At 33.4% G+C, this 54,270-nt stretch overlaps 6 protein-coding genes and 1 long non-coding RNA gene across 13 annotated transcripts; 4 read left to right on the top strand and 3 right to left on the bottom strand.

Moving 5' to 3' along the window:
* The first annotated feature begins 6,317 nt into the window (after positions 1 to 6,317).
* Positions 6,318 to 17,517, top strand: Men (NADP-dependent malic enzyme). The gene is made up of 7 exons (XM_088187239.1): positions 6,318 to 6,436; positions 15,506 to 15,664; positions 15,740 to 15,921; positions 15,990 to 16,851; positions 16,910 to 17,080; positions 17,144 to 17,267; positions 17,353 to 17,517. Exons 1-7 carry the CDS (start codon positions 6,332 to 6,334, stop codon positions 17,466 to 17,468), a joined length of 1,719 nt encoding a protein of 572 aa, XP_088043365.1. The 5' UTR covers positions 6,318 to 6,331; the 3' UTR covers positions 17,469 to 17,517.
* Positions 17,518 to 23,282: 5,765 nt separating this feature from the next.
* Positions 23,283 to 24,635, bottom strand: LOC148234732 (uncharacterized). Its single transcript, XR_015809840.1, has 6 exons — positions 24,541 to 24,635; positions 24,310 to 24,353; positions 24,062 to 24,121; positions 23,839 to 23,895; positions 23,608 to 23,658; positions 23,283 to 23,367 (listed from the first exon to the last, which is right to left on the bottom strand). It is a non-coding gene; the product is annotated as an uncharacterized LOC148234732 (long non-coding RNA).
* Positions 24,636 to 24,688: 53 nt separating this feature from the next.
* RpL15 (ribosomal protein L15) lies at positions 24,689 to 25,990 on the bottom strand. The gene is made up of 5 exons (XM_088187260.1): positions 25,960 to 25,990; positions 25,668 to 25,847; positions 25,461 to 25,597; positions 25,156 to 25,266; positions 24,689 to 24,985 (listed from the first exon to the last, which is right to left on the bottom strand). Exons 2-5 carry the CDS (start codon positions 25,837 to 25,839, stop codon positions 24,791 to 24,793), a joined length of 615 nt encoding a protein of 204 aa, XP_088043386.1. The 5' UTR covers positions 25,840 to 25,847; positions 25,960 to 25,990; the 3' UTR covers positions 24,689 to 24,790.
* A 1,580-nt stretch (positions 25,991 to 27,570) lies between these two features.
* Positions 27,571 to 30,330, top strand: LOC148234730 (uncharacterized). The gene is made up of 2 exons (XM_088186873.1): positions 27,571 to 29,702; positions 29,754 to 30,330. The coding sequence occupies exon 1, from the start codon at positions 27,892 to 27,894 to the stop codon at positions 29,299 to 29,301; it is 1,410 nt and encodes a 469-aa protein (XP_088042999.1). The 5' UTR covers positions 27,571 to 27,891; the 3' UTR covers positions 29,302 to 29,702; positions 29,754 to 30,330.
* A 1,467-nt stretch (positions 30,331 to 31,797) lies between these two features.
* LOC148234729 (uncharacterized) lies at positions 31,798 to 34,170 on the top strand. Of its 4 annotated transcripts, none has more exons than XM_088186871.1 (3): positions 31,798 to 31,868; positions 31,955 to 32,074; positions 33,102 to 34,170. In XM_088186871.1, exon 3 carries the CDS (start codon positions 33,211 to 33,213, stop codon positions 33,967 to 33,969), a length of 759 nt encoding a protein of 252 aa, XP_088042997.1. In that variant the 5' UTR covers positions 31,798 to 31,868; positions 31,955 to 32,074; positions 33,102 to 33,210; the 3' UTR covers positions 33,970 to 34,170. The 4 variants fall into 4 exon arrangements, with proteins under 4 accessions (XP_088042997.1, XP_088042998.1, XP_088042995.1 ...); XM_088186872.1 differs by having other exon boundaries at positions 31,798 to 31,881; XM_088186869.1 differs by having other exon boundaries at positions 31,955 to 34,170.
* A 4,628-nt stretch (positions 34,171 to 38,798) lies between these two features.
* Positions 38,799 to 48,753, bottom strand: LOC148234728 (juxtaposed with another zinc finger protein 1). Of its 4 annotated transcripts, none has more exons than XM_088186867.1 (5): positions 48,605 to 48,753; positions 44,269 to 44,451; positions 44,100 to 44,208; positions 43,888 to 44,025; positions 38,799 to 43,738 (listed from the first exon to the last, which is right to left on the bottom strand). In XM_088186867.1, the coding sequence occupies exons 1-5, from the start codon at positions 48,702 to 48,704 to the stop codon at positions 43,216 to 43,218; spliced, it is 1,053 nt and encodes a 350-aa protein (XP_088042993.1). In that variant the 5' UTR covers positions 48,705 to 48,753; the 3' UTR covers positions 38,799 to 43,215. The 4 variants fall into 4 exon arrangements, with proteins under 4 accessions (XP_088042993.1, XP_088042994.1, XP_088042990.1 ...); XM_088186868.1 differs by having other exon boundaries at positions 44,112 to 44,208; XM_088186864.1 differs by having other exon boundaries at positions 44,100 to 44,451.
* A 3,346-nt stretch (positions 48,754 to 52,099) lies between these two features.
* On the top strand, positions 52,100 to 53,227 carry ATPsynC (ATP synthase, subunit C). The gene is made up of 4 exons (XM_088186863.1): positions 52,100 to 52,144; positions 52,469 to 52,525; positions 52,635 to 52,821; positions 52,888 to 53,227. The coding sequence occupies exons 2-4, from the start codon at positions 52,481 to 52,483 to the stop codon at positions 53,049 to 53,051; spliced, it is 396 nt and encodes a 131-aa protein (XP_088042989.1). The 5' UTR covers positions 52,100 to 52,144; positions 52,469 to 52,480; the 3' UTR covers positions 53,052 to 53,227.
* Positions 53,228 to 54,270: the final 1,043 nt, after the last annotated feature.

Below are 54,270 nucleotides of genomic sequence, written 5' to 3'. Positions count from 1 at the left end.
AATATGTTTTACCTATGTTATAAAAATAACGATTTTTTATTTATAAAATGTAACATACAATACTAATTCGTCATAATGATCAATTTAATGAGCAAAAACTTATATCATAGTTAAAATTAGTTGGACAGTTCACACGTTTTTTAAAAATTAAATTGCTATGCAAAATAATTATCGGTACATTAAAAAAATCACATTTAAGCTAATGATTTATTAAATTAATTATTAGGAATGATCATAATCGATTACATAATGTTCACGCGTTTATTTTTTATTCAGTTATACATTATTATTGAATGTGCAACAATGCTTGAATCATGTATATATTGTGCGATTACTATAAATACGTGATGATCTTACAGTTAGACCATGGTTGACGTGAAGAGGGAAGCGGCTGTTCCTTAATCGATGCTTCGGTATAATTCCGCTTGGTGCGAGTTCGTATGAACTATCACGTGTCACAAATGTGGAAGTTCCTGAAGCGAAATTTGTACGGAAGTATAGATATGCGCTATGCAAGCGCTTATATACGCTATTTAAAATAAAGTTTTTTTGCTAGGCAAACTCTCGACTAGTGCAGTTTTTTGACGATAGGTAGAATCAGATTTGTTATTTTTTTCTTTCTTATAAGAATCGCTTGTAATATATAACTGTTGAAGATTGAACAAGTATCAATGCAATATCATAATTTTAAGTAAAGGTCCATTTTAGGATGCTAATCCGTGTCCATCGGCATAACAAATGCATATCTCAGCGAGGCGTTTATTGCTCTTTTAACGCGTTTTTTCTACCTATTTGGATGATCCCTACAATAATATATAAATCATTTAAATGATACTGATTTTTTTACTATTTGATGCAAATTACAATGTTTATCTGCTTAAAAATGTAAAATATATATGTTATCTATACAGTATAATGTAAATAAGATAACTATATTTAGTATCAAAATTTTACTTGATAATAAGAACATTAAAAAAAACTCTTTTCTACCCGAATCATCAATGTTTATCAATAATTTTATGTGGTGCCCGACATTAAATATTATCTGATTTTATTTTTTCGTGATGCTTGTCAGATAAATATATATTTATGATTTTTTTTAAATGCCTAGAGTTTAAAAATGTATTTAGTGTGCTTAAAATATTATTTCACAAATCTATCTTAATGTTGCTGAACTAGTTACACAATAGTTTTCGTTACCTTCAATGTATGTTAATTGAATTTTCTAATGACTTATCGTGTTATATCATCGACCCATCGTGAAAAATCAGAAATCATAAATATGACATTAAAATCGGTCGTGACCACGGCCGGACAATGGTAATCTGAAGGTTAGTCGATACCTTATCATCATTGCGATTCAATATTTAATGCTATCCGGATGACGACAATACTGAAAACACAACGCAGACAGTTCGATCGCTTTGTAAACATACAATTGATAACAACTCAATAGTTAAATAATTAGTAACGGACATATGTGGTCCACGTGCTGTGAGCATTTTTCTAAAATGCTTGTATCTAGGACAATGACGACATAATTTTGCCTAAGGATACTTTCGTTCTTCTATCTTTGTCATGAGAATGTGTCGTGTGGCACGACCTTTATTATTTTTAATATTAGAATCATACATATAAATAGTTGCTTATATTTATTTATTAATCATAGTTTATTTGCTGTAACCAGGCCAAGCCAAAATAAATAAAATTGTTAATATCGGACCACTCTTCGCGCGGCATTCGAAATTCTGCCGTCGTTCTTCGTATGACGGATAATATTATTTGTATATAAACACATAGACATAAAAAATATTTATTGGTAAAATATTAAGACTTTTACATTTAAAAACATTTATAAATTTAAGACTTTTACGTTCGCTTATGGTCGCATTTATTTCAAAACATTTCTGTATTAAAGTCTAAAAGCAAATTGATGATGAAGTATTCCTGAGATCAAAGCATACTTATCTCTTGATCAAAGTCTCTTATTATTTAAAAATTTAATAACCTTTATTTTTTAAATGTTTTATTTATTTATTTTTGAATGTTATTTTATATAAAATTATTTTATTTATTTAAATGTGAAATAAAGTAAATACAAATACTTCAACTAATAGCATATTCCATAACTACATGCACAATATCTGGCTCTATCGCTGGGATTATTCTTTAGCTGTAGTTTATTTGCAAATAAACTATTTTAACCCTTTAGTTGCCAAGCATTTGTAATTACTGTCTAAATATTAATTTATTACAACATAGTTAGATTTTGAGTGATTGATTTATTTTTTAATAATTTTATTTTACTTAAAAAATAAATAAATTTATTTTTTAAATAAAATTAAAAATAAATTTAATAAAATTCAATAATATTATTTTCTTGCATATAATTCATTTTTTTTTTAATTTTCTACAACAATAATATAGTTTAACAAGTAAAATAGTTTATTAATTATACTTTTCATAGAAAAATAACTTTATAACTAATTCAAATAAATACTGTATAAATATTTATTCTGAATCTTAACCATTAATTTGCTAAAAATGTGATATTTTTGCTATTTTTATCCTTCAATGTGTCAACTTAATACATCCTTGAAATTTTTTGTGTGTTTTTATCTTGTTTTTTACCTCATACATATATATTATATTTTCTAAAACCCGTTATTTGTGAACGCGGTTTTTCTCTATTTATGACACGATTTAGCTAACAACGACATTAAACTATTAAATAGATCTATTTATCGCATTGCATATGCATTTCATGTTCAGTTCTAATCTGTGTCTTGGTGCAACAACATCTTTAGTGCAATATGTTCAACTTTGAAAATCTGAAGAAATGCGTACAGAACCACGATAAGTAATATTTTTGATGAACGATTATTATCTATAAAAGCATTTCAAGTAAGGCATAAAAGAATTTCCGGTTCATTCAGTACAACTTTTTTAGTTTTACTTAGCTTAACATATATTTAAATAACATAATTAATTTATTATTATTATCATGCAATATTAAATCTAATAAATAATATCATTGTTTTTTAAACAATATAAAGGTTAATGACATATAATAATCTAAATCAGAACAATAATATTTTTCATTTCTTACCTCAAAAATAAGAAAGGTTTTTTTATCTGGACACACATGTGGTCGTATTATAGATACATTTATTAAGAATTTTAACGAAAATGTTAACAGCATGTGTAATATTAAAATGAAGGAAATTCATTTTTTACCACTATCAACCGGTATTTCTAATTTTTTAAGGACAAATTTATAACCGCAAATATAGTTATAACTCAATTAATAGAATCATAGTAAAACGCGATAAAATTTATTGTGCTTATTATTTATAATATCTTGATAGTGTCAATAGTTATTCAAGGAAAAATAATGTGATAATTTTTAATAATGATATCTACACTAATTATTTAACAACAGCAAAATGATTTATAAAATGTATTTTGATAACAAAAATATAATAAATATAATAAAACGTTAAAGACATGTGTGTATAATAATGCTAGTAATACATTCTTAGAATAATTAGTGTATATAGATTGTAATGTAATTTAAATAATTTTTCTTTGTGATATGTATATTTGAAGTTACATGTATTGTAATTATGATTATGGATTTAATGATACGTTTAATATCAACATCTTATTAACCGGCAGTATTATACACAAAAATAAAATTACTGGCCAAATGTTCTGACCAACGTTCACTCGCTGCCGCCCGTTCGCACCTAACCTTAAAAACAGTTAGTTGAAAGCGAGCAGCAGCGGGTCAGATTATTAGGCCCCCGATAACAGGAAAGTACCTAACAAACTTTTCTAAGATATTAAAAACATGGCTAACTTCATAACCCAGCCTAATTCGCCATTTTCTTATTTTTATATGTGGCTCTTTATAAAAATTAAAAATCGTAACATTGTTAAAAAAATCGTAAAGAAAAGAGTAAAGAGGGCATAATTGTTGTACTATAATAGAAATTTACTTTATATTTTATTACAAATCTGTAAATTATTTTTTGATAACGATAAATGACATAGTTTTAATCACCATGAATTTTTTTATTAAAAATGGACCTTGTAAATATCTTAGCTACGTCCATTAGCCAGTATGATTTGCCGTCTTGTTTCAAAATGGCAGTTATTTAAAAAGTTATCTCCGTTAAAAAATCTTTGTTCTACAATATAAATATTAGTAAAACATTTTTTTAATTCATAACTCTATATAAAAAAGTAAAGGTTTTTATAACATTTTTATTAACAATAAAAATATATTCAAAGATTTAAATACCTTACATAATATCGATTTTCGGTTTTTTATAATTTATGTTAAATATAGAAAATTATTATAATTTATTATAAATTTGCTATTTATATGACAATTTATTGTAAAATTACAAAAAAATGCATAAATAGATAATGTTTTTTGATTATAATAAATGTGTACTATTAAAAATATAATTTATTTATTTCAAAATATGTTTTAACCCTTTGAATGCCGGAATCCGATATATCGCCTATTGCTACTTTGATGAACATTGCCGTTAAATTCTAATCATTGAATATGGAATCCGATACCGTTTTAATATGCTTCAGGAATCATCAAAAAAAATCTAAAATTCCTTTTTTATATTATGTAACACATCGATATTAAGATAATAGTCACAAAATACTCGGCAACTAAAGAGTTAAAACACTTTTATAGTATTATTTTTTCTAGGATTATTTAACAGAGATACGTTTTAATATTTATTTTCAAATAATATGATGGATCAAGCTAGTTGATGAGCTCAATGTTTCCTAATCATTCTGTATAGTGATAGTAATGCCTACTATTGTATATACAAGGCCAGAGAGCTTGCGTTTAACGTCATCAAGGAGAGGGCTACTAATTGAGTAAATTCATTTTTAGTACCGTTCTTATTTAATATAAAAAATACCAATAGCAATAGTTGTGAATATATAATAAAAATAAATGTCATATCTATACCTATGTATTATATATAATATCTAATATAATTTTGTTAATTTAAAATTTAAATCTAATAGGTGTAAAGAGTGAACAATGATTTAATAACAACAATGACTTTTAATATTTTTTTATTACAAATCTGGCTTAATCATAACTTACCAGGTTTCCCTAATGCGTCATAACGGATATTATACAAAGAATAAATATTTAATTTAAGAATAAAAAAATAGTTATGGTGCACGCCTAAAATAGATGAGCAGCATCCTACATAAATTTTAACTAAGGTGACCATACCAATTTTGTCCTCTATGAACAAAAAATCCATATATATTTTTTTACCTCTCGCTGCAATCAGTCCTCTGAGAAATTAACGGGTTAAGTTTACTTTGCATATGAATTCAAAAAAATATTTAATGCATATAATTTAATATATCACAATTCAAGCTAAAAATAAACACAGATTCTCTCACCCCTCGCATTAATTGATACAAAAGTATAAATCTTAAAAATCAATGTATTGTATAGAAAACCCTTTCATTTATTTTTCACCATAGTCACCATGGTGAGCTTGAGAACGAGTTTCTTGATTTTGAAGTATTTCTCGTTAGTTTTTTATAGCCTAAATTCGTCATTAATGGTAAATGGCTTCAATTTAATATTTTTACCACACCATAGACAGTTTCTCTTTTCGCACAGAAAAGTCGAGCCCCTAAACCAATATTTACTTGCTGTGTATCTTAACTTTCAGAAAAACACTCGTATTGCATTTTTAGTAACGGGGGGGACGTTACATGCCTATCTTAATCAATTGATCAACCCCACAAATATGTAATGAACATTGTACCATTTTTGTTACTGCTAATATAATAATGTTCGATGACATTGAGAAACGAAGAATAAAGGTACGCCAGTATTAGAATGAGCGATCGATCCTAGCTCTTATTCAAATAATATAATTATATGTATATACTACGATATATGTATGTATATATGTGAATAATGAATCAATTACTAATAAAATGATTATTGTAGCTTTGTGGCAAAAAAATGAACTAATAAATAAAATGTATTCCTGAAAATTAATAAATGTTTTTTTAGTGCATTTTCAATTTTTTGGTCGTCGAACAATCGAGACGGCCATAGTCGCGAAACAAAATTTGATTCATATATAATAAATTTTGTGCTAGTGCGAGTATGTGCGATAAAAATGTTCGCTTGTGTCTGTGCAGGGGCGGCGGCGCGCGCTGTTGTCGATCTGCGGGGAATGCGGGGAGCGCGGGGGCTCCAGGGGCTGGTCGGTATAAAGGCGACGGGATCGCGTTGCGAACTCAGACGGCCGGCATCATGGACAGGGACAGATTGGGCGCTCCGGCGGCGGCGTCCGAGGGAGGACCGGCGCCCTCGATGCGTACGGGGCTCGACCACCTGAGGGACCCGGCTTTGAGCAAGGTAATTTGCCCTTTTTTCATTTTCATACAAAATTTTTCGTTTTACGTCCATTTTAATCGATCTAAGCACGACGATTTTCGGCCATACGTTTTTCAGAAATTTCTTCGTCGTATTATTTTGTGACGGTCGAAACGCACCTTTATTTGACCATGTTTTCACCGATTGACTAATGAAAATCGTCGATCGTTGCGCTATATTCGTGTGAATAATGAACATGTGACGTCACGTGCGTACTTTGCACTGCGTTGACGATTGTTTTTATTTTTTATTTTTCAATGCGTCTTATTTTCATCACACTTCCCTGAAAATGTATCACTACATTTCGAATACGACAAAAAGTAATTTTAACAGTCCTTAGAATCGACTTTTGCAGAGAAAATACTACGCAATAATTATTGTATTTTACGTAATAAGTTATCGCGTTTTATAGCAAACAATTTTTGGCTTTCCGTAGTTTTGCTGTGATAGAATATTAAAAATCGTTGATTAGATTTAATTGAGATTAAGCAAAGTTTAGAGTTCTACATAGATGGAAATTTTCTGTTTAAAAATTTCTAGAAATTATATATTATTATATTGATGTACATATATATTTATTGTTATTGTTAAATCAGTCTGATCCGCCATATTGTTTCAAAATGGCAACTATTTACTTTTACTGTTCCTAAGAAACTGGCCAAATGTTCTTTGGGCTTTTAAACAGTGGTCGGTAGTCAGCGTAGTACTGCTTGGTCCCGAAAACCAAATTCTGACTTATGATAGTTTCAGATAACATATTTAAATAAAAGTGTGTTTTGGAACATAGCTTGTTTGCGCTCAAGCCATTTCTGAAACCAAACTGAGTGATGCTCGTGCCTTCCTCGCACTTATTTCACAGTTATTGTGAATAATTTTGAGGAATATTTTCAGCAATTGGCTCATTAAGATTATTGTTTTATATTCCTAGCACTATTTTGCATTCGGCATTTTAGACAGAAAAATAAGAGTGGATTTAGGTGTATGGAACTTTGTGTTAATTTTATCATCCTAACAGTTTTACCGGTTTGATGTTATACAACATTTGGCTTAACTGATTTTTAGTTTTTTGACAATATTATATTTACAATAATATACATAACTTCTTCTTTCGTGATTACTGGTCTTTTATTTTTCTCTTCATCATCATTCTGCAAAGCTTCTATATCCCCATCGAAAAGCTCTACAATCCAATGGTTCAGTTTATCTTATTCGAGCAGAATCGTTTGACTTGTCTTTTTAGCATAAAATCAGTATTTGTTAAACTGTTGTTTGTTTTTCGCTCATTCAACTTAGCTCTTAGCTATTCGTGAATATATATTTTTTAGCGCATTCAGTTTCAAAAACGGTCAATCCATCGCGATAATGCCGCCCCCAATTAAGATCCGCCTGGGACGGTCCACCCCCTAGCTACTGTATTTAGTCATCTTGTTTCAAAATGGTGACTAATAAAAAATATAAAAAAATCATATCAAAAATCATATTACATATTTCTAACTAAACATTAATAAAACATCTTTATATAATAAATTTGTATTATAATTGCATTGTCACAATAATATATTATGAGTATATTGCTTAATCAGCGAGCAGTAAGAAAATATCAATATAAAATAATAAATTTATTTTATCTCTGATTTTTTTAGTATTTTGTCAATATGCGTAAAGTAAAAAATTACAGTAAAATATAAAATAATTAAAATACTTTTTTTACATTTTTCTCAATCAATTATATAAAATAAATAGAGTTTTATGTAATTTTTAGTACTTTTAAACAATATAACTGATCCTCAATAAAAGATCCTCAATTTAGTAAGTGTTTTTTTTTTATAAAAAAAAACGCTTTTTGCTGCATTTTAATGATTAATTATGGTTATAATAATGAAGTGGGGAAACTATTTCTTGTATAAGATACTAACTAAGAATTTTTTGTTTTTTTATGGCAAATGTAGATTACGATAGACATAATACTATGACAGAGAATTCCGTATTGTAAAAGATATACATTATTCTTGTAGCTAGTGTGCCATGAGAAATTTTGTTTTATAGTCGATTTTATTCTTTTTAGAACTAGTTAAACTTGATTACATTTTTTTGCCACAAAAATTTAATATCTTAACTTGTATTTAAAATTATGCGCTAATATCAAATCGCTATCGTGTATATTTTTTGTTACAATCAATTTTGCTTCTTTGTTAACAAAAAACTACACGAACTAGAAAAAATCTAATAATATTATTGAATTCAGCGCATAATTAGATATGATATATGGATATAATCAAGAAACCGAAAAATATATATTTTTTATGTAAAAGTCATATAAAATTTATTATGACTATACTACTTTGATAAAACATATTTTTGTAGAATTTTTATACATAGAAAAAAAAACATTTTAATTGATTTTTTAAATATTTTAAATTAAAGAGATTTTCTCCAAAAATAAATCGACTAATCTAAAAAACGAATACTTATAGGTAAAAACTAGTATACAAAAAATGATCGCGTTATTTTATACTAAAGCAAGTTTGTATAAAAAAGTTTAAAATTGCTGTAGATTATATTTTTGGCAGATATTTTCACTTTTTTTAATAAACCGTTTTTTACTTTTGCTTTCATAAATATATTAGTACTTATTTAGTGTACAATTACATGCAAAATTGGTAGCTAAGATTTAATCATCACTACTCAATTTAAACTCATGATTTTTATAATGTTGCCAGTTCACTTTTTTTGATATATTGTAAGTAATTAAAAATCTTGAATATTTACTATGAAAAAATGATTTTATAATATCTTGTAACAATTAACAAATGTGACTTAAACTCGTTATTGGATTTCCACGGTTAGTTTCAGCTTTATTTCAAGTTGTCAGTCTTTCATTTGCACTGAATTTATCTTATGCATACCACGCATTATTTTACGTCTTTATTGCTCAAATTTTAAAATCACAAGTAACTAAATAATAGTAATATAAATGGTTCCGTAAACATAATTGGTTTATTAATAATGATATTTTTAACTATGCTTATGACTGATTTTTCGGCCGGAAGTTATGGATTGTTTAGCATAATTTGTAACCGGTATGCCTGTATGTTTTACATAATGTGTAAGTCGTGCAAGGTTCTCGCTAATAACATTCACATTAAAGTTATTGAGATGCCTTTTTTGTTCTAATGAATTGATCTTGACACAGTATTGATGTAATAGATCGTGATACTTTTTTGTATAAGTAAATAAAACTTTTTGGCGTGCATGATCTATTTTTGTAGTTAATTTTAAACCCATTACGAACGAATCTAGTTTTCGTTCTAAAATTAGATGTTATGTCAACTCGGTGCATATGCGATATTAGCTAATTTTGCACCGGATGTTCAACTGCCAACATTCAATTTCATGGTTTTAGCAATGACCTTTATTTGAAGCGGTGTGAATATATTATATTATACACTTTCTATGCCTATTCCATGGCGTATTGATGGTAATCGGAATACACAATTAATGTACAAAAGAACAGGAATATCTTCAGATAAATATTAAGTCATAGTCAGTTAGACGTTGGTATAATTTTTACTTAAATTATTCCTCAATATCGTACTTTGTACAAACAATGTCAATATTGATCATAAGCGATCGCTATAAATAGTATAAATCGACCGATTGCGACTTTTTCAAGTGTTCGCGATAGCGACGCTTTATAAAAATTAACAACTCGCCTAGTGCTGAACAAATAGATCAAAGGGTTATTTTCCGCAAAGACTTAGCAACGCTCGTCGAACCGGTGACCGAGTTAAATCGTTTAACATTAACGCACATATCGAGCGCAACCGTTTCGATTCAGACACTGCTGTGACTTCATTGTCATAACTGGACCGGTTCCGCACCTTTCCTTACATCACGCGCATTCGCAAAACGTTAGAAAGGAAATTCTCTCGAAGAAAGGCGAAAAACTAGCAACGCTCGTTGTATACGCGCTCTTATCTGCGTTATCAGAAAAATTGTGCGCTAAACATTATGTCGCTGTGACGTCGCGCGGGATTAGAAGGACGTGGAAGCGACCAGATAAGCGTGCGATAATAGAATTGTTAAACGATCGTGCCATCGACGTTAGGGATGGTCAATTAGTCGCGGGAACTACTATTATTTCCATAGCAGCCCCTTACAAAATCTCGTTTCGCGACTGTCGAAACCGCGACCCGAATAACAATCGGCACGGCAGAAATAGAATCTAAATTTGAGCTTAGCACCACGCCGTTCGAAAGATGCATTTTTATCGAACGCATCTGCGTCGAAAGGTAAATATGCGAGATAGAGCATCGTCGGCTGGTAAAATAAACTCTTTCCGTATGGCGTGCAAGGTCATCGACGACGAGCGCTGATCGTGACATTTGCAAACGTCGTGGAAAACTGACCTCTCGGGGCTTCTTACGTCACACCGAACGATTTACCGCTGCGCTTCTCTAATCTCGGTTCGTCTGGAATTGCATTTCTTCCGCTCTAAACCAGTAGCTTGCGGTTTGCGATGAACTCCGCGAAAACCGTTCATTTAATAGATTATTTTTAGCAATATTGTAAAGAATGACTCTCTTATGTTTGCGGTTCAAGGGTATGTTTATTAATGCTTCCGTTTTCCTGTAACTGTTGTAAGATATGTAGTTTTCCTCATAGAACTATTGACCTAGCGATTATTTGTATAATAGCTATGTTGTTCTTTACATAAAAACATATTGCATAAAATCTTTAACATTGCCTTTAATATTCGTAAAATGAAGGTCAATATAGAATTAGACAGTAATAAAAAAATTAAAAACTTAATTTTTTCTTGCATTATTATTACCGATTACGTAACATTACGACTGATGCAATCTATAGTATTTATCTTGAGCAATTCACAATTAATTTTCCACCAAACTGATAACATGACATGTTTTTGTGTTTTTGCTACCTGCTTCTTTTGCATTTCAAGGGGAGGAGGGTGGTGGCACTGAATTTGGCCAGAAAAATGCATGTCATTTAATGAAATCAAATTTTTTTTTAATACATATAAGATCTTTATGAGCTGAAAATATCTCATTATTAGAGGATTTTTAAAACTAGATATGTACGACCTAGCTTGATTTTGAGTGAGAATAGGAAAATCTAGGTAAACCTAATGATCGGAATTATAGTTATATAGTAATCACTTCGTTCCGATATCCCAGACATGATAGAAATTTAAAAACACTAAGATCCGTATGAGATTCGAAGCCAGGTCTTTCATGTCAATAGTCGTATATCGTGCTGACTGACCAACTTTCGCCTCCTGGAATGACCCTGATTCTAAACCCGAAATTATCGAGTTATCCCTCAAATATAATCTTAAAGTCTCGAATCTATTCATAAAATATTTTTTAAAATATGTCATTTCAGTGAAATTATATCGAAATACATTTTCACCGGTAGATATATGTTTTTACCAGTGAAAATATAATTTATCTGGCAGGTGCTAGTAAATTGTAACATACACATTATTTATTTACACGCGATGTATAAATGTTACAGTGAATGTGTATTTTTCGGTGCAGTTATATTTTCACTAGTGAAATCCAAATATATTTTCTCTAGTAGAATTATATTTCTAATAGCCTATGCTGTTAAAATTATTTGCAGCTCTAAAATGTCTATGAAACCAAATTTCACAGTTGCGAATCGTTCATTTGCTATTCAAACCAAAACCTAACTTACACGAATTAGCCAAACCCAACTTTATCTAATGAAAGTTCTTAAACTAATTAAGTTTAGGCTTATGTTTTTTAGGCTCTATTTGACAGTTGCAAAACGTCTATTTGTTGTTAAAACCAAAACCTAGCTTAATGCAAGTTCAAAAACTAATTATAGTTTTAGAATTTTCATTAGGTAAAGTCCAAAATATAAACAAAGCCAACTCATCTTTCAGGGGAAAATAAGCTGAAATGCTATAAAAATTAAAAATATGATAGCGATCTTTGCCGATATTAATACGTACTTATGATATGAGAGTATTGGTGAAAGTATATTCAAACCAAATTTTGGTTAATAGGAGGGCGCAAAAACAAATATCACTTCTCACTCAGAAGTCAAAAATTTACGTCAATATCAATATTTTTTTATTGCTTTTGACGTGGATTTTTGACTTCTGAGAAGGTATAATTGTTTTTTGCGCTCCTATTGGGCAAAATTCTTCAATCTAGTGTGATTCTAGTGTGCTTCAATCAATTCAAGTCGTAATACTGTTTATACGATTTTAATGCTTTTGATGTGGATTTTAAAGAGGGACGTCATTTGTGGGAGGGGCAATTCTTTCTTTTCTCAGATAAATAATAAATATTCAACAAAAATATTTTTTTAGAGCATTTACATTTACTCGAAAAACACGTTTTTATAATATAATAATAGTAAAATTTAACAGTAGAAATAATGATTCATAATCCATAATTCCATCTCTGACCCGTCCTAACCCGCAAGCTGTCTGAACTCGGACATCAGATTTACGTGTTTTTAGGCGATACTGCGTTTCAACTAAACAAGCATATTATAAAACCCTATCCCTACAGTACTAGAAAAATAACTAATGGCGATTGGAGTCAAAACAATAATCAATTACACGGCTTACAATAAATATTTTTAACACGAATTTAGTTTATAATACATCATATATTGTAACTCACTCTGATAAAAAAATGTTGAAAAATACATTTTCAACGGTAAATAATATTGATTGACCGATGGGTCATAAAGTAATAAAACCTTATCACCAAAATCTTATTTTAGATGTTTACCGATGGCGGCAACTTTGGCGCAAATTAATAAAGGCGAGCGGAAATGACCCGGGTCATAAAATCACTTAAGGGACAAATTTTAATAAAAATTACTGGAAACCATCGGGTGCGTGTCATGTTCGTTTTGATCGCGAACAGCGGACAGAGAAATTTGTGTCTTTTCTCACCACACACGATCGGATTTGTCCGCCAGGCACTCGCGACGGACAGATCCGCGCGTGTATGACCAGCTAATCAGTTATCATGCGTCTATATCGCTCACCGTTGACTGTTACAGTCCGACCCTCATCATTTTCAAAAAAGTAACACACATTTAAAAATATTCGTAAAAATTTAATTTTTAACCAAAAATGTCGATGCTATTTTTCTGAAGAAATTTGCTGATTTTTGAGATGAGAATTCACAAAATATAAATTTCCGGGTTAACTAAAGAAGGGCTTTTAACATACCTTATATGCTTTTAACGTGCCTTATCAGAGAATAATATTTTCTTTGAAAAATCAGCATAAACTTCCTGCTGCTCTAACACAAAATCTGCCTAAAATCTTTTCTGTTCATGAATTCAGTTTTTGTGTTATCAGAATTTTATACGGGTATACGATGTACAAGCCCAGGTGTAAAATGCGCCAAAGGGAGCCATAAGAAAAGCCCAAATTCTGTGAACGCCGACGAATCGAAAATTCCGGGTCTTCAGCTACACTTACAGCAGCAGTATTATCGGCTGAACGAGTGCCACGATTATGCACATGCCTTACCCTATCTCCAACGCTTCTAGTCTTTTCAAATTGTTTCACTGACTTGTGAATTGCTCGTTCAACAGGACAATGCAATTTACCATAATCTTCCCGTGAATTTCGGTATACGGTTCGTACAGAATTGTTATATATGTAGAACAATTGAACATTTGAAACTTTGAACACGCGTGATTATTGACAGCTGTATGATTTACAGCGCCGCCAACGTAAGAAACATGCTAATGTATTTTGTGTTGTGTGTTGATAGAGATGCGATTGGTCTAAATCGAAAACGTTAGTGACGAATAAATAATACCTTAAACCGGTGACAATATTTCGGTAAATTGGAAAATTGTTACTGATAAAGACGTGTGCCTTATAAATAGAAATATTCTTTGGGTGATAAACATTTTAGTCCTCAAGTTTTCACAAACTGTAAATATATTATTTTACACTAATAGCACGAATCTTAATGAAATATTAAAAATATGACCAGTGACTAACCAATTTTTGCCACCCCCCCACCCTCCCTGAAAAAGCTGTTGCATTTTTCGTTATCATACAACGTCTATTTGTCGTTCCCAGCTACCATATGCTGCAAACAAGTTATTTCCCGTTACCTATGTTTCCAAAGCTTTTAGTTTTTTTAATGCATCTTTGAACACTCAACCATAATAATCTGGTCTTGTTATATATATGTTGAATTCACATCTCTGGATTAGCCTTAATTCCAACAACTATTCGATCTTCATCTTCATTGTTAACTTTAGGGGTTCCATTTCGCAATCAAGTCACAAATGTTTTTGGAACTTTATAATCTAACGTATTCGCGGTTGATTTGATAAATTAGCGCCTCATTTGAGATCAGTAAAATAAAAAGGAGCACAGCTTCTCGAGCGGATTCAGCGAGTCTAAATCTAGCTGACAGTATCAACAGATTAATAGAGCGAAATCTCAATTGTTTCGATTGTCGCCGATGAAAAGAAACCCCTCTAGTTTCGGCGCGGATGTATTTACATACATAAATACGCTACTCTTTTGTAATGGGGACAGCGACCGATCAATCGAAAGAAAGCCGCTCGTATCTTCCACGCGACATTTGCATGCGACAACGGGCTGCTGCCATGGTGACGCACAAATAGGTCGTTCGCCAGTCAGGACCAGGCGAGCGCCTTGCAGTCATGGACGAACTGCAGCTATAGCCGGCGAACGACCATGATGCACCCGGGACACGACTGGTGGGAGCTGTCTCCCAGGAAGATACACTTCAGCGTGCCGGAGTGCTTAGCGACGATCGACGGCTCGGTGGGTTCACGGTCTCGACCTGGGAAATGCGCTATCGCATCTACTATCGAAACGCGAGCGAGGCAATTAGGCGCACTCCTAGACCTAGAAAACATCACGATTGACCTTCGATAGGGACCTCGTTCGATTATTTTTTTAAATAAATAAATACTTGCTGTAATATTTGTGTGTTATCTCATTTTCAATAGTAAGCAAATACTATTTTTTTCTTATTTTAGGGCATGGCTTTCACCATCGAGGAGAGGCAGACGATGGGAATACACGGACTCCTGCCTCCGCGCGTCAAGACTCAAGACGAACAAGTTGAACTCTGCAAACTGTCGATCAATAGATACGAAGACGATCTCAACAAATACATCTACTTGATGGGATTACTGGTAAGTGCGATTTTTATATACATAGGTTTTTTTATACATCTTCTCGATTTTTAAATATTTGATAATAAATTACAGGACAGAAACGAGAAATTGTTCTATCGCTTCATCGCCGAGAACGTGGCCACTTTGATGCCCATCGTCTATACGCCGACGGTGGGATTGGCTTGCCAAAAATTCGGATTAGTGTATAGGCGTCCGAGAGGATTGTTCATCACAATCCATGACAAGGGACACGTCTATGATATTTTGAAGAATTGGTGATTATAACGCATTTTTAAATTCAGTCGAAAATGTTGAGAATTTTATTATTTTAATATTTTTAAAGGCCTGAAAACGACGTACGCGCTATTGTAGTCACAGACGGAGAGCGTATTCTTGGTCTCGGAGATTTGGGAGCTCAAGGAATGGGCATACCTGTGGGTAAATTGTCTCTGTACACCGCTCTAGCCGGAATCAAGCCGCATCAGTGCCTCCCGATCACTTTGGACGTGGGCACTAACAATCAGTCTCTCTTGGACGATCCTCTCTACATTGGATTGAGACATAAGCGCGTGACCGGAGCCATGTATGATGACTTTGTCGACGAATTCATGCAAGCCGTCGTCAAACGTTACGGACAAAACTGTCTGATCCAGTTCGAAGACTTCGGAAACCATAACGCTTTCCGCCTGTTGGCCAAATACCGCTCTCAGTATTGCACTTTCAACGACGACATTCAAGGCACTGCGGCCGTGGCCGTCGCCGGACTCTTGGCTTCTCTGAGACTCACCAAGACGAAACTGTCGGATAATAAGATCGTATTCCAAGGAGCCGGAGAAGCTTCTTTGGGTATAGCCGAGTTGTGCGTCAAAGCCATGGTCGCCGAAGGCGTTTTAGAATCGTTCGCGCGCAGCAGGATTTGGCTGGTGGATTCCAAGGGACTCATCGTCAAGGACAGGCCCGAAGGAGGACTCAACGAGCACAAGCAACGTTTCGCCCATCCTCAAGCTCCAATCAAAACTTTAAAGGAAGTCGTCACCACCGTTAAGCCTACGGTTTTGATCGGCGCCGCAGCGATAGGCGGAGCTTTCACTCCGGAGATCCTCCAAACGATGGGAGAGAACAACGAGAGGCCCGTGATCTTCGCTCTATCTAATCCGACGAGCAAAGCCGAGTGCACGGCCGAACAAGCATATACTCACACTTGTGTACGTATACCGTTGAAATTAGAATTTTCCAATTTATATTATAAATGTATACTTTCAGGGAAAAGCAATATTCGCATCCGGTTCCCCATTCCCACCGTTCACATACAACGGAACGACTTTCCATCCCGGTCAAGGAAATAACTCATACATCTTCCCAGGATTGGCTCTCGGTATTATCGGCGCCGGAATTATTGATATATCTGATGATATTATGTTGTTAGCTGCTGAGGTTTGTAGACCTATTTTAAATTTGAATGTAACTATTGTTTCTATATTATATATATATTTTCAGACATTGGCCGGACTCGTCGGTGATGATGATCTAAGTAAAGGTAGTCTGTATCCTCCGCTCGAGTCGATCAAGTCTATCTCGTTGAGAATCGCCGCTAAAATTGCCGAATACGCCTATATAACTGGTACGTGTCTTTTATGTATATATTATATATGAATATATACACAACCTTTACTTATTCTAATGTTTTATATATAATAATTTTACAGCTAAAGCTACGATTCATCCGGAGCCGGCAAACAAAGAAGAGTTCATCAAGGCGCAAACCTACGATTATAGCTACCATTCGGCCATACCTCCGGTATATTGCTGGCCAGAGCTCTGAAATGTTCTTTTTATACAAGAAAAAGACAAATTTTATTAATGTTCTGAAATTATTTTTGTATTGATTTTATTTTATATACACTAAATGCTTGTTTTTGACGATACGTACTCTGAATTTTAAAAATGGATGTGAACGCTTGATTTTTAAATGTACAAATGTTACCATTCCAACGTATAAATTAATATAATGAGTTTTATGTAATCGATAATGATAAATTAATATTGTACTGTTTATAATTATAAAATTATTGAATCTTATAAAAAAATGTGTTTTTAAATGGTTAGCCAGAATATTTTTATCTATTTATAAGACTGTCATTACTAGCTAGCAATAACTAAAATTGATTTGTTCCATTTTAGATGACATTGTTACATCAATTTATAATCAAATCTCCACATACAAAATACAAACAAAATGTAGCGTATGGTTACGCAGATGGACTACAAAGAACACATAATACATAGAAGGTATTCTTATCGATAAAAGAAGTATAGGAAGAACAAATGCAGAGCTAATAGCTTATATAGCGAAGGACAAGCATTAACTTTTTTTACTCACGCGGTGCCCTTGGGGCACCAGTGCTGGGTTTATATTACTCTTGCAGCACTGTAGATGAGTTTCAATAATAATTTATTATTAAAAAATTACCATTTTACCTGAATCAATTCGAGAAAGGCACATTGAATACGGTAAGTCTGGATTTTATGTGACGAAATCTAAAACCAGATGTGAGAATTTTATATTTTATTTTGTCTCTTCCAATGATATGGATTATGGATAGTGAAGTGTTATACAGTAGACCCCCCCAACAACACGGTAATTTGGATGCCTGTTACTCTATGTGTGATCAAATCAAAAGGAGGATATCTCACCACAAGCGCCTAATTCGTAAGTACGTATTGCAAAAAATTGTATGAATATTTTCTAATCCCCCAACTACACGCACCCAAATAGCACGTCCCCAATTTAGCGTGTTATATAGGGGTCTACTGTATATAGAAATTAGGCCCATTGGTCTTAATCAGCAGCAGAAATCTGATTTAAATAATACCAATAGTGTCAGTGAAGAAACAACATTTCAATCAGATTGGAGAATTATAACAGATAACGATAGTCTGCCTTTTAAATTTCAATATTCGTCAGGTGAAGTTCTGGACCTCAAGATCCCTCAAATTGTACCCAGCCTATCGATTATTTTCAATTATTTTTTACTGATGTCTAATTAATAAAATAGTGAAACAAATAAATAAGCGAGTATAAGAATTTAATTCTTCAAGATCAATATGAAACGATTGAACAGAAATTCACCTTGATGAGATGAAAACGTTTCTTGGAGTCATTTTAACCTTTAAAATTCCAAAGCCATGTATGTCATACTCAATATATTTTCTGAAGCCATTTTAATTATTTGATAATAAAATTTCTAGTACATACATACATATATTATTTCGTTAATTACTCAGAGATACTTCTATCAATATATTTCGGCAAGAAGATTTAATAATTCCTAACCATTTTACTTGGAATTGTAAAATTACTATAATTTGTCGTAAAATCTGTTAATCCATCGATGGATTTTGGAAACAATTTATTGACTAGTCCAGAGGTCGGCAAAGTGCGGCTCCGGAGCCGCATGCGGCTCTTTGGCCCCGTAAGTGCGGCTCTGTCACAAATATCCACCGGCATTTACGCGCCGGATTTAAAAAACAAGGAAATATGGAGCTCTAAATTTGAACGTCTTTGTGTTGATTTGGAAAATTATAATAAAGGTTTGCTAAATTAATAAATAAATTTGGCTCTCAATTTTTTTTTAATCGTTGTAATGTACATATTTGGCTCTTTGGCTAATAAGTTTGCTGACCACTGGACTAGTCTGTGCCAACCGCTCAAAACTTAGACGTGTGATTTAGTATCCAAGGTTCTCAAATTATAAAGTTTTGTCTTTACATTTTTGTACATATTTTCTTTAAGTAAATTAAATTACTGTTTTTAATTCAACTCAATATTTAGATAATATATCTTGAGAGCATTAAATTCCGAATCATGAAGTTGATGTTGATGAATCAATTGTCATATATTTATTTTTTGTGCCTAAATATGTCTATAGCAGTGTTTCCCAGCCTTCTTTATGCCATGCCCCACCGTAGTCTTTTCAAAAGTCATATGCCCCACCGGCATCTTTTTTTAATAAAACAGTAGGTAAATTTTCAAAACGTATATAAAGGTAATAATAAATTTCTAGCATGCAAAGTAATATTAGAATATTTTGTGTTAGTTTCTTCGCACATCCATGCCATTATTCCTTTTATATTGAATAAATTTGAAATCGAATCATCATTTTGCATTTCCGAAAGTTCTTCTTCATACAAATTTTCATTTGAAATATCTACCAGCATTGGTTGTGTCAACCAAGCCGGAAAATGTATCTCTTTTAAATCAGCAAATTGTTCTTTAAAATCAGTTGATAAAGTTTGCAGATGGTCCAAAATAACACGTTTAGCATTATCAGTCACTTTACATTTTTGGAGCCAGTAAAATTTTTCAAAATTGTTGTTAAAAATATTTTTTTTAGATAATTCGATAAAAGTGGTAAATGCAAATATCTTTGCTTTTGCATCGACAAGTGTTTTCTCCGATCCTTGAAGTTGGCTATTTAAAATATTTAATTTTTCAAATATATCAGTTAAAAAGCTTACAAATGCTTTACCGTCGACCGTCATCAAAAACTTCATATCAGATCGGTTGCTTAAAAAATCACAAAGGGTATCAAATAATTCCATAAATCTTTTTAAGGAATTTCCTTTTGAGAGCCATCTTACTTCAGTGTGAAGTAACAGTCTTACGTGTTCCGCATTTTGTTCTTCACAAAATAACTTGAAGAGACGCTCAGATTTAGCACTAGTTTTAATCATATTGATACACTTTATAACGGAATTTAGTACCTCATTTAGAACAGGTGAAATGTATTTAGCCACCAATTTTTCCCTGTGAATAACACAATGCACCACAGTCATATCTGGATTCTCGTCTTTCATTAATTTTAAGCAGCCATTTTTCTTTCCCATCATATTGGGGGCACCATCTGCAGCACAAGATATTATATTTTTAACATCTAAATATTCTTTTAGCTTATTAAATATATCTTTGGAGGTAGTGGTGCTTTCTAATGATTTGCAGAATAACATTTCTGCAAATTCTCTTTTATCAATATATCTTACGTAAGCTAGCAACACGGCTTCACTGTCTCTCAAAGTTGATTCATCCATTTGTAGTGAAAATTTTCTTGTTTTCAGCTTTTCAACAAGTTTGATTTCAACGTTTTCACTCAATTCGTCTATTCTTCTGCAAACAGTAGTGTTGCTGAGGAGCATAGCTTTCACGAGTTTGTCATCTTGTTGTAGAACTGTTTTAAGAAATGCTGATATTGATGGCTTGATTAGATCCTCTCCTATAGTATGGTTTTTTCCACATTTAGCGATGAGCAATGAAATTTGGTAACTAGCCTCAAGACTACGATCAATACTTACAGTTTGTGCACAAAATAGATTTGTTAATGTTGTTCGTTTTCCAAATTTTTCTTTAAGATTTTGAAAGAAAATAATATCTGAATTAATATGAGTACTATGTTTCGCCTTCAAATGTGCTTCAAGACGACCTCGTTTCATTGGTAAAGGATTTCTCACACAGAAGACAAAAAGGTATTTTTGGTAAGGGATTTCTCACACAGAAGACAAAAAGGCATTCGTCATGCCCAGCAGGTATAAATCCAAATTTTAAGAAATCCTACGCACGTGGGTATATTTAGTCGTGAACGAGCAAATTATATTTATATGTGGAATATTTGATAATTTCCGACGTGTCCCATCTCTGAAGCGTGGTGCCCCACCTCTGAGGCGTGGTGCCCCACCGGTGGGGCGTACGCCCCACCGTGGGAAACACTGGTCTATAGCGACGCGAGGATTTATTAGGCTGAATGTTTTATGTATTATTGAGGGTAGTCCTTTAGTTTTACGATTGATTTTTGCGATACTTTATTTATGCTGAAAGATATCATATATGAAAGTTGGTCTAACTTCAGTTTCTCAACATTTTAAAAATAAAACAGAAATTTAAAGATATCTATGGATTTTTTATTATTCGAACATTTGATGTGTTTCATTAATTATGAAAAATAATATCAATTAACCTTTTGCAGCAGCCGATCCTTTCAATGACATTTCGGACAGTTTTTAGCCTCTATTTGACAGTTGCGAAACGTCCATTTTCTGTTCAAACCAGAGCTGTGAAGTTGTTGGAAATTTTTCCCGACTCCAACTCCGAATTTAAAAATTTCGATAAGATGGTCTTAAAATATTAAATTTATTTTTAATTATTTTCATGTAAATAACAACAAAGAAGAAAGAGCAAAAATAATTAATAATTTTTGATATATTATACAATTTACGTGATTTTTTATATACATATTGGAAATGTTGAGTTCTGAATTTTTATGACAGGATGTGAGTCAGATGATGTGTGATAGTAATTAGTAAATAGATACTATTTCTAATGTCATATGTAAATATGACTGGTGTAGAAACATGACCCTGGATGTCATTCAGTTGGATTAGTGTCACGCCATTGTATGTGTGTGACCACGCCGGCTGTTTATTTTTCAGTGAAATTATATTTTCACTAGTGAAATCCAAATACATTTTTACCAGTAGATACATATTTCTACTAGTGAAAATATTATTTAAATAAATAAATTATGAGCTGTTTTAAAATGTCAATGTTCTCAATTTGACAAATCGTCCATTTGCTGTTTAAACCCAAACTTAACCTACACAAATGAACTAAACCCAACTTGACCTAATGACAGTTCTAAAACTAATAATCAGGGCTGTGGAGTCGTTAAAAAAAAACACGACTCCGACTCCGATTCCGATATTTACCAACAACACGACTCCACTCCGACTCCGACTCAAAAAAGTTTAATTTCATCAGGTATTTTTAATGTTTTTCTACACGTTTAATATTCATACGCTATACAGTCATTATTACGTAATTAAAAATTCATAAACTTAATAATTTAAAAAAATGCTCGGAGTCGCTCATTTTTCACGACTCCGACTCCAACTCCGGCCAAAACACCACGACTCCAACTCCACAGCCCTGCTAATAATAGTCTTAGAATTTTTATTAAGTTAAGTTCAAAATAAAAACTAAGCCAACTCATTTCTCAGGGGAAAATAAGCGGAAGAAGTACAGACAGATGTCGCATCTCGCATATTGCTCCATAGTTTGACTGCACTTCAATATTATACTATGTTTTAAAAATACGATAGCTATCTTACCAATATAACTGCGGACTCTTGATATAAAAGGGCTGATCAAAGTATATTCAAACCGAATTTTGGTCAATAGGAGGGCGCAAAAACAATTAATCACTTCTCGGAAGTCAAAAGCAATACAATCATGTCAGCGCCATTGACAGTACGATTTTATCGCCTTTGACGTGGATTTTTAACTTCTGAGAAGGGATTATAGTCAATATAGTAATTACTCTGAAGTTAAAAAAATAATTTAATAATATTATTGAACTGTATTTATTAATAATTTTATTCAAAACATGATTTTAATATAAATTACGCACTTTATCTTTTCCTGGTTAGTCTTATCTACCTAGTACTAAAACAAGTTTGAGTATAAGTTAAAATTTTGCAACATTATGCTGCACTATGATAATTTCAATTATTTGAGAAAAAATGCGATTTTAAGCAACAGATTTGGTGCGAGCGAACAGACATCTGATATAAATGAAAGACAAAGTACTTATTGCAATTTTTTTATTTATTTTAAAAATAAGCTGTATGCCAAAATAATTCAAATTGAAATCTTCGCTCGAAGCATATGCTATCTGTAAAATAAAAAGAATAATAAATAAACTCCGAACTAAATTTTATAAATATATAATAAAAATAATAGTAAGTGTTCCAATCTGGATTGAGATCTCAAATATGATTAAATCTGGTATCTCACCTAGAAAGGTGTTTATTCTTCTTCCATCGACAACCAAACATTTCACTAAGATAATAAGCGTGGCAATGATAATGTTTCCGGAAGTGATATTTATTCATAAATTAAAAAATATAATCACCATAACACGAAAAATCTGCAAAATCTCAGCGTTTGAAATTGTCAAGAGAATCTGGAAAAAAATGTAAAAATTAACATCACATATTTTTTTTGACGATATAATAAATAAATTAAGTTATTGTCAGAAGCTTAAGGTAAGGTTTATCAACATTAACTTTCTGTGTGGTGCATGATGTCTCATCATTTAAAATTTAAATAAATAATATTTTTAAGTATAAAATTCAATACTGACCTTTTTATAAATCAGATCTATCCAACATCAGAAAAGTGCAACATCTTTTTTAGCAATCTAAAATAAAATAAAACATAATTTAGATATATTTAAATTTTCATGATTTATAAGTTGAAATTTAAAAATCAGTAATTATAAGACATTTCATAGATCATCATTTGATTACACTTAATTAATAACATCATATTTAAATCAAAATCAATATTTTAAAAAGCCTATTTACCTTCAAATAATATTGATTAGTTCAGTGATGCTCTTCTTTTAAAGTATTTTTACTGGAATTCTGAAAAATAAAATGGAAAATTGTTAGTTAAATTTTAATTAAAGTTACTTTTAAATATAAAAATAGATATAACTTCAGACATCCACGGAAGTTCGTTAATCATTAAATCATTTCATATGATTGAGAATAAGAATATCATCATTTAACATATTATTAATTTAAAGGTTTTAATACAAAAATATATTTACCGTTTTGTCTGGGACTGTTCGGAGACAATTTTTTCAATTATGATCTGAAAAACAAAATAAAAATATTTTAAAATTCATTCTATAGGAACATTTTATTTATTTTAATCTAGAAACACTTCAGACATCCACGGAAGTTCGTTAATCATAAACACGTATGTTTTATCATTAATTTGAGATAAAGATTTTCATCATATGCAATAAATTTTTTTTAAAAAAATGATAAAAGCTTACCTTAAAAAAATATAATTCGAGTCGGAGATAATTCTGCAAAGTGATACACAAATTAGATGGTTGTATTTTGTAAATATTATATTTAAAAATATATCTTACCTTTTTATATTATATATTTATTAAAATAGTAGTAATAAAAGAGTTGAAATTTGTCAAAAGTATGTTTATTCCTTAGCATATAAAGAACATACCGATTTTTGCAACATTTCGAGAAATGTCATAAAAGATGTTATAAAATACAATATAAAGTTTATCGCTTTCTGCGCAACTGGAGTGTGTTGCGTCTGATCCAGGAAGCACGACGAGATCCACCGGTGGTCTGGCTGAATCTCCTGCCTTTGCCCAATCCTCGCGAAGACTTTCCGGCGGAGGTCAAACCGCGCAGCTCTCTGTGCTTATGCACAGCCTTGACGATCCAGTTAATCTTAGCATCCTTGCGGATAGCCTGAAAGGAATTTGAATGACGATTAATACGAGAATGTCGATAAAGAAACGCTTTAAAGATTAAAATATAAGATCAGACTATTAAGGGACTTATTCAACAGAACTCAGAGTGGTGCATGCCAATCATCATTCAAAATCAGCTGTGAAAGAATAAATACGGAATACGCTTACATTGTGAGAAGGATCGACCAAGATGACTTCGTAGTATTTGTAAGACGAATCTTGAGCGACCCAGTATGAGTTCAAGACTCTTAATCCTCCACAACGTCTGCCAACACGTTCCTAAAACATATAAGAATAATCAATTAATTTTGCCCAGACTAATGATCATTTAAATGTAGCGATATGCAGAAAAGTATAAACAACGTGTAAAATAATATTTGAGGTTATATCACGTTAATAAGCATTTCTTTACATTATACCCATCACTGAATATATGTGAATTTACAAAGGATCGAAAATATTTTAGGGCTCACCTCAGCGATGGACTGCAAGTTGCGCGTGGGCTTGAGCTGGTTGACTCCGTGGCTCTTGGGTTTGCCGTAAGTGGCTCCCTTGGGCACTGGGCGTTTGCGTCCTCCGCGCCTTACGCGAATGCGGAAGATGACAAAACCTAGAACCGAGCGAAGCCGCCATGTTTATTCCGCCATTGACGTTTTGAGGTTAAGTCGCGCGTACGTTACCTTGCTTGGCGCGGTAGCCGAGCCTGCGGGCCTTGTCAGGTCTCGACGGCCTGGGAGACCTGTGAAGCCTCGTCAGCTGCCTGAACTGCCAGACGCGGATGCGCAGCAAATATCTGAGCACATCACTCTGCTTCTTGCGGTAAAGCTCCTGCACGTAACGGTACGCGCCCATCCTCAGACCTGGCAACAAAATCAAAAATGATCTGAAGTCGCGTCATGGGTCTGAGGCGGTCGGCCACCGCTAGGGCGCCTGATCGCACAGATATCGACGGATTCATCGCGGGACACGTACCTGCCGGATGGCGTTCACTATGGAAAAGACTGCGTTAGGTGTTGCTAGCTCAAGCCGGTTTGTACGAATTTAACGTCTTAACATCCAAGATTTTGGCCATGAATTTTAGTGAACTTATACAATTTTCACGAACGCCTTATGATTATAATTTTTAAATATTAATTATATGTTCATACAGTAGCGGTCAATGAAAGGTGTCCACCCACAGAAAAGGGACAAAAGCAGTTGTATTTATTAAACGGAGAACAGCAGTATGTGTGTGTTGTATATTTTCCGCCAGCGCAAACAAGTGAAGTAAGTGATATCTTTTTTCATACTTAAATGTGACGGTGATTTTTCAATTGGCAAAATAGTCATCTTATGTGATTTCAATATTCCGTCCGCCCCATATTTCCGTGCAGAGATTGATTTCGCCAGTTTATTGCTTAATTTTTCCGATATTGATTGTGTCAATAATATTTACAATAAGAACCTTGATGTAATTTTAACGAACATGTATGCTAATTGCGATGACGTCGCAAGAAGCAATTATGTTCTCATTAAAGAGGACGATTATCATCCATCGCTAGCAATTGGTATTAGGTTCAAACAGTTAAATTCGTGTCCATTTATGAATGAAAAAGTATGTAAGAATTTACTGTATGAATGAAAGTTTAGGGACGTGGATTTTGGGCACTTCAGTGGTTCGCTGTCTCGTATAGATTATACACAATTTTATCGAACAATTGATGTTGGTTCTGCTCTCGATATTTTTTATAAACTAATTTATGGTATTTTTGATGAATGTGTTCCCAGAAAACATTCAACGACTAACAGAATTTATTCAATATGGTTCTCGAAAGAGGTAATTGCAGTTCTTAGAAAGAAGCATGTCATACATAAAATCTGAAAACGAACACGTTTCCAGATTTTATGTTATTTTTTTCTATATTTCGGCAGTTGATAATCGGTTTTCGAAGTTATTACGTCGCTTTACGTGATTTTGTGTTTAACATGCCAAAAGTTCAACAATTGACAACATCGAAAAAATAGGAAATTTTAATTCTGGGTAAAGAAATATTCAGTTCTCGTTATATTGCAAGCAAAGCATGGTGCAGTAAAACAAATGTGCTTAATTGCATAAAAAATATGAGGATTCCACATCCTTACATAGGAAGAAAGGCTCAGGAAAACAAAGAAAGAGCAATTTATCAGAAGAAAACCGAGTCGTTCACAAAAGTGTTTTAAAAGTGCGGTAGATGTAAGAACAGAGTTCATTGAAGCTAGTGGAAATTAAATAAGCGTAGAAACGGTACATCGTCGACTTCTAGAATCTGATTTATACGCAATGGATGATGGCGAAAAAACTGTTTTCATCGAAGAAAAAACGTTTTCAACGATTAAATTTGGCCAAAAGAATTAAAAATTGTACTGAATCGGACTGGAAGCTTATATATAATCTTCTCAGACGAAAGAAAATCTAACTTGTTTGAGTCAGATGGGATCCATTAACATAAAAATAACAGGAATGCAAATGGCGCCTTAGTAAACAAGGAAGTAACACAGTGATGGTTTTTCTAATATTTCGATTTCATTAAAATATATAGTATGTTGACGCCCACGCTCGTTTCGCGTAATGTGTGCGTTCGCGAACGCCCGGGAAGCAAATTTAACTGCCATATGCCATATGGCAGTATAAATTTGCGCCCGGGAATGTTGATAACCGGTCGGCTCTGATCGGCGTTACGAAACGGTCGGAATACGTCAAACTCAATCAAATATTTACACACGAGTACACGTGTTTGGGATTCAAACCTCAGTACTAACCAGTCCACGTATCGCGATACATAACATGTCGAAACCTCAGTTGTCAAAGACGCGAAGCCGAACAGCGTTACACAGCCGTCAAGGTATGTCTAAAAAGTCGACCTGACAGCGTCGGTATGCCCCAACATGGATCACAATAACATAGATGCACCACCTGTAAACAAACCGTTGAGTGATGAAGAGAAAAGCAGCTTGAACATTGCACACCACAACACCGTAGACATCGAACCCAAAGGATGGTTCGCAGCTTTCTCGGCCTTTTTTAATGCAAATGAATCTAGTTACATAAAACTTTCTTACGAACAAGAACAAAACGTTGAAGACTGTATAAATAGTACTTTAGTTTATGTTGCCGACACAAAATCCAGTGAACCTTTAATACACCAGGATATAGAATGCTGTGAAGAGAGTAATGTAAATATAAAAGAAGAGATAAATCTTAATCAGCTCGAAACTACCAGAAGTTTATCCAACTATAAAACGATCGAAATCACCAAAGATAGTAAAAATACTCCTTGCGGCGTATCGAGCGTATCATTAATGTTAGAAGCGATCGACTCGGAGGTGGATAGAGAAACTGAAAAACAAGCAGTTTCTACAAAATCGCGTCATGAAATTAACAATCAATCTAATTTAGTTAGTTGTAAAAACGATAGTGTTAGTTCAAACATGGATGTATCTGCAACTGAGAGTACTCTTTCTTCTTATGAAGTACATACGACGGAAGAATCTCATAAATCTGATACAAATGTGCCTTTAGTTGCTAGCGCAAATTTAAAAGATATCGATTGCAACGATCAAATTATGGATGAACCTAGCCTTGATAAAAATGAGCTTTGTACTGAAAATTTAGATGAAGATGCAACGGAAGTAACGAAAGACTCGACAGTGCCAGATATTGTAATAGACGAAGAAAATAAAGACGAAACAATTTCCGCGAAAAGCGATGAAGATAACAATGCTATAGATGTAATTGTATCTCCCGATGTATCTAAAAGTAAAATTATAGAAGTTTATTCTGCTCATTTAAATCCTTTTATGGACGATAAAGATGATACGAACAACAAATTAATTAACGAAGAAGTTAAATCTCATCAATCTAAATCTGATAGATTGTCATCTAAATATAATAAAAGCCTAAATCCATTCGAAGACAGTGATGAAGACGAAGAAGAGTCTCGACCGCAAGTTTCTGTTAGGAGAAAAAGTGAAAAAAAATCGCCATGGACAATTATTATCAATTCATCTAAGAGCTTTTCAAATTCCGATGGAAGAAAAAGAAAAAAGGTTTTGGCTACGCCGAGTCTAAATCCGTTTTCATCTGATGAAGATTCGGAAGAAGAAAAATCATCTCTTCGAGTTCTAATTCCAACTGCAAGATCAAGGCTTTACATTGAACATTCCAGCTTATCGGTTTCTCAACAATCATTCATGGATCGTCTACTTCATTGTCTAGTACGATTTGTTCTTTATTTTATATTATTATTTTTTTATTTTTTCTGTTACAATGTAACTGTCAACGTAGCTACTATGTAATATTTTTTTATTTTTATGTATTATATTATGTTGTGAAACACATTGATACAATATCTAGAAGGAAAAAACTCCCGCTGCTAAACCACTAGGAACGATTGGAGTACCACAACGAAGGATTAGCTTACCTGAAGTTGCTTCTCAACTTACAAGTCCTAGTTTGAGCCTTTCTCATATTTCACCACGACTTCGGAAACGGATGTCAGCACTTCATCACAGGCAATGAGCGATCGGTCATACCGAGACGATTCACCCAGGTACTACTACTTCCTATAGTGACAATAAAAACAAGAAGTGCCTCAATCAAACTATGTCTCATGATGGATACTTTGTACTTCATGTGTTGCACTGATTGTTAATTTAATTGTGTACCAAACTTTTGTTTTATCAATTATTAATTTAGTGTAGTATCAAACCTTTTAATATTTAAAGTCTTTTATTAATTATTAATTTAGTGTAGTATCAAACCTTTTAATATTCAAAGTCTTTTATTAATTATTAATTTAACTATGTATCAAACCTTTTATGTTTCATGTGTCATTAATTTAAATATATATAAAACCTATTTGTAATTTTATATACCTTACCTTGTCGTATTTACAATTAAAATGTTCACTAGCCGCTAAACAACTGAAATTAAAATAAAATAAAACTTACAGTTTACATTGTATAAAATTTAGTATAGAAATCAAATTCAAATGTATATTGTGTGATATATAGTTACAAAATAACGTTTATATATCTTTTTACTACAATTATACTTTTCTTTATGTTTATTTTTGTTTTAGCGTTAATCACTTTATCCATATCGTCATCACAATATGTATATCTCGATACACAACATCATATAATTTTAGTAGCACCTGCAAAATAAAATATTTTTTCACCGATAAAAATACGGTAACCATACAACTGAACACATGGACCAGTTGTGCTTAACCTTTTTTTCCTCCAGGCCAAATACAGATGTTTACTACGTTACGCGGGCCGGAGCATAATATAATGTTGTAAAAATAAAACTCAAATAATTATAACTTTTTTTTTCTCATCTATATTTTTATGCATATACCTATACACATGTGCACCTTCAGAGTTTTGGACCTAATCGCTTATATACAACAAACAAATAAATATATAAATACAAATGTACACAAAACATTTAAGATAATTTATTCATTTATGCAAAAATTGAAACAAACTTTTAGCTATATTAGACAAATCATGTTTTTTATTAGTACAGGCTACTCTTTATTCATCATCAAAGTGAGAATCGCTAATCAGTAAGCCGATTTTATAAACTTTCTTTGCATATTTCATTTCAGAATAAGATGATTCACGAAAATATTTTGCGGCGAACAATTTGTGGGCACAATTTCGTAATCTTGTAATTTTTATGTACCCGTTTCCAAAGTTCGAATTGAAAGTTATGTTCATATTCGTATTGTTTTTAAGCTCGATAAATTCATTAAATGGCATTGCATAATTAAATCCTAATACTGTTAGTTGTTGATTAGTTTTTATTTCCAAGTGCTATGGATTTATATTTACAGTTACATATTTAATATTAAAATGAGTGGTGCGCATTGTCCGCACCGGCCGTGCGAGCCTGCCGAAGTCGCCAAGATAATGTGTATCCGTCGCCCCAGTGCTTCCAAAGTGCCACCAAGTTTTAGCCATAATAAAATCTAAATAAATACCATAGGACCCATACATTAGCAATTTAATTTTAACTATTATTACATTTAATAAAAGTGATATTTATGAATATCCCGATTTGAAATCATTTATTATTGCATGTGTATGTACTACACAGCACAGTAACGCGTGGATTTTTTTGACACAGTAAAGGAAATGGTAAAGCATCGCATTTTACTATTATTTTGTTTGTTCTTTATTACTTAAATTTTTTTTATTATAGATTACGATTTTTTAACACATTGCGTACGGTGTGCACAAATTTGTGCGTTTCAGAAACCTTCCGTTGCGTCGGTGTGCACAAATTTGTGCGTTTCGTCATTTTAACTTCATACTTACAGCCATAAGCAAACGTTACGTTTGTTCGAAATTGGACAGTTGGGTGTCGTGCAAATATCGCTGCGTAACTTGACCGTCAAGTGTTATAAATTTTGAATTGATTGTATAGGTCACAAAATTAGATATTTTCGGTTTTTATTATAAACCACAGTATTTTATCATCATTTTATTATTATCTTTATTGTTTTTATTAAAAAATATATATATTTGGTTATTCTAAACTAAAAATTATATTTTATTTTATTGGTACCCGATCCACAGTTTGACGTTTACTGATTTTATCATTGCGAATACAAAAAAACGATCATCATGAATCTGTTTTTAAAATTTGACGTTAAAACGTTGACTAATTAAAGAGTTACGATGTTTTAAAAAAAATAAGTTTGTATCCTAATTTTCGCAAATAATCCCCGCCGCACGGCTCCATTTTTAGAAATAATGCCCAGTATTCAATGTGGCAACACTGTTTAATGTCAGTTTCTCTAATGACATGTCGGTTATACATATAGTTTGCTTGGGAGATTTTTGAATGATATGTATTAACTAATTGTAATATTTGGATTAAACTTTTAAATTCAATGTTTCTAATCGTAATACCATAATTTTTGCTGTCCCATTTAAGGTATCTATTCCACCACGATGAGTTTGACTGTGTGCGAGATTCAAAGCCTCTCGAAGAAGGAAAAGTTGAAGCTTAAAAATTGCGAACGTCCAATGCCAGATTTGGACCAAAAACCGGATGGTAATAAAGTATTTGTTTCTTTCGACCGAGATTGGTACCGAACCAACGATTGGTTGTGCGGCTGCGAAATAAGAAATGCGCTATTCTGTTTTCCTTGTTTGCTGGTGGGAGAAGAACTCATATGGGCCAAAGAGGGGTTGAACAGATTTAACAATTTTCAAAAACTGGCCAATTTTCACGAAAGCAGCACCAAGCACATCGAGAACGCAATTAAATTGGCGTTTTATGACGGAAAAGGTGATTTCACATTCAGTGATAACGTTTCTTTAAATGAATACAACGATAAAGTGAGGAAGAATAGAGATGCGTTGTGTAAAATAATGAATTGTATCAAAGCGGCCGGTAATTTGAAAGCGTTGAATATCGACAGTGGTAATTTGGATATTTTTAAAACTGCTATAGATTTTGCATGTATTTTAGATGCAGATTTGAAGAGTAACTTGACTCATAATGAAATCTTTGACGATTTGAATAATATTATAAAAGAATTGTTGGAATGTATGTTGTTCATTTGTCAATCGTTCATAGTCGAAGAGATTAAAAAGTCACCTTATGTAGCTGTTATGGTCGATAATATATCCGATACATCCGAGTTTGAACGTCTGGCTATAAGTTTTAGATATGAGTACGGAGGAGACGTACGTGAAAGGTTTTGGGGGTTCTCGAAGACCGAAAATGAATCCGACGATGCCATAGCTTCATCCATTTTGGAGAAAATGGATGAAGTTTTAGGTGGTTCTTATTCAAAAGTCATAGCTTTTACATATAACGGTCCCATTAAAAGCGAAGAAGATAACGTGCCTCAAAAAATAAAACAATTGTATAACAACGCTCATTTCGTTCATTGTTACACTCACGGAATGCAAGAGTTCATAAAAAACGCTTCGTCGATCATGGTCGAAGGTCGCATTTTCTTCGCGAATTTATACAAATTGTTAGATTGCTTTAAGACGTCTCCGTTCCGACTGTCAGTCTTGAATAAGCATATCGATTTAGCTAATCTAAATTATTCCGGCTACAATTTCAGCATTCCGTTATTGGACGATGTGTACGAACAAAGAGATACCTTCGTACGATGTTTCGAAGAGTTGCAATCGACGGTGACGACCGACGACACCATTCAACTTTCTACGGCCATGCTGAAGATGTTGAAAGACGTAGACTTCTATTTATGGCTCGAGCTCTTCTATCAAATAATGCCTCACATCGCCACTCTTCACATGGAGATGCAAAATATTAATTTAGACTATAGCAACATGCAAGGACATCTATACAACTTCCACAATGCATTCTTACAGATCGAGGAAAATCTCAACGTACCGAATGATAAAGAAACGACCGAAAGGAAACGAATATGTAATATAATACGCTTCAACCTCATGCAGCGATACATGTTCGTGACTCACGTCGTAGCCGCAAAGTTATTCTGCAAAGAAAACTTCGACGTTTACAGAGAACACGTTCCGATCATTATTGTGACTGAACTGTGCAAAGCGTTTCCGATGTTGGAACAAGAGAAACTCTCGAGAGAGCTGCAAGCGTTTTATCTCAGTGATATTTTGCACGACTTCGAAAGCCTGGTCCATTTGTTGAGAAACATGTACAAATCGTCACTGAAAGACGTCTTCAAAGAGGTAACGAAAGTGCTGCGAATTCTGGTTACCATTCCGGTGCCGACGGACGAATACGAACGGTGCTCAATGTTGTCTACTTCGATGCGATCATATTTAAGATCGGCAAGCCCTACTAGAATGGCGACGGATATTGCTATGGTCACGTTAGAAAAAGATATGATTGAATCGATTCCGCACTTCAATGATCAAGTTTTGGATCGATTCTGTAAACCTGGACATAGAATGAAAGACTTTTGTTACAGAACGTGGACATTTGATTGATTGAATAATTAAAATAAAAACTAAAACCTGTAACAGTAATAGTTAAGATAGTTAATATCTATGTTAGTTCCTTATGATTGCTTAATTTAATACTTGTTGTTAATGTTTTTATAAAAAAATGCTTAATTGTTATCACATTTTTTTCCTTTTTATATTATACATATACTCTTGGTATTAAATAAATCTTGATACCAAAAAAAATTTACTGTCTTATTAATTTTAAAATACCAAAATATACGAGCAGTAATTTTGCTTGATCTTGGTCAGCAGTTACAATAAAATGGATCAGTAATTATTTAAGGGTTGTATCCAGGGCTTTTTTAACACTAGATTTACGGGTATAAACCCGTCAATTTGACGGGTGTCATTTAAAATTGGTATATTCAAAAATAAGAAGTTTACGAAAATAAAAATAATGTTATATTTTCATTGTTCAAATACAAAAAGTTGTAAAAAAATAATGTGATACGAATCAAATCATTTTGACAGGTTTCGTAAATTTATAGTATATTTATTTTCAAGAGTCAGCCGCAATAACATCGTTGAGTGCGGAATCATAATGTGCTCTTAAATTTCTGCCCTGTGTTTGGTATTCGCCGTGAGATCAATCTAATCATTGAGAACGACCAATCACATTATGATTACGCGTTAAATTTTTAATCTTTTTTAAAAATTATTAATTTGAATTGTTTTTATTAAATTGCAACTTCTTATACTATAGAACATTTTATTTTTTTCATAAAATATCCAGATGGTGCTAAAGAAAAAGAATTCAAATTATTAATTTTTATAAAAGGTTTAAAAAAATTTTAAATTGTACTTCCTCATAATATACAGCCTGGATACCTTGCACCGCCCTGGTGACCGCAACCATGTGTACCTGAAGGTATAAAATTGAGAACACGTGTACATATTTTTATATTTTCCATTTCAAAATGGTGGTTATACAAAAAATTAAAAAAATCGTATCTTCGTTTAAAAACATTTTAGAGAAAAAAGTAAAGAGAGTAAAAATGTTTTATATTAAAAATAAAAATTTATAAAAAATGCTTGTTTCACATTTTCGTCAATTATTTGTTTTTAAGACACGATCACTGCTGCAGTTTTAAACATTTAAAATTTTTTCTAAAAATAAATTTTGAATTTATTTTTGCTCAGTTAACCATTTTTTTCATTTTTAAATGAAAATTGCTACTCCTCTTATAATATGAAGCCTGGGTGCCTTGCCTTAATAATGGGGCACCCCTAAAAATGGTGTGTAACTCTTTACAAGTTGTTAGAATGACCGAAATATTTTAGTAGGAAGATCGAATCTTGATTCGTGAGTCCCTTTAAAATCGTCGAAAAGCGTCTTCAAAGCTGGCTGCTTAAGTCTCTGCAAGCGGATGGCCATCCATTTATTCGCGGACGGTAAGAATAAGGAACGATATGGGACTCGGAGGTTGTAAAGCCTGACACAAACCGTTTCTTTCAGAAATAAATAAAACTCGAAGGTTAGACTGCATTAAATCATAGTTTCTTAACATTTTTACATCCACGGACCACAAAAAAAAAAAAAAAAAATGTTTTGCGGACCATCAACATTGGAATAAAAATTTTAATATTTATATAATTGATTTTTTATTCAAAATAATTAATTTTGTAACGTAGTTTGCTGATATAATCATATTTAAGTATAATAAAACAGTCGGTAACAAGAAATATAATTTAAAAATCCATTAAATACAGCATAAAATTTGATTTTTGATCGAAATAATAAAAATCAATTATTTTATGAGTTTTCAGTATTATTTATAGATCTTCCAGAGTTTTAAAACACAATCTTTGGAATGAAGAAGTTAATGTGACTTCTGCTGCTGCTTATTTGCTATAATAATTAATAACCGCGGCTTCAGCGTAGTTTAAGCAAAACAAAGCGTTGCATTCACATCCATACGGTTTGATTAGTGTCATGGTTGAAAAATCCTTTTCACACGAATATGTTGTCGAAAATGCAGATAAAATTTTTATAGCTTTACAACTCAAAGTTGGATATTCTTTTAGGGAAATCCAAAATTGAGAAAAAGATTTTGTTTTATGTCTCGACACTGGCATCAGATAACAAATCGATAAGCTTTTCCTTTTCTTGATTACTAAGTGAGCATACGTGAACGTCTTCTATAAAAGGGTTATGAATCCACAAATTTCCTTTACGAGGATCTTCTTTATCGGTGTAATAATGATTAAAATGTTTGATTAATTCCATTAAATGTTAACAATTATAGTTAAAATAAACTTTTAGTGTACATCAATACCTTTCAAAACTTCTTCCAAAAGCGTAAACATTTCAATGTTTTTATTTGGTATGCAACTTCTCCAATAAATCATTTTTTTTAAATACATCTATTTTATTTCTTAATGTGAATATATTTGTAGAAAATCCTTGGAGAGAAAGATTAAGTTCATTAAGAAGACCAAACATGTTCGCCATATATGCAAGTTTAGCCATCCATTCTTGATCTTCCAAAAAATTTAATAAATTCGAATTTCGCTCTAAAAGAAACAATTTTATTTCTTCTCTCAGCTCAACAAATCGTATAAGAACTTTTCCTCTTGAAAGCCAACGAATTTCAGTGTGGAGAAAGAGAAGTTGATGTTGCGAATCCATACTCTCACACAATGTCGCGAATAACCTCGAGTGCAAGGCTCGACTACGAATTTCATTGATGATCTTAACCGCGTAACTCATCACTGCACTTAGTTCAGCAGAAAGCCTCTTTGCAGCTAGTTTCTAAATAGCCCTATGCAAATACAAGCAAATACAGAACAGATTAAGGACCACCGGTTAAGAAACTAGGTATGCATTAAATGATACGAACTGGACTAGCTCCTCGTAGCTAACTTTAAACAGGTCAATGTGTAACTGGAAGACTCCAGGAAGGAAGTTGGAAGAAAAATATGATTGTAACCGGTGAATGTTCGGTTTATATTAAGTTTAAAAATGAGATAGCGAACCTAACCTAACCGGCGAACGGTTGACGATGCTCGTTTATATAAAATTGAAAAATCTGGAAGTGTACTTAGCCAGTCAATGACTGGTATATATTATTTTTTAGATTAAATTAAGACCATTGTGGCCTAACAGGTTACCCCAATGCGCCATGATGGTCGAAAACAAATTTTAAATTTATAAAACATAAAAAACGTATATATACATAAATATAACAATACTTAAACATAACAAAAAATTATAAAATATCAAAATTAAATTATACAAACTGGATCAGATCCTCGTAGCTAACATTAAATAGGTCAATATGTAATGCCAGCGTATTAAGGAGCCGGATGGCCACAGCTATAGGCGAGTCGGCAAGTGCGGATGTCCTAGCCCTAATGGTCATCAAAAGAAGTCGCGATCGTGATTTTCGAAAATGTTCCGGAACCCAAAACTGTAATTTCTCGAGAATAGCTGGATTGTCGACAGCACCTTTTAGTAATTTGAAAAAATGCTTAGCGACATACAGCTTTCTGCGAGAACTCAGCGAATCATATCCCAATGCTCGTAAAAGAAAAGTGCTGGGATATAAGTACGGATAATAACCAAATGTCCTTTTGTAAAGGTATCTTAAATACCTTTTTTGAATTTTTTTCCACTAAAAAGGAATATTTGGCCATTCGGTGATTCAAAATTATGGATCCCGATTCAAGAATGCTACGAACTAAGGTGTCATAGAGGATGCGAATAACTGACGGATCGTCAAAGTGAAAGGCATTCCTCATAACAAAGCTGAGCATCTTGGAAGATTTATCACAGACGTCGTGTATGTGTAGAGAGAACCTCCATTTGCTCTCGAAAGTGATTCCGAGATCTTTAGTGGAAGTTTCTCTAGTCAAAATGTTACCACCGAGATGGTAGAAATAAGCTGATGGCGAACGGGATCGAGAAAATGACACAGTATGGCACTTTCCGACACTAAAGGGCAGACGGTTAATGGAAGCCCATCTCCACAGAGTCTAAATCACTTTGTAGAGAGAAGGAGTCCACAACAGATCGAATGCATTTATATAATTTTAAATCATCTGCGTACAGAAGAAAACTTGAATTTTTAATTGCTGTATTTATGTCATTAATAAATAACACAAAAAGCAGAGGTCCCAGATTGGATCCTTGAGGAAACCCTGAAGGGGTAAAATATTCTTTTGACAATCGGCCACCATAGGTTACAAACTGTCTAGGATTGCTTAAATAACTCGAGAATAACCGAGTTAAATTATCCGAGCAACCGAGGTTCGACAATTTTTTTAATAATAACCTATGACAATTTTTGTCAAAGGTTTTCTCAAAATCTGTATACACAACGTCTACTTGAATTCTCGCATCGAGAGAAATTGTCACCGTTTTGGTGAACGACAGAAGGTTAGTAACAGTGGAACGGGCAGGACGAAACCCGTGCTGTTGGTCTAACAAAACTTGCCGAAAGTGATTATAGAGATATTTATGAATAATTATTTCAAATAATTTAGCAGGAGCTGACAACACTGCGACTGGTCTATAATTCTTTATATATAATTTGTCACCCTTTTTATGAATAGGGGTGACTTTTGTGCATTTCCATAGATCAGGAAATGATGATGTTTTGAGAATCAGATCATAAATACATTTTAGAGGAGCAGCGAGACTGACTTCGCAACCCTTCAAAAAAAAACGGGAATTAAATCAGGTCCAGAAGAACGCCCTGTCTTTAATTTATTAAATCCGTATTTAAGATTTAAGTGCTCAGTTTCTTTGATGGTGAAAATATTTTGATTTGCTACTCAGCTTAATTGTGTAAAATTAATAAAACAATCAGTGACACATATGATATATTTTATTCATTGTTCATTGTAATCTCCATCCAATTCTAAAAAGCACAACCATATTTTTCATAATTTTCTTAATTACAAAACACATACACATGCAATTTGTCACGATTATGTTCCGCTCTCACATATAGAACACGTCTCATTACATATCGCACAAAATTGACTTATGTGTTACATCTACACAACAAAAACACAACATCCATTAAAATTGACGAATTATTATAAGTATTATAGTTTGATAGAACACTACTGATCCGTATGGCGATCGTCAGTTAAATGATCTTTATATTAATGAATATTTAAACATTCAATTCTGTACTACACACAACATCAAGTAGAGTAATAACCCTGAATAAAATAAGATGTAACACTGATACATTTTAAATTGATTTAGTAAGCTCAATATTTTGTAAAATTTCCAAATATTTGGTTACAAACATATATACGTATTCATAATAGTATAATAATCACTGGTTTATAAAAAATATTTTATTTTACCGTACAATTCCGTCTTCTAATTTCATAAGTTACTCCAGCCGAAGCGAGCATTCATCACGTACGCCGTATTAAAAACTCAGAAGCACCAATCGTTGAAAGTATACAATCAAATTGCAATTTTACTTTCAAAGGTTATATAATCAAAATGTTGGATTCGTATAAAAAAAATCACGTCTAAACGAAAAACCGAGAGATTAAGTTTAATGGTCAAAATTATTGTCACAGGGAGTGACACTCATTATATAATGTAATTTTAATCATATCAATGGCCGAAAGTATAAGAAAAAATTATCGTTCATTAGGAATAGAACAGTTAATACTTAAAAAAAAAGCTGCCATTGCATACAATATAACTTAAAAACCAAATCCAGCATAAGATTAACACAAACAACGGCGTCTAAAAAAATATAATACAGTAAAATCTTGTTAATTCATCACCATTAATATACATAAATTTTGGAAAAATTCGATTTTAAAAAATTTCATTATCACCAATGTATAATATATAAAAATGACTAATGCTGCATGTATCTAAATATATATGTTTTTATGAATATTTTTCATTGACTCGTTTTCTAATGCAATATGTATAATTTTAATGACTTAAAAATTATGCGTTTTTTTTATACATATTTTGAAGCAGATTTAATTTAATTACGAACACATTGGTATTTATTTGGGTCCCCAGATTTTGAAAATTAACAAGATTTTACTGTACAATACATAATTTTCATTTTACCAATCTAATATCGCAAGCCGGAATATAAATGGCACCAGTCTTCAATTTTTTTCATACAAAACGAGTATGATAATAAATTTACCGAGACAATAAGAAACAATAACGTTGCTGCAATTTCTGATTAGAGCTATCTGCAATAAACATATTTATCGCGTGTAATTATTTTCGAGTTCAACTCGGGACTCGACTTGTGAACAAAAAATTTGCAACAACAATATTCTCGGAGAAGTATTATATAATATTATATTTGCATATACTGCACATTTATATAGGTAATAATATGAAAGACTTATATTCTACTCACAACATCAATAAATATACGTATACATGTGTATATTGAAACATGTAATTGTGCTCAAAAAATATCATTATTAATCAATTCATAAAGTATTAAAACAAATGAGGATGGGTTCGTAAATTTGGTCCATCCTGTACAATAATTGTTAAGCACCGAAATATATTATTGAGCAGTAAAAATATAAAATATAACACAAAACGTAATGATAATATACATATTATAAACAACAAAATAAAAAGAGAACAACACCGTCAGTCATTTTCTTTCACGTTTTAGAAACTATTAAGAATATCATCTTTACCGTTTCGTATGAGATTAAAGTTTCCAATTCATAACTAGAATTGGGTTTCACTCCGCAATTAATCACACAAATTATAAACAACAACAAAAATCAACGCAAATAACTAACTAATTCATTTATATGATATTGTATATAGGAAAAAATATGACACAATAACAACAGAACTAAACAACCCTTCTCTTTGATATTCAGCTTTTGATGTTAAAAATAAGAGCATCCACGATCCTCTTTCACTAGAAATATATCACTTACACTTATATCATTACTGAAACAACACCTTTTCGAACTTGCCGAGTAACACTTTCGATCACTATCTAAATATATATTATATTTTATCTGCGGGGTCCCAAAAGTAATAAAAATATTTAATAAAAAATCTATGAACGTCACATTTTTTATAAACGGATCGCTTGCCCTGTATACAAAAAGATAGCGAAAACCTGTGCCTTTCCACTCCACAGATGTATCTGTTTTGAAAAGTAATATTCAATAATGAACCGCAGATTAAATGTTATAAATATATATCCGATTCTTTCTTCAATGATGTCGGTTTTGTATATTACAGATTTCGGCAATCAAAGGGTTAATCGACATTTAGGCACAAAATCGTTTTTTTCAATGTATTTTTGAAAAATAAATTCATCACCACATTAATAAATTTCAAATGTCTTTAACAAACATTTTTTAGGCCTGCAAAAAGTATTTAGCAACAGCTGTACAATTTTTTAATGTAATTTTGTAAATAATTTACACTTTTGACAAAAATTTTTATTAAGATTTATAGGCCGTGTTTTTTACCAAAAAAATATTAATCTATTGATCTAACAGATAATTAAAGTATATAATAAATACACACTAAAAGACAAGCTGAATGTTGCTAGCGAATAAATCGCATCTTATTTTTTAATTAAAGCCTAACATTTGGCCATTTTTTTGTTAATCAAAATGATTATTCTCTTCACAAACATTGTAAATAGTATTTAAAATACATTTTTTCTATTGCTAGAAATAAAATTTAACCTTTAACCGGGCAATTTTTATTACATGATTAAAAATGCTTAATTCTGAACAGGTAATTAATTTTGTAAAATTGAAGTTACATTCACCCGTCATAGAGCGGAAGACAAGAAACAGTCACTGAACGGCCATGCTATGGTTATTATTATTAATATAATATAGGTATGTCAAAATTCGTCCCTCCCATTGAAAACACTTCAATGACTTTTTGCGTCATGGCCGTTATCTATGAAATAACATCAGGACGATTAAGAGGATAAAACTGATTCAAAAATTGTAAATAGATTCAACTTGTCCTTATAGAATTTACAAATATGACATATTATTTAATACATAATAAACTCTTTCTTTAGAATTATACCAAAATAATTTTTCATACATAGCATATCAAAAGTAAATTTGCCTTTTATTTTTCAAATAATTTATTTGCAAGATCCTTTAAATTTTCTCAATCCAATAATTCACGACTTCCTTCTAAAGAATAACTAACGTCACATTGTTATCAATTCCAAGTTTGACTTTTACCGCGAAAATATCATGTTTTATCACTTTTCAAAAAGAGACAATTAAATACACGACCATCTTTGGCACAATTTGATGCAAAACAGTCAAATTATTGCAGCATTTGATGTATGGCAAATAAAACTATTATATACTTACAACAAAACAAAACAAGTCTATATTTGGCAAACGATATTAATAATTTAATTAAGACTAAATTGGAGATCGTTGTAAAAAAAAAACAGTGAGTACTTATCTTAATTTACGGTGGCCACTAATTGGCAAAATCAATTCATATTTAAGGTGTACTCCTTCGAGTCTCAATCCTTAATATCTTATCCCCTACATTAACACATTACTGGTGAGAAGCCAAATAAATGGCTTTAGTCGTACAAAGCCAATTTATTGGCTTTACATTTAAATTTAATATAAAATGTATTGCATTTAATCCATCGAATATTTTTAGCTTTTATTTTTATTTTAAGCCATTTAAAAAAAAATATGACTGTATTTCTGATGGAAATTTCAGTGTTACATTAATTAAAAAAAAAACCCTTTCCTTCGCCAGATGCAAGGGATAATGACGGATTCGGGCTGCGATCATTTGGTGTTGAGAAAGGATCGCTCGGGCCTAACGCCTGGGCTTTGCCCTTAATTTGCCAGCCCTCCACAGAATTGTTCATAGCAGGCCAAACTCTGGAAGGCCCATCGAGAGTCAGCGGCACATTGTCTTCCGGGGCACAACCTCGGTGTGTCACCGAGGGTCAGATTTTTATGAAAAGGAAATTTCTGCTTCTCTTTTAAAGTATTTATTATTGTTTTTATTGCGTATGTGTATATATATTTTCAATTTGAAGATAGTTCTGTCGATATCAGTTACCTAATCGTCAGATTATAAGCGAAATTGATAAAATGAAGTATTGTGAATGAGTGTTAAATTCGCCCGCCTTTGAAAATATTAGCGGCGGAAGCGTACCCCATCAGTAATGTGTCAATATAACGGCCACCGTAAATTAGAAAAGCAATCTTTGGCACACTCAACAGCTCAGTCTAAGGAGTTGGAGCGAATTGAGTTTGCGATTCGCTCGTCGGAGTCACCGGCGTCAGAGGCATTTGGATGCCCATGTAGCTCGGCGCGTCCCTGGACAGCCTGATCGACTTCTCGGTCGACATCGGCGACGGCGCCGGAGTAAGCGCGCACGTGCTGTACGGCAACACGCTGTGGTCCAACAGCGAGTTGTGACTAGACATCGCTCTGTAAGCGGAACTTTGGCTCGGTTTATCGTCAGTCTCGAACAGCGGCGGAATGCTGATGTTGTAGTTGCCGAAAGGGTGCTTCTGCAGATAGGAAAAGTCGGATATCTGGCGCTGGAAGTTGCCGTTGTGCGACGAGGCGACATAGCCTTGCAGAGCTTTCATCACCGGCAGAGAGATCGGTTTTATGGACTGCCTGGAGAGAGACGCGGCCGGGGACGTCGGCTCCGAATGGTAATGGTGGTTCGCCTTGTGCGTATTCAACCCTTGGTGGGTCTTATAGCTCTTGCCGCAGTTGCACTTGTATGCCTTACGTATTCTGTAACAATATATCATAGTCGATTTAATTACTAACACACAGATAGCCTCATTTATATATTGATGGCAAATTTTGCGATCGAATCACAAATATATCAATTGAGGCCACGATCCGAGCGTGACCTTAACAGATAACAGTCAAATACTCACTTTCCCTCCTTTGTATGACCCTTCTTGGAATGATACTTTATGCCGTTGACGTTCTTGTACCGCTTGTCACACCCCGGAACCGGACATGCAAACGGTTTCTCGCACTCCTTGTTCGATCCGCTGTTTGCCAGGCTCCTACTGCAATAACGAGAATAAGCATCGATTTAGCTCGCTAATCAAACCGACATGTTAAATCCGGTAATCAAGTGTACCTGCTACCGTACCGTAGAATATACTCAGAGCTAAACTCTTCGGCGACAGTCCACGATTCGTTGCTGTCTTCCGATTGGGCGCTCGGCATCTCTTCGTCGAGTTCGCTCCCTGAGAGCAAAATATATCGTGAGTCTCTCGAAAGGTTACGGCGAGATTTAGGCTCCGTACCCGTAGGAGTGACGCTTCTGACCGAAGATGGCTTGACGATAGAAGCGAGCCGGCGACGAACGTCAGAATGCATGGCGGCATACTCTTTTAAGAGGGTTTCGTTGCAGAATCTACAACAGAGACTCAACGGTATGCTCGTGGGCTGCGACTCCTCTTTTTTTCTCAATACCTCCGGATCGAAATCTGTAAATAAAAAATGTTAATGTAATCGTAATACAGTCGATTCCGCTTAACCGGGACACATTGGACCCATATAAGCAGGTGATTTTAATAAGCAAAGTTTGAGGTAAAATTAAAAAATAATATGAACTTTTAAAGGGTTCCAAAAAAATAATATGTAATTATTAAGTTTACATATAAATATTAAAAATAAAATAAAAAAACTAATAAAAAAAACATTATAATAATGTACATAATACATTTAAACTGAAAAAAATTGTAGCCTGTCTTGTATTCAGAGACCTTATATCAGCTGTTTTCAGGTGAGGGGGGGGGGGGCAAAAGTTTACCAGTCAGTGGTCGTTTCTTTTTTAATATTCTCATTTCATTAAGTTTCACATTATTTAATTTTTCTGGTAAAATTCAAGGTAATTTTCATTTCATTAAGATTCATAGTATTTAATTTTTCTGGTAAAATTTAAGGAAGTCCCTGATAAGAATCCACATCTAAAGCAATAAAATCGTGCCATCGCAGTGGAAACGCTCGATTAACTAGCATTTGTATTAAGACTTTTAATAACAATATCACAACTTTCAATAAGTGAGAATCGAATAGAGCATATCTAAACCGAATTTCGATCAATAGGAGAGCACAAAAAACAATTATCCCCTCTAAGAAGGCAAAAATTCACGTCAAAAGCAATAAAAGCGTGTCAGCACCGTCGCAGTGGGAACGCTCAGGAAAGAGTGTTCCCACTGTGACGTGAATTTTTGACTTCTGAGAAGGGATAATTGTTTTTGGCGCTCTTTTATTGGGAAAAATTTTAAAAGCATAATTAATTTTAGAACTTTCATTAGGTTAGGTTTGGGTTTGAACAGCCAATGGAAGTTTCGCAACTGTCAAATTGAGCTTCATAGACACTAGAGCAACATATTAGCGCCTATCAGTTAAATAATCCACGTCAAAAGTATTAAAAAAATAAATAATATAACCAGTGGCGTAGCTAGGGTATGTGCCGCCCAGGGCGATCCTTAAAATTGCTGCCCCCCCCGTACATTTTTTGCAGGGTCATAAAATCAGCATTTCTTAAAATAATAAATTGGTTTTTATTAATCTCTTGTTATTCGTGGATTTATATATGTTTTAGTGCATTCAGGGTTAAGACACTGACGATCCCATCGCGAATATGCCGCCCCTAAGCAAGTGCCGCCCCCTCATAGCTACGCCACTGAATATAACTACTTGTCACAATTAGCCGTAAAGAATTATAAAAACGACTGTAACAACATTTACATAAGCTGTTAAAACTAAGTATTTAGAGTACTTTTTATAACAATTTTAATACGAAACGATCACTTCTTCGACTTGAAAAATTCATAAATATTATTTCGGACCTAAAACTTGCTTTAAATGAGTAACGTATTAATCGTAAAAATCATTTTTTACTATTTTAATAAATCATAGCTCTTTTATGGATCTCATCGTTGTGGAAAAAAATGAAATTTTATTATACTTGTTTTATTTTCTGCTTATTCTAAGAATGTATCACTAGCCATGCACTACGGCGACTCTCATATCTACACTATAATGACACAATTTACTGTGATGTCGTCAGGGCTGACCCGACAATAAAAAGAAAGTCACCTGAAATCATATTTTGTGATCAGATTTTGAAAATATCAAATGAAGACACCAAAAAAAGGTCATTTTGGAAATTTTTGTTTATTCTGGGATCCAGCGAGAGCTAAAAATGGTCATCTGAAAAAGTTGGTTGGTGAATGTGGAGAAGTGATAATTGTTTTTGCGCCCTCCTAATACACTTTGACCAATACTCTCATATCAGAAGTCCATAGTAACACTCAATCAGGGCTGGATTATCCAGATGAACAAATTGTCATAAATAAAATGCGTTTTTAATGATTTTGTTTTTGAAAAACTTAAAAAATCTCTTTAGTTTCATTTTAGTTTTGTTTAATATTTGGGGCCTCTATAATAATATTACGGAACACCACTTTAAAAAACCTTATTAAGAGCACACCTAAAATCAAACATAAAAAAAATCATATTGAAAATTTCGGAAATTGCTTATGGCACAGCAAAAAAACATGAAAAAATGTAATTGAATAGAATTCTTGACCCTTTTATGGTACACTCCCACAGATATATTTATATAATATGGAATGGATTTTATTTATCCATAAAGCAAAGTGTTCATCAAAATTCGCATGGATCGAAAGGTTAACCATAAAATAATCGACTCTTTAAGGTTTGTGACCCAAAGGGGTGTGACTTTGCAGCCAGTGAGACGCAGGTGGAAACTAGCGAGAATTTTATTAGATTATATTACATATTGCGACAGACTATGATGGGCGCGATGTTTTCTCTGAGCAGTGGTGGAGAAGCTGGCGGAGGGATGATGCTGGTGGCTGATCCTCAGAGGTCTTGTAGGTGGCATGGCAATGGGTGTATAGCGCAAGTTGATCCCTCTCTGCTACGGTACTCGTATGGTAAAGTCGATTCCTCTCTGGTGCGAGCGTCTACCGGAGTCTGCGAGTGACTGCCTTCTCCTCATCGGAGTACAGGGTTAGGTATCCAGGGCTACAAAGCTTGCTGACCAATCACAGTCATGCAGCAATCACCCAGCCAATCGCTGCTCTCGCTTCTTAGAAACAACGAAATAAGTATACTCCTTTAGAGTGATATTTGCTTGATGGATATCTCTGAGATCGAAGAATTGTGTATGTATAACGGGAATATTTGTCATTCGGTGATACATTCTTTTCTGTGACCGTTTCATAACAAAGAAATATTAGGGCTTTTGTGTGGTCCCATCCTTTACGCTATTGTCTTGTTTCCTTGTTGATGAATGATCATTTTGGTGACGGTAAATTAACGCGAGTTTCAAAAATAAGATCTCACAACCCACCGGCAATGTACGAATCTCAGTGGGTTATGCTGGCTCCAGAGAAATGGACAAAAAGTTTTTATTAAAAAAAAGAATGTGCGAAAATGTTTTAGGCATTTTATATTCATAATAAGGTAAATTTCTTTTGCATATATATAATGCGTTTTAGGATCTTTTGAATGTGGCCTCTGTAATCATGTTTTCCAGGTACCTACTGTTCAAACTGTTCTGACTTATTTGTTGATTTTTTTAAATTACGAATACTACGGCATTGCTACGTTACAGTTTATTATTAAATGAGATAGAAATAGAGATTTCCAAAGGTGGACGATAAAAAAAATTGTCGTTAAAAAGTGGGCGATGTGTAAATTAAGTTTGGGAATCTATAGTTTAATCAAATACAGATGTGAATCATATTTTTGCCCAATTTTTTGAAAATATTACGTGTTTATTTCGTTCCACGAGGTAAAGTGGTCAAGACACATTAAATATATGATATAATGTTCTAGATTGTGGCTTTACTATTCAGCATGTACATATATCATCCAGCTTAATATTCACATAAAATAAATATATCTAGATTTAGTGCTTGGGGCCTTAAGTATTATATGCACAAGTATTTTTATTAATAATAGGGATATTTTGGTATTTTTATTAAGAAATACGGTTTATAGAATGATACAATATTTTACTAAAATCAGAGCTGTGGCTTCGTTTAAAATTTTACCGACTCCGAATCCGATTTTAACAATTTTAATAAGATTATTTTTTACTAGCATATTATTTTAAGAAATCATTAATTGACTTATTATAATGATAAATATAAAAAAGTAAGTAGAAAAAATATACATAATATAAGTAAAATATTTATATTAAATAAAACGATAGATTTAAATAATTTTAATAATTATACTCGCAAGGGAAAAGGCTTGTTTCATTGGTTTTATTTTACCAGGCTGACTAAATCTAATCTTAAAACCCAACAAGAATGCCATTATTGATATAAAAAATATGATTAAAATTCTATAAGATATTATGAAAAGCCGACATATTAATTCAGGGTATGTCTATTAAAATAAATAGCAAAAAATATATATAAATGTTTATCTATCTGAGTCAAAATTTACATATAATATGTGTTTTCAGTCGTCGGAGGGTAAGAAAAGAGCTAATGTGGGTAAAATGAAATATATTATACTGGTCCTGTCTCCTGTCATATGGCACAGAGACATAAGACCGCCGCGCCGGTTCGATTCTGTAATTCAACTTACCTATATGCACCGTCTCTATGTGATAGATGAGCTCGAAAAGGGTAGCGTAAGTGCGTTCGCAGCTGCTGAAATGGCACATGTTATCGAAGAACATCGCCATGGCCGGCAGCACACGCCGCCACTGCGCATGCGCTCAGCGATCTGACTGCGGCTACAATCGCACCGACACCGCCGACATCTGATCGCTGAAAAACGACCTGATAAAATCATATTTGGTCATGACTTGCTATAAATATTAGAAAAAGACAATTACCCATCCAAATATTTGCAAAATTAGCCTTTGTTCATTTTATTCGGTTCAAAAAGTAGTTGGCTTGGATTGGGGTCGCCGGGCGATCGCAGCGCCACGGTTCGATCGATATTTTAGCGCAGTGAACCCACACACTCTCGATTCCCATTGTGACGTTACGTAAACGTCAAAAAATTATCTTATTTATCAACAAATAAAATATTGCACAAAAATCGAATATCATTATCATAAGGCTTACCCTAATTATGAATCTCAACCGTGTCTGTATAATCTCAAGTTGTAGCTCACTTAGTGCATTATCAATATCTTCAAAAAGTGGATCGCCAAATCTTCGTGAAAAAACATGTTCTATCAATTTATTTTCTGGTATCTTTAACAAGTTCTTGCTTGAAAAGTGGTCTTCTTTTTTAAACAATACATATCGAAAGAACAACTAGAGTTTAAATTGAAATACAATCAAATTTTTTACCATATAATGGGCATATATTACAAAACTCAGTTAATTCGGAAATCTATAATACCTTACATTTCTGAAAATGAAATTATGTTATATCTTGGAGCTCATACTTGCCGAATATGTTTTCTCACTTTTATGAAATTAATCTTTTATTATTTAAGTTAAATATCATAAGTCTCAAGAACCAATAATTTAGAAAAATTCCTAGCTAAATAGAATTTGGCTTAATGTGGTCGCGCTTAAATCAACTGGAAACAGAGATTTTATTAGAATTTAGTTAGAAATAATACGATCCATTGTTACGAGAATGTGTTCTGATAATCGATCTGGGAAATAATTTCGCGAAATCCTACATAAGGAGTAATTAGTACAAGATGGGATTATATTTCAATTCTTATTTTTGTATGAAAGTGGGCTTGCTATAACTGATTGCTTTTCAGTGTAAAGATATGTCGCACACTTTAAATTTAAAAGTCTTTGATGCCGGCGGAATAATCTTACCTTCTCGGTGGATATATTCTAGACAGGTCTTCCTTTACTAAAGATTTAGATGTGACTTTCGAAAACCACTGGAAATTCACCCTGCATATTACAGAGACTCACAGAAGATCGTTAAAGATGCTCGGTTTTATCTAAATAAATGCGCGCTACTTCTGTAATACTTTAATATTTCGCACTCTTCTTTCAGAAGCTAGCTCTATTATATGGATTTCAGGCGTAATGAGTTAATGTAATGAATTGAGGCTAGAAAATTCCTTCGGTATTTATACTTGAAGGAATACGGGTACTATCCGTTCCTCTTATCTAGTGCTTTCATTTTGGGAGCGCTGGGATAGGTTTCGTTGTCAACTCGCAAAAGTATTTATATGCTATTTACATTTACTTGTGTACATATGGGGATTTGGTTCAGTTTGTATGTGACAAAGCTAGGGTGACCATTCGTTCCGGATTCTAACTCCATGTCCCGCACGAATATGTCTCCCGGAAAATATCCCGGAATTTGAGATTCGTATATTAGCAAAATAAATTTAGTTTATGTTATATTTTCACATACAGATCGAATTATTTTCAGAGCTTTATATGTACAACATTGTAAACCAACATAATTTTGCATTAGATGTCGTTTTCGTATTCGGGTATCGACAAACAGATACGTTTTTTTTGCCAAGTACAAGTATCCTCCAACTTCCATTCGCTATTTATAACTTTATGACTTTTTGTAATCCAAAACACATGTTCGAATGTTCATTCGACAATTTTTTCGTATTTTTCGTTTTAATTCCGTCCTTTGCCGTGAAGTGTCGTGAACGTGAAAGCAGTGACTGAATCATGGATCTCCAGAAGTAAAAATAAAATCGTAAATTCTTCATTCCGGAAAATAAATTAATTATTTTCGAAATGTTAATTAGCCTTTTAAGTAAATTTAATTTAAAAATAGGAGATTTGAAGCGTATTGACGGCTAAAATTAACAGAATTTATTTACCCTTATCATCGTTGAATTGAATAAAAATGTTTATTGCACGAATATTAAGTAAATTTTAATTTTTGTCAAACTATAAAACAATGAATTATTGGTTATTAAGAGAAGATGTTCTCTGCATGATTCATTTTATTAGAGAATATTCAGTGGCGGATTATGGCATAGCAACATTGGCACATTTCTGTGGCCTACAAATTTAAAGGGGCTTCGAAATCGTTTTAAGAAAAATGATTATATTTTGGAAATTAATATGCATTTTGCTATAAAGTATAAAGCATTGGAGTTTACGAAGTTATAACAAAGTGTAATTTCGAATGCAATACATGTGAGGACTACTTCAAGCAGCAAATAGAAAACTGTGATGAAGTCCTTAAAAAATTCATTCGTCACAAAATACTTATTAAACCAATTAAATTATTTATATGTTAATAATGAATATTTTTTATTTTATTAGTATTTGTTTCATTAGGAATACTTTTTAAAACTATTTTTATAAGATAACCCACTCCTTCCATCCCCGAAAAATGGTCACCCTAGACAAAGTATACCAGTTGAGGTGATTTGTATCTTTTTTTATCATGTTTTTAGTTGTATGTGTATGTATGTATACGTATATATGTAGATATTTGTATGTATTTTTAAAATTTTAATATATTTTATGATTTTCGCCATCGTGGCGCATTAGGTTTACCTATCAAAGCTCGATGGTGTTATTTTAAATAAATAATTATTGGTAAGAATACTACTCGTTAGCTAAAAGGATTATCGAGTTCATCATCTATATGTAACTCGACGGTAGGAATAACGCATATCATAATAAAAAGGGCCAGTTCACTCGCGATAAAAGCGTTTTTTACCGTTAAAGAAAAGAATGGATTTCTGATAAATATTGATTCATTGGATGTAAGTTGATTGCTACATTGAATTTGGTAGCTACAAATTCAACAATCCAAAAGATTACCTATTTTTGTCTGGAAACATCGCTGAACCGCATTTATCTAGCCAAGTTATAGAGGTGGCAAATACTCTTACCTGCCCCCCCCCCCTCTCCCCATAAATGCCATACCTGAAGTCTATATACACGTATGTTTATTATTTAATCAAATATTACAGATTTCTTCCAATTTGATCGATTTGTTTGTTAGTAATTTCGCAAATAAAATTTGTGCAATTAAAAAAATGCGCAACAATGATATTTTCATTGAATAATTTGTAAAATAATGTTGAAAGTTCGATCAGTAGTGAGCGTGTTGGGGTTCTTTACGATTTTTGTGTCAGGTGGCGCCGCGTCGCGCCGATCTGCCGCCACTCGCGCCCAAGTTGTTCTGCAGGTCGCTCGTCGTCGTTCTCCGGTAATCGTCATTCATCTCCGCCCCGAGCCGCCATCGGAGCGCCTCGGACCGCCGCCGGTCCCCGAATTCGTCTCCGAGTCGATCCCCGCGCTTCGTTTTGTAATATGACAGTTAATTGTGTGAAAATCGGCGACCGGCCTCCCGAGGCGGCCGGACGTCCATCGCAAGTCTTCGCCGTCGTCGACTCGGAGAAGCGCGGAGAGGGACGAGCGCCGCTCGAATCGGCCTCCGAGGGCGCGCGCCCCTCGACCCGGCGACTCTTGTCTATGTTACGTAACAATCGACGCCGGCGCTAGACACTTACGATACTGTTTTATATTTCAGGTCACCGCAAAGATGTTGTCCGCCGCCAAACTCGCCACCCCGCTCCTCAGGAACGCCGTGAGTATCAGCCGAATCGTTACCTAACTAGTCAGACTTTGCCCTAAAACACCGATCCATTATGTAATATTGCAAGGGAGGTTATCTCAACATATCTTATGTAATGCAGCTCATGAACACCTGCTACGTACGACCGGTCAGCAGCGTTCTATCTACTCCATTAATCCAGCCAGCTCAATTCAGCGTAGTACCATTCAACGCACGCTCTATCCAAACCTCAGTCATCAACAGGGATATCGATTCAGCGGCTAAGTTCATTGGAGCGGGAGCTGCCACCGTCGGAGTCGCCGGATCAGGTATGCGTAACAAATCGCATTCGATACTCTGAACGTATCTATAATGTGGCTGTTTTCTTGTTACAGGCGCCGGTATCGGATCAGTGTTCGGCTCGTTGATCATCGGGTATGCGAGAAACCCATCGTTAAAACAGCAACTTTTCTCATATGCCATCTTGGGCTTCGCCCTCTCCGAGGCCATGGGTCTTTTCTGTCTCATGATGGCCTTCTTACTTCTGTTCGCTTTCTAAGCGCTCGCTCGACGCAGTCAGGGGTAGCGGGGCCGTGGAATGACGAGAGACCAGAGTGTTTAACAACCGGGGGGCGAGAATTATCGATTATATAATTTAGTTTGCACCAATCGCGCCGGCCGCCCCTCATCGAAGAACGAGTTAGCCCTCCCGCTTGCATTATTATTTCATGGTAACTCTACCCGAGTGTACATTTAAGTATAAAAGGTTATATTTCTAGTAGAAACGATATATAGAGAAGAGATATGCAGCCGACGTACGATTCTCTGCATTTCACGTCGATAATTTGAAGAGAAGCACTCAGTTATTGTGTTATAATAATTTATTATACCATTGGGAGGATTTTGTTCAAATGCATATTGTACAGCGTTAGGACTATTAAATAATAAAAAACTCGTTCAAAGATTTTTTTCTTTAGGACGAGCGTTATGAAAAAATACATTTGTTTCAATTTTACTCACTCCTTCCCCCGCCTGACCGCATAAGATGATAAAATAAAATATAGGTTATAAACCTACTATCAACGTTTCGCAAAAGCAGATTGTCAAAATTAGTCGGGCGGTTGTTTTTGTTGTAAAGCCTAAGAAACGTCAGTGTGAATCTGTCAAAGGTGGTTATTAACCATTTATTTGGCCGTCAAATGTTTCCACCCGATCAGCTGGTTCATGGCCGCCATTTTACTCGTGACGTAAACTTTTTGACACGTACAATGGTGCCTTTTTACGTAATTAGTCCCTAAATAGTATCGTGCGTTCTTCTTCCGTGCTAAAAATAAGGCTAGTTTTATTTTTCGATCCATATCATTTGCATTCGGTCGTGCGATATCCGAATATAGCGTTCGAATTTTTATTTGGGCCAAATCTGTCGAACGCACCTCTGCTCGGTGCTGCCATGTTAAAAAATCGTTATCATTGAGAACAATATAGTAAAACAAGACACAACATTTAACGCTTATAGGAATAAGTCGGAAGCTATTTACTTTTATGCGCCCATGCTATACGTATACTGCTTTGTCAGAGAAAGATGGATGAGTATATCCCATTTTCTCTTACACGGATTCGCTTGTAAGTGTGCGAGAGAGACAGTATTGGTTTGCCTATCGTCGGGAGATTTACGTCGAAAAGATTGATTTGTCATTCAATTTCCTGACTGAATTTTTGCAACTCTATTTCCGTTATAATCAGTGGGTTGAATCTCTCATGCCCAGTAACAGAGCTTG

Source organism: Plectrocnemia conspersa, unplaced genomic scaffold, assembly GCF_051122295.1.
Source record: "Plectrocnemia conspersa isolate PC_06_02 unplaced genomic scaffold, ASM5112229v1 ptg000005l, whole genome shotgun sequence".
NCBI lineage: Eukaryota > Metazoa > Arthropoda > Insecta > Trichoptera > Polycentropodidae > Plectrocnemia > Plectrocnemia conspersa.
Note: the sequence above shows the minus strand (reverse complement) of the source record. Positions and strands in the feature narration are given on the sequence as shown.

Bases quoted from the DNA above. Each gene is read 5' to 3' on its own strand.
- Men (XM_088187239.1), top strand. From the start codon at position 6,332: ATGGACAGGGACAGATTGGGCGCTCCGGCGGCGGCGTCCGAGGGAGGA. The intron at 6,437-15,505 runs GTAATTTGCCCT...TTCTTATTTTAG, and splicing joins GGGACCCGGCTTTGAGCAAG to GGCATGGCTTTCACCATCGA. The intron at 15,922-15,989 runs GTGATTATAACG...ATATTTTTAAAG, and splicing joins TATGATATTTTGAAGAATTG to GCCTGAAAACGACGTACGCG.
- RpL15 (XM_088187260.1), bottom strand. From the start codon at position 25,839: ATGGGCGCGTACCGTTACGTGCAGGAGCTTTACCGCAAGAAGCAGAGT. The intron at 25,598-25,667 runs GTAACGTACGCG...GCTCGGTTCTAG, and splicing joins CGGCTACCGCGCCAAGCAAG to GTTTTGTCATCTTCCGCATT. The intron at 24,986-25,155 runs GTAAGCGTATTC...AATTCCTTTCAG, and splicing joins TGGTCGATCCTTCTCACAAT to GCTATCCGCAAGGATGCTAA.
- LOC148234730 (XM_088186873.1), top strand. From the start codon at position 27,892: ATGGATCACAATAACATAGATGCACCACCTGTAAACAAACCGTTGAGT.
- LOC148234728 (XM_088186864.1), bottom strand. From the start codon at position 48,704: ATGGCGATGTTCTTCGATAACATGTGCCATTTCAGCAGCTGCGAACGC. The intron at 44,452-48,604 runs GTAAGTTGAATT...TTTTATTTACAG, and splicing joins CATAGAGACGGTGCATATAG to ATTTCGATCCGGAGGTATTG. The intron at 44,026-44,099 runs GTACACTTGATT...TCGTTATTGCAG, and splicing joins ATTCTACGGTACGGTAGCAG to TAGGAGCCTGGCAAACAGCG.
- ATPsynC (XM_088186863.1), top strand. From the start codon at position 52,481: ATGTTGTCCGCCGCCAAACTCGCCACCCCGCTCCTCAGGAACGCC. The intron at 52,526-52,634 runs GTGAGTATCAGC...TATGTAATGCAG, and splicing joins CCCCGCTCCTCAGGAACGCC to CTCATGAACACCTGCTACGT. The intron at 52,822-52,887 runs GTATGCGTAACA...TTCTTGTTACAG, and splicing joins CGTCGGAGTCGCCGGATCAG to GCGCCGGTATCGGATCAGTG.